This window comes from Oncorhynchus kisutch, linkage group LG1 (assembly GCF_002021735.2).
Source record: "Oncorhynchus kisutch isolate 150728-3 linkage group LG1, Okis_V2, whole genome shotgun sequence".
Taxonomy (NCBI): Eukaryota; Metazoa; Chordata; class Actinopteri; order Salmoniformes; family Salmonidae; genus Oncorhynchus; species Oncorhynchus kisutch.
The window spans coordinates 53289264-53361007 of record NC_034174.2 but is presented as its reverse complement, the minus strand read 5'-3'; the positions used below and the strand labels follow the sequence as shown (position 1 = coordinate 53361007).

Here is a 71744-nt window from a genome sequence, read left to right as displayed (position 1 = left end):
AGGATCTGTACACAATTCCTGGAAGCTGAAAATGTCCCAGTTCTTCCACGGCCTGCATACTCGGCATTTATGTCACCCATTGAGCATGTTAGGGATGCTCTGGATTGACGTGTACGACTGCAGGTTCCAGTTCCCGCCAATATCCATTATCTTTGCACAGCCATTGAAGAAGAGTGGGACAACATTCCACAGTCCACAATCAACAGCCTGATTAACTCTACACGAAGGAGATGTGTCACACTGCATGAAGTAAATGGTGGTCACACCAAATACTGACTGTTTTTCTGATGCACTTTCCCTACCTTTTTTAAGGTATCTGTGACCAACAGATGCATATCTGTATTCCCAGTCATGTGAAATACATAGATTAGGGCCTAATGAATCATTTAAATTGACTGATTTCCTTATATGAACTGTAACAAAAAAAAATTATATTGATGACTGTTGCGTTTATATTTTTGTTCAGTATATATCACTCAGCTTTTACTGAGCTTTAAGAGTTGGACATGTTGTGTGCATGAACTAGAAGGACTTTAGATGTGAATGAATGGAATGATGGGTAGAGAACATCCCAATTCAGGTAAAGAATCTAGCAAGGCTTTTCTTCCTCTGTCCCCTGTTGCTTGAAGAGGGGGTAGCTGATTTGACAAGGCGGCATTGAACCTTTTCGTCACCACCTTCCCTCTTTAGGCAGAAATCTGTGCTCTGGCCGGATGCCAGAGTATACCGTAAACACGAGTCTTTCTCCAACACCATAATACTCAACAGGCCTAGGACACTGGCTGTGGTTGCTATGGCACATGGGTGTTATAAGGTGTGAGGGAGGTATGTGGATGGAGAAGGAAGCCCACTTTTTCTAAGACAATTTTGCTGTCAGATCACACCCCTATGGTTTTTAATAAGTGGGCATGCTGGTGAGTATGGGATCTGCTAGGAAATAATATTGTCACCAATTGATTTATCAATGTGTACGTATATATATATATCACCAATCTGCCAGGTAGGTTCCTCCAACAATGTATCATAAATCAATTGTTGACCTGAGACTAAAACATTTTGCAAATGCATTTCTTTTGAGAAATCCAATGTCAATCACATACATCCCTCTTATTGCTCTTAGAAATTATCCTAACTGATTGTAATTTATTTTCCCTTTTAGGGTTGTCTAACTTGTCTAGTCCTCAAGTGATTGTCACACAGTACATTTAAAGAACACTTATCGTCAGCCATGGCCCTTCCCTGGATATAGTGTTCTCTCTCAACTCATCTTTTCCCCCTTGATCCTGCACATTGCAAACAAGTCTGGACAGCTTGTATCTCATCTCCGCTGAATAAACACATGCAGGAAATTAATGTGGTTTCCAGTGATTCACTCCATACTGGAAGCATTTATTGTCAAAGAAAGCACAGCTTTGGTCTCACATGTTTACTATTGTCTCTAACTTTAACAGATACACATCTCATTTTGATTATTTACATAAATATCTCAAGCTTCCGACTTATTACTAGCTTTCTAACTTTCAGTACATTTCCGATATACATTTCTGCTTATATCTCAACATCATGATTAACTTCCCTCAATTTCCCAGAACTGCTTGCATGGTTAAAATGACAGTATGTGCCCTCCCTGTATGATGTTTTCATGTGTTTCTCCCTTAATCTACTTTCTTTATTAGTCAAAAGTCAAAATACCTGGGGGCATCTGCTTTAACCATGCAGTACAGCTGGTTAGGGACTGTCTGTGGGAGTAATGAGTTTTACCTTTAGCTGAACCTAAAAGGCTTGTACCTGCTTATGGGCATCCCTGCTCCCCCCACTATCCATTCCTCCCCCTCAAGGACAGTTATTTTCCACACTTCTATAACTATACCATAGCAACAACGACCAACACAAACAATCAAACAACGCATCTCACCCAGATGTTTTTTATTTATTATTATAAGTTCAGGACCTTCAAGAGTCACAACAATGTTGAAGTAAATTCTATCTACTGTGCATGTGTATTAGCATAATGATAACCAATATATATATATTTTTACTGTACATATCCTGATGACTTCCTTACAAGGGTCGACCAGTGCACTATGTGTCATCAAGGCTAAAGTTTGAAACAGAGAAAAAAATATTCAGTATGGGCTGTTTTCCCTTTAAAGGCATGACTAAAAGATGACAGTTAAGATAATGTCCCATGAAGTGTGGGTATGATGCAGTGGCCCACTACAACTAGAGGTATGACAGTGTATAACCTACGCATGACACCTTCAAATACCATGCACATAAATTTGAGTCATGAAGTTCAATCCAGTCTTGTGATTTTTTACGTACCATTGATTACTTGAAATACACTTCGTTACAGTAAGTGTATTTGTATTATGTGTTGATATTGTCAGTGATGTATTAGACAGTCTAAAGATTGCTAGAGACGGACTAGTTATAGGGCAGTTCTTGCAGTGCAAAATGGGTTGGTCCATCTTTTGCCAAGTGGGCCGGTCTAATTTGGGGGTTATGAGCAGAATAACCCCAATTTGTTTTATAATGGTGGCCTCAAGGGGAAAAAATGGGCCAGTGTAGGAGCCCCAAATGGGCCAGTGTAGGAGCCCCAGATGGGCCACTGTGTTCGAAATGCCTGGGCCTTTCTGGTCCCATTCCGTCCCTGAAGATTTCTCATCTCATGTTTTCACTCTATAGTCACAAACATTACCATACTTTGAAACGAAGTAGGGAGGTTCACTGTCTCGCTGTTCATTTGAAGGCCTGATTGATGATGAGCAGTTGTTCATTTGAAGGCTGTGTGTACTTTGTTTCATTGGTCGTTTGCTTTCTGCTACAACATTTGCTTCAACACAACGTGCTCTTGGTGATCTTTAAACTTTTTATTGCATTGGAAATATCTATACTATAACTGAACAATTAATGTATGCTCTATGTGCTGTGTGTGTCAGTAGGCCATTACAAAGATCAGCTTTTGTCCAAATCCCTCTCTCACCTCCTTACTGTGTTTCAGTTATGTGGGAAAAGTGACTTTTTTTTGCTGTCACCTAGGGTAGTTTTCCATAATTGTATCTGTAATTTTCCACTTTTGCAATAACAGTATCTACAATAACATTTCATAACGTGCTTCGTTTTGGCTATTTTTGAGTCGTAGGCCTATTCCTTAAAGATGGAATCCACAATAAGGGAAACAGCACTACTGTCTGCCCCACAGCCACAGTTATTTGTTTTTGTTTTGTTGGCAAAGTGGAGGTGAGGAGCGTTTCCCAACGTGGTAAAAAAAAAAGAGTCTGCGCTTCTATCACACGTGCAATGATGTCTGAGGGGAAAATGATGTTTGCTGTTTGCAGTAACTTCTTTGATGTTGTAATATCGCAAACGGACGCGGCAGTTTCACCATTAAGGATTCCAGCTTTACAATCTTAGCTTTTCGAAAATGGTTGCAATTCTATTGGCTAGAATTCTTACGTTTACAGTATGTGAGTGTCATGCACTGATTAGCAGTTGGCATCACCAAGCCTTCCCATGATGCATTGGGCAGGGCTGGGCCGGCTAACAGGTGGCTCGTGGGTGACTCCGATCCCTCTCCCCTACAGAGTCCTCCCACCCAATGCTAATTGCTAACGTATTGCAATAGCATTAGGAGTCCGCTAACAATCATTAGCACAATAGGCTTGGGAATCAGCCATGTGATGAATAATGAGAAAGAGACAGATAGAGAGAGCTAGGGGAGAGAAGTGGAAGGGAGAAATCAATAATACATTCATAATCCATAAGGGCTATAATCCATTGAAAATGAAGACAATACTGGAAAAATGGCAAAGTCCAATACTAATAGGATTAGACATTTAAACTCCATTGCTGTAAAGGCTGTGTTTGTTCAGCCATTTGGGCCGCATAGTACCAAGTCTGTACATGTAGGCCTGTTTGTTGACTAAACAGCTTGTTCCAATTACTGTTGTTGCTCGGTGCTAGATAGGTGGACAAGGTATGTTTATTAGGGAGACAACAGATGCTTTTCATTTGGCTAGAGATTCGGTGTCGGCCATCTTGTAATTTATCTGTTTTTCTGTTGTGCTAAATAGAAAGACGGAGGAAGAGGAGGCCATAGCAAAGTGGGAGAAATCTTATCCTTGATAAATGTGACCTCTATCATAAGAAGTGGAGTCCTAGTCCCTAGTTCCAGTTAGTTAGCAGTTCAGAGAAGAGGACAAAATCCTTCTTTTGGCTCTTAGCGGAGGTAGCTAGCAGAGCTAGTTCCCTGAGAAACCTAAACATCTGTTGTCTGTGAGGGGAGGCGTGGGATAGAGGGATGGCTGTGGACCCGGCGACACTGCAGCCTGCACTGCAGTCTAATTGGTAGGATGTGTGAGGAGCAGGAGAAGGAGGGGTGTTTGGGTGGGCGGCGAGAGGAAGAGGGACAGGCCACCACATTCCCACAGAATGAGTCTAAAATAAAAGAACAAAAAGCAGAGAAGAGGAGTGACTTAGGCAGTGAGTGCACCCTCCTCCCTGCCCCTTCCTCACTTCCCTGGGTCTATACCCCCCCCCCCCCCCTTTAGAAAACCTATCTTCATCTGTAATTTAGATTAATTTCTTCCATATTTTCTCCCCCGGATTAGTTGTTTACCATCCCCATTGTTGTTTGGTGTTCTCATTATTTAACTCACCTCCCCCTCCTCCTCCTCCTCTAAAATCAAGTCCCAGGTTCGACCCTTTTTTTGTGTCCCTCTTATCTGTATTGATTTTTGTCTTGTACCCATTTTCAAGGGACAATGAGTGATATTCTAAATGAGGAAATAAGGAACCGCTGTAGTTGATAGGGATGTGACATGGCATGTTTTCAACCTTGCACAATTAAGTGGTTTCAGTGGTCAAGAGTTTCAGTACCGATTAGAGCAACTGCAAATTACTCTTAATGGGGAGCAGATTTGAATGGTGGTTATGTTGTGTCTGTTAGGAAAGGGCAAGAAGGAAGTAGATCAAATAAGTGATGAGCTGCTGTGGAACTGACTCATTGACATTTTGTTATGCAGTCAAGCATACATGAACACATTCCCACTAAGGTGCTGTTAACTGAACCCATTTGTTTCAATCAAGACAGGGTAATATGCCAAAAGAATGACTCACACAACTTGGGTAACAATTTAGGATTCTTGTCTTCTTTGAAGCCAGTGAGTGTCTCACGATCTGTCCTCCTCCATTTTGGACCACAATGTCATTCTTCTTCAGCTGTGTTTTAGGGAGGACTACACCTGAAACGATGTATTGCCACCCACTACTGGATGCGTGAAGCAGAGAAAGGGGAAATTCTAAATCGAAAAGGGAAATAAACTCAAGTTTAATCCACTCAAACATCTGAAAACAAAATACAAAACTAAAAACAAAATCCTTTAGTCTTTCAGAATACACTCAGAGCCCTACTCAGATCTGGTGACCTAAGAGGACAGAACTGCTGCTCTGGTCAGCTCCTCACCGGTTACATCCTTCATTCCCAAGAAGTGTTCAGCTGCAGATCCAATGACATTGATCTTTCTGTAGTTCTTATTTGATTCCGTGCAGTTTATTACCATAGCAAAAAATGCCCAAAGATGTATTTTCTTCACGAGAAGGGTATCTGGATCCTGCACCTTACGAACGGCACCCACAGCACTGGAGTGCAGTGTATCCACGGCAACAGAACCACTAGAACATCCTTTAACTTTACTCGCTGCCTCTGCATAGGAGACACGCTGGAGCTCTTATCCTGGCAATCTCTGCCTCCTTCACCCTTACAGGACATTCAGGGAGCTCATGTACATGATTCCCACCACAATTGCAACGTTCCACATCATCATCTTCTGCAGCAAAATAATTACTCAAGTCACACTCTTTGCAAACACTTGACATATGTCAAATTTATTTGCAGTTGAAACACTGCAGTAACCTAGGGACAAATGCCCTCTCAGGGTAACCCACATATCCCACCTTGACAAATGTAGGGAGCGACATAAAAAAAATACTAATGCAGACGTACTCTCTATCTTCTTTCCATTGAACATACGCTTCAATCGCCGACCCCCAACTACTCCAGGAATATTCATCTTAGTCTTCTCAGCCCCAACTTCCACAGACACTCCAGAAATCACGCCCTGGATTGGTGCACTTGTCACGTTCTGACCTTTATTTCCTGTGTTTTGTATTTAGTTAGTATGGTCAGGGCGTGAGTTGGGTGGGTAGTCTATGTTTGATTTTCTATGATTTGGGGTTTTCTATGTTTCGGCCTAGTATGGTTCTCAATCAGAGGCAGGTGTCATTAGTTGTCTCTGATTGAGAATCATACTTAGGTAGCCTGGGTGTCACTGTGTGTTTGTGGGTGATTGTTCCTGTCTTTGTGTTTGCACCAGATGGGACTGTTTTAGGTTTTCTCACATTTGTTGTTTTTGTTAGTTATCTCATGTGTAGTTTCTTTATAAATTAAAAGAATATGAATAACCACCACACTGCGCTTTGGTCCACCTCTCCTTCAGATGAAGAAAACCATTACAGAATCACCCACCAACCAAGGACCAAGCGGCGTGGTAAACAGCAGCGACGACAGCAGCAGCAACAGCAAAAACAGCGGCCAGCATCACAGGACTCCTGGACATGGGAGGAGATTCTAGACGGGAAAGGACCCTGGGCACAGGCTGGGGAATATCGCCGCCCCAAAGCAGAGCTGGAGGCAGCGAAAGCTGAGCGGCGGCGATATGAGGAGGCAGCACGGCAGTGCGACAGGTACGAGAGGCAGCCCCAAAAATGTTTTGGGGGGTGGGCAGACGAGGTGTGGTAGTAAGCCAGGTAGCAGACCTGAGCTCACTCCTCGTGCTTATTATAGGCAGCGCATTACTGGTCAGGCACCGTGTTATGCGGTTAAGCGCACGGTGTCGCCAGTGCGTGCCCATAGCCCGGTGCGCTATAGGGCAGCCCCCCGAAAGTGCCGTGAGAGTGTGGGCATTGAGCCAGGGCATATGGTGCCTGCTCAGCGGGTCTGGTCGCCGGTACGCAGTTTTGGTCCAGGTTATCCTGCGCCGGCTCTGCGTGCTGTGTCTCCGGGGCGCTGGGAGGGTGCAGTGCGTCCTCTGCCTGCGCTCCGCTCGTGCCGGGCAAATGTGGGAGTGGAGCCTAGGGGAGAGGTGCGTGTAGTGAGCACTAGATCTCCCGTGCTTATCCACAGCCCGGTTCAACCTGTGCCTGCACTCTGGAGGGTCCGGGCTAGAGTAGTTGTCCAGCCTGGGGAAGTGGTGCCAAGGTTGCGCACCAGAGCTCCAGTGCTCCCCCACAGCCCGGTCCTTCAGGTGCCTCCTCCTAACACCAAGCCTCCTGAAGGTCTCCCCAGCCTGGCGGTTTCTGTGGCAGCCCCACGCACCAGGCTGTCTCTCCGTCTCCTCCCTGCAGGTGGTCCCGCCTGTCCGGCGCCGCTGCCGGAGCCTCCCGCCTGTCCGGCGCCGCTGCCGGAGCCTCCCGCCTGTCCGGAGCCTCCCGCCTGTCCGGAGCCTCCCGCCTGTCCGGAGCCTCCCGCCTGTCCGGAGCCTCCCGCCTGTCCGGCGCTGCTGCCGGAGTCTCCCGCCTGTCCGGCGCTGCTGCCAGAGTCTCCCGCCTGTCCGGTGCCGCTGCCGGAGTCTGAGGCGCCAGAGCCCCTCAGCCCAGAGGCGCCAGAGCTTCTGCCCCTCTGTCCAGAGCTTCTGCCCCTCTGTCCAGAGCTTCTGCCCCTCTGTCCAGAGCTTCTGCCCCTCTGTCCAGAGCTTCTGCCCCTCTGTCCTGAGCTGCCCCTCTGTCCAGTGGGGTCATTGAGAGGGGTGGCCATGGTGAGAAAGCCACGGAGGCGGACAATAAGGCGGACTAAGACAATGGTGAAGTGGGGTCCGCGTCCTGCGCCAGAGCCGCCACCGCGGACAGACGCCCACCCAGACCCTACCCTATAGGTCAAGGTTTTGCGGCCGGAGTCCGCACCTTTGGGGGGGGGGGTACTGTCACGTTCTGACCTTTATTTCCTGTGTTTTGTATTTAGTTAGTATGGTCAGGGCGTGAGTTGGGTGGGTAGTCTATGTTTGATTTTCTATGATTTGGGGTTTTCTATGTTTCGGCCTAGTATGGTTCTCAATCAGAGGCAGGTGTCATTAGTTGTCTCTGATTGAGAATCATACTTAGGTAGCCTGGGTGTCACTGTGTGTTTGTGGGTGATTGTTCCTGTCTTTGTGTTTGCACCAGATGGGACTGTTTTAGGTTTTCTCACATTTGTTGTTTTTGTTAGTTATCTCATGTGTAGTTTCTTTATAAATTAAAAAGAATATGAATAACCACCAAACTGCGCTTTGGTCCACCTCTCCTTCAGATGAAGAAAACCATTACAGCACTGATCTGAAAATTGAAAGCAGTCTCCTCTTTCTCCTTGATTCTGGTGAGGTGCAACACACTCTCCTTTTATTCTGCCAGCACACAAAAAAATGAACAAAATTCCACTTCTGGTCACCCTCACAGATTGGCAACATCAAACGGATCTCCCAGGTACTGTACATCTTCTTATCCTAAAACTGCACTCCTACAAAAAATGCACTTCCTGACGGGCCACCCCCAGGTGGCAAGAGTAGGCAACAACACGTCTGCCACGCTGATCCTTAACACTGGGGCCCCTCAGGGGTGTGTACTTAGTCCCTCTGTATTCCCTGTTCACCCACGACTGCGTGGCCAAACACGACTCCAACAACATCATTAAGTTTGCTGACGACACAACAGTGGTAGGTAGGCCTGATCACCGACAAGGATGAGACGGCCTATAGGGAGGAGGTCAGAGAACTGCCAGTGTGGTGCCAGGACAACAACCTCTCCCTCAATGTGAGCAAGACAAAGGAGCTGATCGTGGACTACAGGAAAAGGAGGGCTGAACAGGCCCCCATTAACATCGACGGGGCCGTCGTGGAGCTGGTCGAGAGTTTCAAGTTCCTTGGTGTCCACATCATCAACAAACTATCATTGTCCAAAAATACCAACACAGTCGTGAAGAGGACATGACAAAACCTTTTCCCCCTCAGGAGACTAAATAGATTTGGCATGGTTCCCCAGATCCTCAAAAGGTTATACAGCTGCACCATCAAGAGCATCCTGACCGGTTGCATCACCGCCTGGTATGGCAACTGCTTGGCATCTGACCGTAAGGTGCTACAGAGGGTAGTGCGAATGGCCCATAACATCACTGGGGCCAAACTTCCTACCATCCAGGACCTATATAATAGGCGGTGTCAGAGGAAAGCCCATACAATTGTCAGAGACTCCAGTCACCCAAGTTATAGACTGTTTTCTCTGCTACCACACGGCAAGCAGTACTAGGGCGCCAAGTCTAGGACCGAAAGGCTCCTCAACAGCTTCTAGCCCCTAGCCATAAGGCTGCTGAACAATTCATAATATCGCCACCGGACCATTTACATTGTTACTTATGCATAGTCACTTCGCCCCAACCTACATATACAGATTACCTCAACTAGCCTGAACCCCCGCATACTGACTCGGTACCGGTTGCCCTTTGTATATAGCCTTGTTATTGTTATTCATATGGTATTACTTTTTATTATTACTTTTTATTTTTGTCTACTTGGTAAATATTTTCTTCTTCTTGAACTGCACTGTTGGTTAAGGGCTTGTAAGTAAGCATTTAACAGTAAAGTCTGCAATTGTTGTATTCGGTGCAAGTGACAAATAAAGTTTGATTTGATTTACTACAAAACTGTGAAGAAGTTGTGCCATGAGCAGTAGTCATACTAGACAGCCTTTTAACTGCGATTTTAGCTCTCTTAATTTGTCATTTAGCGACTGTAGTCTATCCAGTGTTCTCATCAGCTTCATTCTCACTCATCTTTGCCAACACCATCAGTTTCAAACTCGGTATCTGCTTCCACCCTTTTCTGAGAATTCAACCACTCACACCGCTATCCGGGATCCTTGGAACATCCAAATCTTGCATAGCTGGCCACCACCGTGTCATGTGACTTCCCGCGACCTATATAGAAAGGTCATCGAGTCACAGCTTACATAAAATATGTTTATCGCTCAATGAATTGAACATTTACAACTAGCTTTGGGCATCTAAATATATATTTTAGCTCATCAATTATGTTTGGGTGAGAAGACGCATATTAGATTCAGGTACAGGTACATGTAACAGGTCCAAACCTGCTTCACATATAAACCGTCCTATGTGGATTTGAAAATGAGTAAATGGGTGCGTCACTTTAACCATAGAGGGATAAAATATGGCCAATGCAAATTAAGATCTAGTTGTGATGAATGTGGGGGGGGGGGGAGAACAAACTTTAAAATGTTCCATGAACACTCTAAAGAGTTTTTTTCCTCATCAGCAGTCACAAATACAGGATCATTCAGCTTTCGTTGAACATTGCACATGTCGTAAAGGAGTGAAACCTGTCATTAACCTGGAAGGCACAGAATGTTAATGGTAATTCAGAACCCACAGCCGTCTCAAACATCATAACATTCTGAGCATGTGACAGTAAACCCACAAAACTCCAACATCCACTGAGGGCGGCATTCAAAAGAGCAAACGGTTACCTACTGTAGCTAATAACTAGCTTGCGGCTAAAGCTTATAACAAAAAGCAACGCCTGGCAGTAGACAAACATTAACGCTAGCCTGAGAGAGGGAAGAAAATAAAGAACCTGTGATCAATGCCATTGAGGCAAGGAAATGTTGCCGCAACCGTGCTAGATTGGTCATCAAAGACAATTGAAGCAGTTCCCCTGTCTCAGCTTTCAACCCCTCTGGAGAAGAACATGTATAAATGTAACTGAAGGCAGTTACAGACAACTGCTAGAGAGCGCTAAGCCATAGCGAGACTGACAGGTCAAACAGGTTCTAAGGGAGAGGCCCCTACTTGTTGGGCTGCTAGGCATGACATGAGTCAAACAGCTTCTATTTATCCAACTAGGCACTTTGTTACACTCCAAACAACACTGTAAGACACAGGGTAGTAAAATAGATATGCTAAAAGTAGGTCAGTGGTAACACATTTCAATGAGGCATGGGATAGCCTAGATAGGAGGTATGTTGTAGGCTTCCTACACGTGTGTCACTTAAGTGAGACATACTCTGAAATCTGAGTCAAGTGTCTAATATGCATAATGGTATGACACATTTTGTTTAAAATGGGGGCAGGGATTTGTGTTGTGAGAGTTTCTGTGATCCGTGTAAACAAAGACTTGCCATATGATTCAGTGGGGATGGGTAAGTGATGATTAAGCGGCCTTGCTCAAGAGTCAACACATTGAGCACCATAGCACTTTTGTTTTTTTCCTCGCAGATCAAAATCGTCACCTACTGTGAAACATCCAACATTCTTGTCCATTTGTCAGTGTGTTATATGCTAAAGTAGAGATCAGCTTTTATTGGGCAACAAACAAAAACACCTGTTCCCAAGATGGGCATATAAATGTAAAAAGGGGACCAAAAAAATACGAACACAAAATAAATCTTTAGGGAGACAAACAAGTATGTGTGTTGTGCACCAAAAGGTTAACTAAGTGAAAACATAAACTAGAACTGTTTTGTTCTCACGTGATGCCTTTTTGTACCATCCTCAAGCACCAAGCAACATCGCTTATTTGTGTAGCTAAGTTACATAATGATGCCCATTGTTCCCATTCTTTTTACCATTTATTTATAGGAAAATCTTCACGCAAATGACTTGCCCATAATTTATGAAACACACAACTGAAAATGTTTTGCCTGTTGGACATTGCTGCTGCTGCGTGCGTGCGTGTGTGTGTGTGGCAAAACTCTTGCCCAAATGGGAGAATATCAACAAAGTTGTTATACACAGGGTTGACTTTTTATATTCTTTCCTATAACTTTAAAACAGCTTTACACATATTCAAAAAGCATATCATACCAACTGCCTAACCTCTACTTTTAAAAAACTAACCCATTTTATAAAACTTTAACACATTATAAAAAGTTAAGCCACACACCATAATGATACCATTATTTACATATCCCATTAAATTACAACATAAATTAGAAAATATTTACATTCAAGGTAAAGATAACAGGGGAAATCCTCTGTTTGTAGTTCATTGTCTAATTAAAAACACTATTTTTCAAAAAGAAATATATACATTTTGCATACAGACACACACTCACACAACATAACACATACACTTTTGCTGGTGTTCTGGCTAAAAGAGATACAATTTAGATGAAAATGGCTGATTATGATTGGATACAGTTAACATCAACATGGAATAGTTTGTACTGAAGGTGAGGGATATCTAATCTGGTAGGGGACTGATTCCTTTAACATTGCAAACTGTAAAAAATACTAAAGGAACCAATGGCCAATATAAGTACTTAAAGACAGGAATACAAGTAACAAAGACCACATTGTTGTGGCTTTTGTCACAACCCACAAGTAACCATCCCTCATCGAACAATGAATGGCTGCCATTGCAAATCATCTTTAAGGTTTCTGGGGAATGTAGACAAAAAAATAAACAGGCTCTTTTTTTTTTTTACCAGACCTACGAAAGAAGCTCCCATGAAAAAAGCACAATAACACCGTACCCATTGAAGTCGTTATGAAAATTTGAGCATCAAAGAAAACAAGAATGAAGTGGATTTTCTTATCTCCTGTAAAACAATGTCCTTTGGTAAGTCCAATGGGAATTGAGCACCGCGGAAGAGACAGAGGAAATCAGAGGATTTGTCTCCAGACAGAAGAGGAAGGAAAATAGCTGAAAAGAATTTACAACCACAATGACCCATCTTGAAATTATGTCCTATAGGGAAACAACAAAGTCTGTTTTCTGTTCCTTTCCCCGTGTCAACAGCGTCTAGGCCCTTTGGCTGTAAGCAGCTTATGCACCTACTATTACAGTAGGCACCAAGGTAGGTTGATCTCGCATTGAAACCAGCCAATGGTAGTAACAACGCAAAAGCAGTGACAAGTCTTTTGAAAAACTCTACTCGTAAAAGAGCACAGGCCATAAGCACAGGAAATCGTAAATTCAACTGTGTGAAAACACAAATGATCTAGAATTGGAATCATATCGACAATTTCGCTACAAAATAGGACGTCAAAATAGTCCAAAGGGGAAAGGGGGGGCTATACAGTCCAATGTGAGAGCATTTCCTCATTTCCTGTGCTTCTCCATTTTGTCGGAGGATTTGCTACCGTTGTCGGAGGAGCCCTGCGTGTCGCTGCCAGAGCTCAGGTACATTTTGTCCACCTGTTTGAGGGCCTCGTTTAGGTAGTTCTGGAGGGAGGTCATGGCGGCGCAGATGGCGGGCGAGCCAAATCCGTGGGTGATGAGGCTGAAGTGGGTCAGGCAGCTCTGGATTCCCTGATCGAGGATGGGTGCCGGCCGCGAGTTCCCCAGAGGTGAGCGGTCCTGAGTCAGCAGGTCGGTGAACTCCTTACAGATTTGCCTTTTAAAAAGAAAACGACTACAGAAATTAGATAAAGGTAAAGAAATGTACATGACCCAGACATAGACTATTGGATTTATATAGGTATAAGGTGAGGAACTTGTGTGTCGGCTCTGCTTTAAAGACCAAAATTGGCTAAAGAAAATTGTGATAAATAAAAAAGTATACCAGTTTCATTTAAGGACCAAAAATGTACAGCAGTTTGTACATACAGTTTGCAAAATAATAGGGAGGAGATTTTCCAAAACGACGTTGGATCAAATTAAATACTTTGTTTTCAAATTAAATTATTATATAAAATTCTTGCAACCAATAGAAACTTATATATAAGGGGGATACAACAATCCTAGAACTTCAGATTTTGCTGCAAAGAGACAGAATCATTTGTTCACTTTTTTTGGTACTGCTCATGTGTAGCTTTTTTTTGGTCACAGGTTCAGGAATGGCTGAAAAAATGTACTTGGGGCTAACTCTGCAAATAGAACTGCTGGGTGATTTGAAAAGTCATAGTCAATCAATAAATAATATAATAATACTCTTAGCAAAGGTGTTCATCTTTCATTTACAATCCTGTAGAAACAATGAGAATCAAAAGGTTCAGAATTTTTGTGAAACATCACAGCACAGTGGAAAAATATATGGCCAAGATGACAGAAATTAGATAAAGGATTTATGTCTGGGTGACAATGATTCACATATATGTGTACACTGTTTCATGTACACACTATGAAATTGGGAGGTCTTAAAAAGTAGTGAAGACATCAAGATGTTTTATAAATCAAGAGCAGCTTGAAAACTATTCGAAAAGGTTTTAACCGAGTCCAAAACGTCACATACGTTCAAAACCCGCAGGGTACATCCCTTAATTTGGAGGAGAGAGAGAGAGAGAGAGAGCGAGAGAGAGAGAGAGAGAGAGAGAGAGAGAGAGACTCACTTGGCAGCAAGGAGCATGTTCTTGCGCGAGTTGACCTCATTGCGTTCCACATGTGGTCGACCAAGGTAATCAGCGATGGCCTTTGCCGGAAACTCTGCCTCACATACGTAGCCAAAATCCCTTGCCAAGTGAAGGGCTTCACCTATAAAGACAAACACACAAGTGTTGCACACACATAAAACACACAAACAAACACACACACAAAATACAAAAAACTTATCTAAGAGACAAGTGTGAATGTGGTCTTGCTGACATCCCACATCCCACAGGGGCAGTATATGTAGAAAGGGGAACATTGAAGTGGTGCAATGTAAAAAAAAAAATCAGTTGCGCTCAGTCTCTTGGCTCGGGGGAAGCTGTGCCACTGAGATGAATATATCCCATCTTCAGGGGTGACTTCCTGCATGGTCTTTAATGGGCTTATGTGGCTAACTGCACCCGGACGGCCTGTAGCACCAAACAGAGGCACTTATTGATAGACACACAGATCACTTGGGGAATGTAGCTATTCAGAAACATTAGGCTTTAAGGTCAGTTAACCCCCATGGCAAGTCAAACACGTTATAACAAGCCTTAATTCAGACTTTGAAGGTCTCTAAATACCACTGGCCCCGAGTCATTCTCCTGCACCGAACTGTCACTCCATTTATAGTGAGTAGAGTTTATATGGGGGGAAAAAATGAAATTACACGTGGCTTCGGGCGGCTAGGCACACAGCTATGCGTCATTGCTTAGACATTGTCTAGCCGAGGTAAGACTGACGAAAGCGTCAAAGACGGAATTTAATGAAAAAGTTGACAGAGGTGACTATCCAGCCTAAAAACAATGATCTAAACAAGAAAAACCTTCATGAAATACTTCGCCCTGAAAATTATTTGAGGAGATGGGTATTTTACATCGTTCAAGAGTTTGTGTGATTTGAAAGACAGGAAGGTTACACGCTACATGTTTCTTTGTCCTTTGGTCACATGTGCTGTATTAGATAATGCCACAGCTGTAATAGAAAGGGTTAGACTCTGTGAAGTTGTGTTTCAGGGCTATTCTCTTACTCTACTGGTCTTGGCCAGCTGCTTGGTAACCTCAAAATGTCACCAAGACAGTCCAGGTGGATAATGTCAAAGCTTCCTTGATTTTCAAAAGGCAGTTAAATGTAGTGAAAGACCAAATCAAACATCAGCTAAGTCACTGCCATTTTGACCAAAAATGAGGAAATTACAAGACAAAGACCAGCCACAGCTACTATTGAAGCCAAGTTCCAGTAACTTTTATACAGCTAATATTATAATAATTTAGGTAATCATGTCACAGTAACGGAATCGCAGAGTTTAGGTTAACCATGTAAATATAATGAATAGATGGTACAACACCAGTGGAAGTGGTGTAAACAAAATGACCATCTCTGATGGGATGACTACAAAAACATCCAAATGATATGTTGTTTATCACATCTCTGTATATATGTGCAACAATTAATTAAATTGGCTCTCCATTTTGGACGAGCCAACTTGTTCAAGGAGTAAAGATGGAGACGAGTTCTATGCATTGTATTTCTATGATGTCATATATGTTTTTGGCTCATTGACCACAGTTTTAAATACGAAGAGGGCAGCATACCTTCTACCAGTGCAGTTAGCAGGGTGACATTAGCAGCCTTCCTCCTTCCAGCGGGCAGGTTGAGCCCAATCTTGTCCAACTTCTCTCTCAATGACCGGCCACCATTTTTAGACTTGGCTCTGTTGGAAAAATAAGGACAAATACAGTTAGTGTCATCATTGTTACTTGACAAATGTCTGCTTTCATATGAACATGGCCACATTGGGGTCATTTAACGTGTAGAAATGTCTGAATTCATAACGGTCATACAGTCCCTCCAACTGAAGAATATAGCATATTCCATTCTATAGGCTATTTGTGATTAAATGCTTTTTTCTACGAATCGAAAAGTAAGCATCAATAAGTGATGTTGTAAGGGCTGTCACCCAAACTTCAGACTTCCTACTACATTGAGAAAACCTAGCAGCAAAAGTCTCCCCCATCCCTGAAGGAGACCTCATCATTCACTTTTGAAAACAAATAAATCATATGAAAAAGTGCCATCCTAACTTAAAAAAAAAAACCACTATGACACAAATCACATTTTATTGGTCACACACACATGGTTAGCAGATGTTATTGCGAGTGTAGCGAAATGCAACTTCACAACAACTACCTAACACACAAATCTAAGTAAAGGAATGGAATAAGAATATATACATATAAATACATGGATGAGCAATGACAGAGTGGCATAGGCAAGATGCAATAGATTTTTATAGGTATAAAATACAGTATATACGATATGAGATGAGTGATGCAAGATATGTAAATATTATTAAAGTGGAATTATTAAAGTGACTAGTGATCCATTTATTAAAAGTGGCCAATGACTTCAAGTCTGTATGTAGGCAGTGTGTTAGTGATGGCTGTTTAACAGTCTGATGGCCTTGAGATAGAAGCTGTTTTTCAAGCTGTCTCTCGGTCCCAGCTTTGATGCACCTGTACCGACCTCACCTTCTGGATGGTAACAGGGTGAACAGGCAGTGGCTCGGGTGGTTGATGTCCTTGATGATCTTTTTGGCCTTCCTGTGACATCGGGTGCTGTAGGTGTCCTGGAGGACAGGTAGTTAGTGATGCGTTGTGCAGACTGCACCACCCTCTGGAGAGCCTTACAATTGTGGCCGGTGCAGTTTCAATACCAGGCGGTGATACAGCCTGACAGGATGCTCTCAATAGTGCATCTGTAAAAGTTTGAGGGTTTTAGGTGACAAGCCACATTTCTTCAGCCTCTGAGGCGCTGTTCCGCCTTCTTCACCACACTGTCTGTGTGGTTGGACAATTTCAGTTTGTCCGTGATGTGTACGCCGAGGAACTTAAAACTTTCCACCTTCTCCACTGCTGTCCCGTCGATGTGGATAGGGGGGTGCTCCCTCTGCTGTTTCCTGAAGTCCACGATCATCTCCTTTGTTTTGTTGATGTTGAGTGAGAGGTTGTTTTTCTGACACCACACTCTGAGTGCCCTCACCTCCTCCCTGAAGGCTGTCTCATCGTTGTTGGTAATCAAGCCTACTACTGTTGTGTTGTCTGCAAACTTGATGATTGAGTTGGAGGCGTGCATGGCCACGCAGTCATGAGTGAACAGGGAGTACAGGAGGGGGCTGAGCACGCGTCATTGTGGGGCCCCAGTGTTGAGGATCAGCGAAGTGGAGATGTTATTTCCTACCTTCACCACCTGGGGGCGGCCCGTCAGGAAGTCCAGGACCCAATTGCACAGGGTGGGGTTGAGACCCAGGGCCTCAAGCTTAATGATGAGCTTGGAGGGTACTCTGGTGTTGAATGCTGAGCTGTAGTCAATGAACAGCATTCTAACATAGGTATTCTTCTTGTCCAGATGGGACAGGGCTGTGTGCAGTGTGATGGTGATTGCATTGTCTGTGGATCTATTGGGATGGTAAGCAAATTGAAGTGGGTCTAGGGTGACAGGTAAGGTGGAGGTGAAATGATCCTTGACTAGTCTCTCAAAGCACTTCATGACGACAGAAGTGAGTGCTAAGGGTCGATAGTTATTTAGTTACCTTTGCCTTCTTGGGTAGAGGAACAATGGTGGCCATCTTGAAGCATGTGGGGACAGCAGACTGGGATAGGGAGACATTGAATATGTCCGTAAACACACCAGCCAGCTGGTCTGCGCATGCTCTGAGGACGCGGCTAGGGATGCCGTCTAGGCCGGCAGCCTTGCGAGGGTAAATGTCTCACTCACGTCGGCCACAGAGAAGGAGAGCCCACAGTCCTTGGTTGCGGGCCGCGTCGGTGGCACTGTATTATCCTCAAAGTTGGAAAAAGTGTTTAGTTTGTCTGGAAGCAAGATGTCGGTGTCCGTGACATGGCTGGTTTTCCTTTTGTAGTCCGTGATTGGTCTGTAGACCCTGCCAGATACGTTTTGTGTCTGAGCCATTGAATTGTGACTCCACTTTGTCCTTATACAGACATTTCAATGGTTTGATTGCCTTGCAGAGGGAATAACTACACTGTTTGGATTCGGAAATATTCCAGTCAAATTATGTTTCTCCCGCCCTAAGAACATAGAAAGGAAATCACACACACACACTCACACACTAAAATTCCCCACTCGTGTAGCCAATTCAGTTTTCCGCATGACTGAGTGGCAGGCTTCGCTCCCTCCGTGACGGGTGAGAGACACTGTCTTTGGGGAGGCGTGTGTGTAACTGCCCCGCTCCCTCCACACCCTCGCCTATCGCTTCATGACCTAGTTAACTGTGTGTGTGTGTGTGTGTGTGTGTGTGTGTGTGTGTGTGTGTGTGTGTGTGTGTGTGTGTGTGTGTGTGTGTGTGTGTGTGGCACTGTCGGGGTCACATGGAAGTAAAAAAAAAAACTTGCATTCCCAGCAAAAATAGGCAGGAGCGAACCCCTAGTCCCTCAACAGACTGCCTGCTGATATATGGGGCACAAGGTCAACCGCTCAGTAGCAATTAAAACAGCCCTATAGCCCCACCCCCTGAACTCATAGACAAACACACCAACACACAAACACACTCTATCTATCATACTGGTGCCAACTACTCTGATGTAACATATCCCCAAAGCGAAGTACCCAGAATTGCAGAGCACGTACAAAGGTAGTCACGGTGCTTCCACACAAACAATGAAGTCGAACAGCGACACATCTGCTTTTAGAGAATCACTAAACTTTCCTAAATGAATGTCTGTCCATGAACCAGGTATGAACTTTTTCACAGTATAGACCTACACTCTTATATAAAAAGGTTCCAAAAGGGTTCTTCGGCTGTCCCCATTGGCGGACCCTTTTTGGTTCTAGGTAAAACCCTTTTAGGTTCCAGGTAGAACCAAAACAGTTCTACTTGGAACCAAAAGGGTTCTACCTGGAACCAACAAAGGTTCTTCAAAGGCTTCTCCAATGGGGGCAGCCGAAGAACCCTTTTAGGTTCGCGATAGCAACTTCTTTGCTAAGAGCGTACAACTAAATATAGGCCGACACTCTTTTACTCGTTTAGTATCCAGCAACCGGAAGTGGCTCACAAACAATAGCTGTAAAACAGGAGCGACATCAGAGTACACTGAGAAACGTATTGTATGCACATCTCTCTGTGATCTCCTAACTACATCACATCAGCTGTACCACAATCACTGATCCTTTGAGCTGCTGTGAACCATATTTTAACGGACTAGATATTGGCCATTGTTCACAATTACACCTAATAAAACAATTAAAAACGTCAACACCTGCCGGTATAATGCATTATGATGCAGTTATAATGCATTTGTTTATTTAACCCTTCAGGCTAAAACTAAAAACTTAAAGCTGACCCGTATAGCGTATTATGATGATGTTATAATGCTTTGCAATACATGTTTAACACCCCTTATAATGTCTCAGAACCATCTCACAATGGATTGACGTTGTGCGAATACTGACCTGCGCAGGACTCCCCCCAGCAGGGAGGCATTGAGGCATTCGGGAGGGGACAGACGCCGCTGCACCTCAGCCACAGTCACCTTGTACTTGGAGGTGGAGCTGAGAAGAGAGAGGCGTCCGGGCACTGAGCAGAACACCTCGGTGGGGTTGGACACCATGCCTAGCAGGGACTCCTTCTGGAAGGGCAGACCCAGTGAGTTGCTCTTGGGGAGAGACATGGGGCCTGGGGAAGGGGTGGAGAGAGAGGAGTGGTTAGTATGAGTGTAGGTTAATATAGATGTGAAGAGAAATGATAATGAGAGTAGGATTAGTAAAAGTAAGAGTAAAAGTTGGAGTATCAAGGTAAATGTGTCTGTATTGTCCCATTGGGAATTTTGCTTTGCAGCGAGGACAGACGGACACTAGACAACATTATTGGACTTTCTGGAGTTTGTGCTACATTGTAAAAATGTTCTCGGAGAAGAGACTGTTTCTTTGAGAAATTCAGGTTGAGTCATCAAGACTGGCTGCGTCTGCCGACAGTTGTAAATCTTATCCAGACTGTTTGTAACCTCCAAACACTGCAGCTTGGATTCCAAATTTAACATGCTTTTCCTTATAATAAACTATGAAATTTAACACCATCATAATGATTTGTAAAAAATCAGGGTGACTGAACTGTTACAACAACAAACATGTTTACTTTGTGGAAGCTAAAACGTAGACCCTAAGTAGCCATTAACTAGATAACGATAATTCCTGCGGTGTCACAGCTAAAAGTCCCCTCATTCCTACCACCCACTGACATGACATCCACCACTACTCCATACTTCTTCACAGAGGGAAGATTGCAATTGCATACTCCTCACCTCCTCTCTCCTTGTCTCCTTCTCAAAACCCATTGGATGAGAACGCCAGAGTATCCTCCCCTCTGACCTTATCCTCCAATGGGTTTTGAGAAGGAGACAAGGAGAGAGAAGTTGAGGAGTATGCAATTGAAATCTTCCCAATGAATCCCTTCTCCCTGCCTTGCCTATCTGAAGAATTATATACAGAAACAGGGCCTATATTAGACGGCCATTTTGGATTAAACGTTTAAGGGTCTATAGCTACTTCTAATTGAGTGGCTAAAAATAACCTAATCTAAAGACTTGTCCAACTGGCAAACTGGGTGGTCATTTTGGGTCAAAAGTTCAAGGGTCAAACTAAACAAGTCACACCCAGACAAACATACAAAGTACACTACATATACCTTCGTCCTCACCAGCAAGAATGCCCCCCTCATAATAAGTCCTCTGTAAGCGATCAAAGTTCCTGCCCCCTCGTAGTCCTAGTACTGAGAGAAGAATCACAAAAGGGGGGCAAAATTATGATTTAGAGCTCATCTATTGGATGAACAGCTAAGAGGGAAGTTTTGCTTTCACCGTTTACAATAATGTACAGTAGTAGGCTGTAGGCTACCTACAGTCTGCCCTTGAGTGTAAGGCCAATAAAGTGAGCCATTGCACATTTTAATGACAACTATTTTTTTTTTTATCATACAACTTGTTACCTCCTTAATACTGTATGTTTGATCAGATTATCGTATTGATTCAAATCTGAAAATCAACAATGTCCACCAATGTAATGTGTGTCTCAAATCCAAAATGCCTGCAACTGAGAAAAATACATATGTATGCAAAATGAGGCATTAGGAGCATTTAGGTAGCTTTAAAACAAATGGTTATAGCTGGGTTGAATATCATATTCAAGCTTTCTACTGCCTAGATGGCCATCAAAATCCTTTGTCTAAAAACATAAATAAATACTTGAGCATGCACATTAGGCTATTTTATATCATATTAACTATACATTTGTTCACATGCTTCATCCTGTGGAGCAAGCAGTTTAGCATTATACACGTAGGCTTTACTACAGAAAAGACAACATCAACTACTCTTTACCATTCTTGCCAATGTTGCTAAGGACATGTCATTTACACTACTAACTGTAGCCACCCACCATACCACAACAATGTTATCTATCATTACAGTTCTTGAACCTATATATCTACAGTAATGTTGTTTTAACAAACCTATAATACATTTACTACTCGTATGATCCGTTCAATATCGACATACATCTATACATTCGTTGAGTTACAAAAGTGGTGCAGGATTTCAAATCAATGCACAACATGGCCTTCTTCTGAGTGAAAGACTGTTGAAGGAAGGCGCAATAGATGACACTCTGAATCCTCCTCATTCAAAACATTTCATGCCCCAACAAATGACTGAATTGCAAGTAGGACACCACACCCCAGCGAAAGCTGGTTCCGCAGAAAGTCAGCCAGCGAGTCTCGAGAAGAGCAATCCATTGGGCGGCTTTTAACTGGAATTCAAAAGGAGTCGAATGCACTGGCGTAGGCCTCTAAAGACCCACCCTCCCTCTCTTTCTCTCTCCCCCTCTCTCCCTCCCTCTCTTTCTCTCTCCCCCTCTCTCCCTCCCTCTCTTTCTCTCTCCCCCTCTCTCCCTCCCTCTCTTTCTCTCTCCCCCTCCCTCCCTCCCTCCCTCCCTTTCTCTCTCCCCCTCTCTCCCCCTCCCTCCCCCTCCCTCTCTTTCTCTCTCCCCCTCTCTCCCCCTCCCTCCCTCCCTCCCTCTCTTTCTCTCTCCCCCTCCCTCCCTCCCTCCCTCCCTCCCTCCCTCCCTCCCTCCCTCCCTCCCTCCCTCTCTCTCCCTCTCTTTCTCTCTCCCTCTTTCTCTCTCCCCCTCCCTCCCTCCCTCTCTCTCCCTCCCTCTCTTTCTCTCTCCCTCTCTTTCTCTCTCCCTCTCCCTCCCTCTCTTTCTCTCTCCTTCTCCCTCCCTCTCTTTCTCTCTCCCCCTCTCTCCCTCCCTCTCTTTCTCTCTCCCCCTCTCTCCCTCCCTCTCTCCCTCTCTCTCCCTCTCTCCCTCCCTCTCTTTCTCTCTCCCCCTCCCTCCCTCTCTTTCTCTCTCCCCCTCTCTCCCCAGTCAATACAGGATTTCAAGGATTGCACAATGTCCTCACAGTTACATCTTGTCAGCTATAGCCTGCTATTTTGAAAAGGTTATTTTTCCGGTGCTCTATTCAAACGACCTCAGCACGAGAACACATAGAGGATCAAACTAGGCTTAGTTAAGTGCACCTCGTGACTACGGGGGATTATCAATGTATGTACGAACAAGTACAGCGAAAAGCCTTTCCCATTCCGATTTTTTATAATCAAATGCAAAGACATCACTGTACAAATAATTGCAAAATATTTGTTGAAGAAGATTTTTCCAGGTATGTACTTAGTAACAAGCAATTTCAGGGATGGAGTTCATGGAAATAGCACTCAATGTTTCTCTATTGCATCCTTGTTACCTGTTGCACACCAATGCCGGACTGCACACGCAGTGCCTTATACACCAAGCATGTCTATCTCACAAACCAGTAAGTGTATTGTCTTGAAGTGGTAAAAGCATTTTCACCATTTTATCAATGAGTTTAATAAATGAGTTAATATACAGTAGTAAAGTAGCTATGTGGAAAGTAAAATAATCTCACCTTTTTTGATGACCGTCTGATCTGCCATTATAATACTGTGATCATCTACATGCTGAAAAAAAAACAAGTTTAATATAAGTGATGTTATAAGTGATTCTTACAAGGAAGTTCATTATGAAATATGCCATTTCCATTCCATCCATTACATGACACCATAATAAAAAACCATGCCTTTGTTGCATGCCTATATGTTTTTATTGTTTTAGATGTCATGCTTCTTTCAATTTAAAGTCAGCAACAAAATCACAATGAAATCACTCACTTGAACATCATCGAGGCCATGGCCCATTTCGTGCAGTCCTATATTATCACCAATGACGGATGACTCAATGCTATGAGCGTGAGGCGGTAGCAGTTCCGGCCGTCGGAAACCTTCTCTCCTCAAGGCGGACGAGCCGCCTTCCAGGCCCAGAATCTGACTAGCGAGTCCGCTTCGCGAATGGGGTCCTTCTTGACCCTGTCTCCCCGGCCATGATTGTTGCTGGTTCGACGACTGGTGTATGGAGTTGATGTTGAAAGGGTCGCCGAGGTGCGAGTAGGGGTCACTGGACTGGGGGTATGATATAGGCTGGTAGGGAGGTGGAAAATACGGGGGTTGGAAGTCTGAGTTGGCCGAGTGGGAGAGAGACGGTGACGGGCTATAAAGGTGCTGGCTCACTGCGGGGAGGTGAGGTAACCGGGGGTTCCCATTGCTACTCCCGTCGTGCCTTTCCTGGGAACAGAGAGACTTTCGTTAAGGTTGACAATGATATTAAGATAAATTAAGATAAAATGTTGTGCCCCTTGTCAATCAACCAAATTCATAGTGAATCAACAATCGTGGACAAAATTTGAAATAACAACTGTGTTGACAGCTAGGCCTGACATCGAGAATTATTTTTCACCATCCTTTAGGAATGCATGGTCTATATAGTGAAATGTTTTAAACAGTCATGCCTAGGCTCACATTTAGTGGGCGAAATAAGGCACATTTTTTATTTTATTGCAGTACTCAATTTCTGGAGATCAGCCTATTTTTCAGAAAAAAATAGGCAATATGTGGTTTTAGTATTCAAAGTAGCCTAATAATACATATTTTGTTAAACTGAAAAACTTTCTGATAGTTTATGCAATCTATGTGGACTGTTGAGATATTGTTGTCACCATGGTCAGCTCTCAATAGACACACAGGAGGGAACTATTTTACTACCCACGTGGGCCTATAATAATAATAATAATAATAATAATAATAACAATAACAATAATAATTTTGTAATTTTTGTTTTAATTATTTACAATAACCTGATTTAGGCCTAGCTCAGAGAAATAAACCTAAATAAATCAAAAAGCTTTCCACTTTCATTAAAATCCCACTCGTGTAACAAAAAAATGTACTTTACAATCCATATAGACTCATCTAAAAGTGATTTACTGAAATCAAAACTACATTGGGTCAGTCGCCAATGCATTAGTCGAGGAGATTCTGTGGATAGAGTCAAACGCCCATCGAGATTAGCCTATAGACATCTAATAATGTTGCATATTTAAAAACATATTGACAATGCAAAGAAACCAGAAAACCAAACATGGGTGCCCTAATGCACTTGAACTTGCATTTAATATGAATTCCATAAAAGCAAATAGTGACAACGAAAATAGCATAAACCGACCACCGATCTGTCTTATTCCAAATGCTTTATCATTTGAAAAATGTTCCATCAAAATCCTTTTCATTCTGTAAAGCTTTTATCAAGTCTGCCTAAAAGCTATTGTCGCGCAAAAAAAGATCCATAAAATTGGCTACCAATTTCAGATGCTATGGTGTGATGGAGCGCATGAGGGCCACAACATTTTCATAAAATGTTTTTTTCATAAATCCTAGCCTTGTTGAAACGCAGGACTAATGCCGTGCGGTTTGTCTATGTGTATAGCTAGAATTTACCTCGCAGTCGTCCTCGTACTTCACGTTATCTGCTAGTTTCCACAGCATAGTTTCTGACAGGCAAAATTTTACACCAAGAAGGTTGACCAGGTAAATTGATGGTTTTCTACGAGTTAATCCAGGTAGGAAATGAAGTAATACTGTACTTCCTAGAAATCATGAATCAACTTCTTCAATTTGACGTTTGAGCGTGATTCGGGCGGCTATCAACGTAGGTCTCAACAGCAACTGAGTGAAAACGGTTGTCAAGCAAGTTCCCTTTCCATCCCAACGACTCAGTAAGCAGTTCTTCAGTGAATATGGGAAGAAGCGCTGAATAAGAAACTTGACTCCCTCTGACGGACAAAGTGATGATGTTCAAACCTTTCTCCTTACTGAACCCGCTTGGAAGCATGTGTACTAAATTTGCATAGGTTAGATATTTTTAGGGGGCGTGCCTTTGTCATGATGTCATCTTGAATATGGCAGAATAAAAGTTTGCTGATTGGTTGTTATCGGTTATTATTGGAGCCAATCATATTGCTGTCCGTCTGCAGTTGCTCGCATGACACAGATATTATAGGATTATACTTCCGATAACCTTACTGTAGCTTAATTAATTAAATAATAATAATAATAACAGGCCTACTTTATTATTATTCTCTTATTATTGGTAATTGTGTCTGAATAACTAAATGTATTACTATTATAGTTGGAAAACTTGCTTTAAAAAGTGATAACAATTATAGCCTATGAATGTAATCGAAAATCTATGTATTTTTGGCCATGTTAAGCAATACGATAATCAATGCAATGAGCACATTTGCAAAACAATAGCCTATACGAAAATCAATGTAAAACATTATGCGCGTATACTTCAATGCGATCCACGCCAATAACATTGCAGGGCTGTCAAAATGTTGTTACTTTTCTCACTTTATATTCGATGAGACCAGGCGTTGGATTCACTGGCAAAGCGCACCACCATTGCTTGCCAACAGTCTGAAAAACTAATTAGCATATTTCGCTTAATACATCAAGCTTCAAGGCGCTCATATCAAATATTGCGATTTCGATGATAAACTTAATTGTTTAAATAATTTACACTTACTTAAACCTACTTACACTTACTTATGCATAGTTACATTACGGAGCTTCACGTTGTAGTTTGGTGCCTTCAAAGACCCAAGGCTTAAAAGCATCTTTCTTCTCGAAACCTCTAAGCACGAGGGATTTCAACGAAAAAGTTTAATTAACATTTATGGTGGAGCACTGCAACATCCAAATGAACGGTTCCCTTTGATGTGTTGATATGCATTACTTCAAGCACAAGGATGTTTGTGTTTTAAACACAATAGGCCTACACTTATGCTTGGGATTTTCTTTGAATTGTTAAGTTTCCAATATTATTGTGAAATATAATGAGTCCTAGAGATAGGCTACAGCAGTAACTTAATGGTGTGAATCATTTTCTGTCTGATAATCATTTATATGCATGGGAGAACAATACAGGTGTCTAAATGTATCATCAAGGTTTGGGGAATGCGATTCTTTGCCTGTTGCGCGCATGTGATCATCGTCTCTGGGAAACTATTCAAATTGGGGAACGAAGATCAACTGTAGGCTGTAAGCTGCGTGTGGTTCTTCTGTGCGTGATGTGATATAAACCAGAAATGAATGCTCACTAATTAATGAAGGCATCTTTACATCGCCGTTGTACAGAGTAAACGAGGTTAGACACGCAAGAGGAGCCTTGCCGTTGCGTTGTGAACAGTTTTTTTTAATTAAAAAAATTCAATGACTATCATGTCAAGACCAATTCGTTTAAACAAGGACTATTGATAGAATAGACACTTGTAAAGTAAATCGTTATCCATTAAAGCAATTAGCAATACGTTAGGTGTCACATGGGCCAAGTGGTTTAACGTGAAAACGCGCTTTCGAAATAGAAAAATAAAGAGTTGAATTATGCTAATATTATCTGTCACACTGAAGAAGCTAGTTCGTGTAGGCTATATAGCCTATGTGCAAACTAAGTAATTCAGAGACAAATTATCAATTTTGAAGCACATGTGCAATCTCTAAGTAGCCTAACTGAAATTGGTTTTTATAGTATTTTATTATTGAACCATTTATCTAGTGTAGTCTATAATAGTATATGTTATTATATGGAGCAGATTTGGTCTACTGAGTATTGTGAAAACCAGAATACATAATGTTCTTGAAATGAATAGCACAAGCCAAGTTATCAGAAAACAGTTGCCAATATGAACTATGAATCTTAGTCGCCTTTGGTCACGTATTTTTAAGTCACACAAGTTATGTGTATAGTGACCAGGGGTATGGCAAATTCAGGCCTAAACTGTGTGTCTTCTGCAGGATTTCAAATTCCTAAATCGTGAGCACTCGAGGACCACCTTATTTCAATGGATCAACGTTATATGGTCTATTATCACGTTGTGACATCGGCTGGTGTAAAAAGGGCTTTATAAATACATTTGATTGATTGATATGATCATAATTATGGTCTTTAATAATGAATTCAAATAGCATATTTAGCAGCCACTATTAAATACCGCGGAGTAGCCTATTTCAAAGGTGCTAAAACACTATAACCTACAATTAATGAGCTGATTTAGGTCGAAAGATAGACAATGAATAACCCATTAATGTTTTTAAATAACACAATAAAGCAAAACATGCATTCGCTTACCCGCCAGTCTAGCCTCTCCAGTAAAGACATCTGCAAGGAACGCGGTATAATTCCAGTGATGTGGCTACGAATGAGTGAATTCGCAAGTGGTAAAAATTGCTGATTTCACCTGGTTTTCTTGGAATGCGCATGCGCCCTACATGGTAATACACCTGAGTGAAGGCCTATGCAAATTCCAGTTGTAAACTACTCTGACGCGGTTAGACTTTTCTACATCTCTCTGAAAATTGTATTGCTGTTGAATCTACACATTGCAGAGTAAAATCTTACTTATGAAAGTGTATCTTCATCGAATAAATAATTTTGTAAACCATGTGAGGAGCTGTCAATATAGGCTTAGGCCCATTCATTTTCGTTTCTTTCCTTTTCGATCAACTACAGCTCAATTTTCTTATACAATTTACTGTGGGGATTCTTTGAGCCTAAACCACTGGACTAATTTAACTCCGTCTCATATTAACATCACATGTATTGTTTAGACTATCGTACACGTGTGTAAGGTAGATAGATTCAAATATATATCCTGAAATTGTCGCATTTTCAAAGCCAAATGCCAGAGGATAAGAATAGCCTATAGCGAAATACCTGTCAACTAAACTACCTACAACACATTGACGCATTCGAATTTTTGTTCAATGAACTGCTGAAGGCTAACAAAAATGCATAGCCTGGCTTTCCTTCAAAGTTTCATTTAAATTGACGAATCACAATGCACATTATCATACGACTAATCATATGTCTATACTGTTTGTATTTATTTTTGCACAATTGCGTTGAAAGAAAATATTTTCTCTTGACTGTCAATGTATAAACTATGTACTGTGAAAATAAATGCATGGTCGCCCTATTTGTTTCTGTTTAATCCATCTTTGAGGACTACATGAAGATAGTTATATGTAAAATGCCTAATAATTAAGAAGAAAATACAAGGTACTTTTTTTTTTTTAACAAGGGCATGCGATTTGGGAAGAATGAGAATTAAAGCTCAGAGTATGTAGACAGGCCTTTAGGGCATAGGCTACATCAAATTGAAACGTTGAGGGGCTTTCCTCAGTCTTTCATCGAAAGAGTAGGCCTACACACAATGTATTTAATTAATTTAATTTAATTAATTTAACAGAATTCTCCAATGCGACTTTTTCCAGTGGTCATATCCTAAATTAATATAATCTACTTATCCGCAGAGTAGAGTTCCAGAGTTCTACTACTCTAAGTAGAATCTAAGGCAAAGTTACAACTCTGCTGCCATCTTGTGACAGGAATTATTAAAGCCATGACACCTTCGTGTGAATTAAATTACATTTGCGCTCTTTTGGGTTAATTTACACTTTCATGGTCGTGTACTAAAAGTAGGCTAATATAATTGAAATCCAAATATACCTTAAATCCTATAATCCCACTCTTAAACCTGAAAAACACCTGCAGTGTCATGAAAAGTTGAGGTACAGTAGTTACAATAAATATACAGTAAAAAAATCAGTAGTTTGGCGACACACCCAAAATACAAATTGAAAGGGACAACAAAAAACTCCTGTATTGAGTCGACCTAATGCCCCTTTATTTGTACACACTACTATAATATGTTGTTCCATATAAAAAAAATAATGCATTTTGTAAGTAAAAGGACAGTATTTATTTTGACATATGTTTGTTCAATCCTCAACCCAAACAAAGCGGGAAAAAGCATATAAAAAGGTAAATATTTAAATAAAAATTAAATATGCACATGTGAATAAAACAATCTTTTTCTCCCATCTATATTTTGATGGGTGGTGGGTGACAAGCTATTTGGAGGAAACATTCAAATTGAGTATAGACATAAGTAATGAGCTTATTGAAAGCATGTTTTGAATGAACACTACAAAAACACTCACTATTCCACTTCCTATACAAAAAAAAAAAACTAGGCCCTTGTGATATAATTTCAAAACATTTATATGTCATATTGCATAGCAAACCATAATGACTTCCAAATCTACATCTATCCATACCTAGATAAGACTTAAATATAATACAGCCATTCCTAGAAAAGAGCATTAATAGTGCTTCCTATAGGCTATTGATTCATTAGCCTGAGCCAAAAATACCTATAAGAAAAATGTCAACTTCCTTAAGACTTTACTTGAAGGATGCCGACATAGGCTTCATACACATTCATAAGCAGTAGCAAGTTGATATTGGCTTCGTCACAGAAATGCGAATTATCAACTTGCGGTTGTTGACATAAGCATTTATGAAATGCTCACGTACTTCTTATGAATGTGTTAAGTATGGGTTATGAATGTGTTATTAATAAGCTTTTATAGATACCCTTCAAATACACAATCTGGTTGTGTGTTGCCTGCCATGACCACTTGGTGGTGATCTAGGGGAGGTGAAGTAATTTAGAAATGGTAGGGGGTGTGGGTGACCCAGTTGGACGTCTGGTCTTTGGTGCGTTTGGCTGAACTGTGGCTGGTGAAGAGAGATTTGTAGGTCTCCGACTTCTCTTCCATGGTCTGGATGGACCTCTTGCTTCCGGTTGCCACCGAGGGTGTAACCACCTTGGTGCTGGGAGAAGCAGGGGGTTCAGGGACTAGCGGGAGAAGACAAAATTACCATTAATTGTGTAGGATAAATAATAAAAAAAAAAATTGGTGCCAAATGGAAATTGGTCTTCTGCCTATCTCAACCCCCCCAAATACACACACACACACACACACACACACACACACACACACTTTAAGGGTTTAATGCTTTCCTCAATATTACAATGACAGTTATAACATTAGAAACATCATGCTGCGGAGTTATGAACTGTATGGAGAGGTTATAGTGTCTGAAAGGCAAGATCTAGCGTTAGTGCAATTGCTAACTAGAATTAGCGCAATGACTGGCAGTCTATAGTAACTGGCAACATGCTAGTACATACCATATAGACTTCCAGTCATTAAGTTAATGCTAGTTAGCATTGGCTGGTGAAACTACCTCTAAGTTCCTTCATACTGGATGCAGACATATAAATGGTATCCATGAGCTCATCTGACACTTGGGGAAGTAGATAAAGGGCCTCAAAATCCTGAAGTATCCCTTCCCAGTAAAATAAACCACACATACCTGGCTGGCTGTTGTCTCCACCATTTTGTGTTGAAGTTTGGCCCTCTGAAGAAACAGTTTCAGTGGACTCTGGATTTTCTATATAGGAACGAAAGAGATGAATGGTAACAAGAAATACATAGAACGTTTTAAAAAACATCTATAACACTCTGGCATTTTGGGGAGAAAAACAGAATGTTTCCAAAACATTTCATGAAGCTCCTGTCTGTCTGAAAAGAGAGGTACAATCTTTAACAATAGTGTGAATATGATGAATTATTTGAACATTATGTATGTTCCAAAAGCTAATCAAAGTAGGCTGGAGTGGATGAAATATGCACATGTGAATAAAACAATCTTTTTTTTCTCCCATCTATATTTTGATGGGTGGTGGGTGACAAGCTATTTGGAGGAAACATTCAAATTGAGTATAGACAAACATCCATCTACCTCAGATCAAGACATTTTCTCATTGAAGCTATAAGTTAGTTTGAGTGCAATATTTAAGTGACAATGCCCGAGAAGCCGGTGTTTGGAGGATGGTAACATGTGGAACGGACATTGGCCGGAATGCAGTTTTAACCAATCAGTAAGTCAGGATTATTCCCACCCGTTGCATAAAGGCTAACATGGACCTTACAGCTGATATCTATTCCACAAGTTACCATGCCTATTTACCATGTTCCATCTGACTACGCAATCCACTGTCTCATCAGCCCAGCTATGCAATTTATAAACTTGATGTCCACTATAAAAATAATCTAGACATTATCTAATTTCTTTTAGACTAACATTTAGTTTAACAGCAGAGATTTGTATAAACCTTGCTGTCTGTCTCTCCGAACATTTGCAACATTGTTTCAATATTCAAATTAGATCGGCAGCTGTCCCATAGTAATGAACAGCTGGCGGGATAAGACAGGCAGGCAGCTTTTCTCAGCCAGTTGAAATCATGAATCAGTATAATTTTTATGGATATATACAAAGTCCTTTTAATAGAAAACAGGACAAACAAAACGACATTTTGTTCGATTAAATTGTTTTTCCTCAATCTACACTTAATACCCCATAATGACAAAGCAAAAACCAGTTTAGAAATTATAGTACATTTCCTAAAAAACAAAAACACCTTATTTACATAAGTATTCAGACCATTGCTATAAGACTTGAATTGAGCTAAGGTGCATCCTGTTTCCATTGATCATCTTTGATGTTTCCACAACTTGGAGTCCACCTGTGGTAAATTCAATTGATTGGACATGATTTTGAAAAGGCACACACCTGTCTATATAAGGTCCCACGGTTGACAGTGCATGTCAGCACAAAAACCAAGCCATGAGGTCGAAATGTCCGTAGAGCTCCGAGACAGGATTGTGGGGATCTGGGGAAGGGTTTCACATTTCTGAAGCATTGAATGTCCCCAAGAACACAGTGGCCTCCATTATTCCATTATTCTTAAACTGAACAAGTTTGGAATCACCAAGACTCTTTCAAAGAGCTGGCCGCCCGGCCAAACTGAACAATCAGGGGAGAAGGTAAGGGAGGTGACCGAAAACCTGATGTTCACTCTGACAGAGCTCCAGAGTTCCTCTGTGGAGATGGGAGAACCTTCCGGAAGGACAACCAATCAGGCCAGGCCTTTATGGTAGAGTAGCCAGACGGAAGCCACTCCTCATTAAAAGGCACATGACAGCCCGCTTGGAGTATGCAAAGGGGCACCTAAAAGACTGACTATGAGAAAGAAGATTCTCTGGTCTGATGAAGCCAAGATTGAACTCTTTGGCCTGAATGCCAAGCGTCACATCTGGAGAAAACCTGGCACCATCCCTACGGTGAAGCATGGTAGTGGCAGCTTCATGCTGTGGGGATTTTTTTTTAGCAGAAGGGACTTGGAGACTAGTCAGGATTGAGGGGAAGATGAACGGAGCAAATTACAGAGAGATCCTTGATGAAAACCTGCTCCAGAGCGCTCAGGACCTCAGACTGGGGCGAAGGTTCACCTTCCAACAGGACAACAACCCTTAGCACACAGCCAAGACAGCACAGGAGTAGTATTTATTTTTATTTCACCTTTATTCAACCAGGTAGTCAAGTTGAGAACAAGTTCTCATTTGCAACTGCGACCTGGTCAAGATAGAGAAAAGCAGTTTGACACATACAGAGTTGCATACAATAATACAGTTAAAAAGTCTATATACAGCATGTGCAAATGACAGGAGATAAGGGAGGTAAGGCAATAAATAGGCCACGGTGGCAAAGTAATTACAATATATCAATTAAACACTGGAATGGGAGAATGTGCAGAAGATTAATGTGCAAGTAGTGTGCAAGTAGAGATACTGGGGTGCAAAGGGGCTATATCTGTTCCTGGTTCTAAATTTTTTGAATGGGGCATGCTTATTTATGATGGTGAGAAAGGCACTTTTAAAGAATAAACAGGCATCCTCTACTGACGGGATGAGGTTGATACCCGGGCCAGGTCGATTAGAAAGGCCTGCTTGCTGTGAAGTGATTTAGGGAGCGTTTGACAGTGATGGGTGGTCGTTTGACCGTAGACCCATTACAGATGCAGGCAATGAGGCAGCAATCGCTGAGATCTTGGTTAGGATGATATCTATGAGGTTGTACCTGGTGGGTTCATTGATAATTTGTGTGAGATTGAGGGCATCAGTTTAGATTGTAGGATGGCCGGGGTGTTAAGCATTTCACAGTTGAGGTCACCTAGCAGCACGAGCTCTAAAGATAGATGGAGGGCAATCATTTCACATATGGTGTCCAGGGCACAGCTGGGGGTCTAAAGAAAGCGGCAACGGTGAGAGACTTGTTTCTGGAAAGGTGGATTGTTAAAAGTAGAAGCTCGAACTGCAGGCTCTCTCTGCAGTAGATTGCAACACCGCCCCCTTTGGCAGTTCTATCTTGCCGGAAAATGTTACAGTTAGGGATGGAAATTTCAGGGGTTTTGGTGGTCTTCCTAAGCCAGGATTCAGACACGGCTAGGACATCCGGGTTGGCAGAGTGTGCTAAAGCAGAGAATAAAACAAACTTATGGAGGAGGCTTCTAATGTTAACATGCATGAAACCAAGGCTTTTACGGTTACAGAAGTCAACAAATGAGAGCACCTGGGAAGTAGGAGTGGAGCTAGGCACTGCAGGGCCTGGACTAACCTCCATCACCAGAGGAACAGAGGAGAAGTAGGATAAGGCTAAAGGCTATCAGGACTGGTCATCTAGTGCGTTCAGAGCAGAGCAAAATGAGCAGGTTAATAGAATAGATTCAAGGCATAATGTACAGACAGAGGTATGGTAGTATGTGAGTGCTTCTCCACCTGCATTGCTTGCTGTTTGGGGTTTTAGGCTGAGTTTCTGTACAGCACTTTGAGATATCAGCTGATGTACGAAGGGCTATATAAATACATTTGATTTGATTTGATTTGAGTACATTGGAGGTAAACCTAGGCATTGAGTAATGATGAGAGATATTGTCTCTAGAGACGTTTAAACCAGGTAATGTCACGGCATATGTGGGCGGTGGAACTAAATGGTAGGTTAAGGCATATTGAGCAGGGCTAGAGGCTCTACAGTGAAATAAGACAATCACTAACCAGGACAGTAATGGACAAGGCATATTGATATTAAGGAGAGGCATGCGTAGCCGGGTGATCAATAGGGGTCCAGTGAGTGGTTGGAGACACGGCGCTTCAGACAGCTAGCAGACCGGCGCTTCAGACAGCTAGCAGACCGGCGCTTCAGACAGCTAGCAGACCGGCGCTAGCAAGCAAGCAAGCAGACCGGCGCTAGCAAGCAAGCAAGCAGACCGGCGCTAGCAAGCAAGCAAGCAGACCGGCGCTAGCAAGCAAGCAGACCGGCGCTAGCAAGCTAGCAGACCGGCGCTAGCAAGCTAGCAGACCGGCGCTAGCAAGCTAGCAGACCGGCGCTAGCAAGCTAGCAGACCGGCGCTAGCAAGCTAGCAGACCGGCGCTAGCAAGCTAGCAGAACGGAGCTAGCAGGAAAGACGGAGGAAAGTCTGTTTTAGCCTCCGCGTGTGGTGACGCCAATAGACCGGAGCTAGTCGTGATGGATTAGTAGGGATCCGAGTAGCAGAGGGGTCCATGTCCAAATGGTCAAAATAGGTATAGTGGCCCGAGAAATTGACCGATGAATCTATACAGCTAACAGTCCAATATGCTCTAGACAGCTAGCGGGCTGTGGCTAGCAGGCCGCGGCTAGCGGATGGGCATTCAGTAGACGTCGCGATGTAGAGGCCAGTTGAGTAGCCCCGTGCCCCGTACCGGCAGTAGAAAGGGGTATTTTATTGTAGCACAGGAGTGGCTTCTTTATCTAGCCGGGAGAAAGGGCCTAGCATGGGCTAGCTACAGGCAAATTGGTGCTTGCTCCGGGACCGACGTTAGCCAGTAGTCACGTGGATAGCAGCTAGCTAGCTGCGATGATCCACATGAAAATGTCCAGAGCTTGCGGTAGGAATCCGGTGATATGGAGAGAAAATAGGTCCGGTATGCTCTGGTTTGAGTCGCGTTGTACAGACTGGCGAGAGCTTTCCGAGCTAATGGTTAGCTGATGACCGCTATCAGTGGTTAGCTGACTACTAGCTAGTAGCTAGTGAGCTGGCTAGCTTCTGTTGGGGGATTCCAGATTCGAGGTGAATAAAAATACTTTAGAAAAAAAACAGATCCGCACCACATTGGGAGAGGTGGGTTGAAGGGGAGTGTTTTGGAGTAAAAAAGGGTCTGAATACTTATGTAAATGTTATTCCAGTTTGCAAATATTTCTAAATGCCAAATCAAATCAAATTTGATTTGTCACATACACATGGTTAGCAGATGTTAATGCGAGTGTAGCGAAATGCTTGTGCTTCTAGTTCCGACAATGCAGTAATAACCAACAAGTAATCTAACTAACAATTCCAAAACTACTGTCTTATACACAGTGTAAGGGGATAAAGAATATGTACATAAGGATATATGAATGAGTGATGGTACAGAGCAGCATAAGCAAGATACAGTAGCTGATATCGAGTACAGTATATACATATGAGATGAGTATGTAAACAAAGTGGCATAGTTAAAGTGGCTAGTGATACATGTATTACATAAGGATGCAGTCGATGATATAGAGTACAGTATATACGTATGCATATGAGATGAATAATGTAGGGTATGTAAACATTATATAAGGTAGCATTGTTTAAAGTGACTAGTGATATATTTACATCAATTTCCATCAATTCCCATTATTAAAGTGGCTGGAGTTGAGTCAGTGTGTTGGCATCAGCCACTCAATGTTAGTGGTGGCTGTTTAACAGTCTGATGGCCTTGAGATAGAAGCTGTTTTTCAGTCTCTCGGTCCCAGCTTTGATGCACCTGTACTGACCTCGCCTTCTGGATGATAGCGGGGTGAACAGGCAGTGGCTCGGGTGGTTGATGTCCTTGATGATCTTTATGGCCTTCCTGTAACATCGGGTGGTGTAGGTGTCCTGGAGGGCAGGTAGTTTGCCCCCGGTGATGCGTTGTGCAGACCTCACTACCCTCTGGAGAGCCTTACGGTTGAGGGCGGAGCAGTTGCCGTACCAGGCGGTGATACAGCCCGCCAGGATGCTCTCGATTGTGCATCTGTAGAAGTTTGTGAGTGCTTTTGGTGACAAGCCAAATTTCTTCAGCCTCCTGAGGTTGAAGAGGCGCTGCTGCGCCTTCTTCACGATGCTGTCTGTGTGAGTGGACTAATTCAGTTTGTCTGTGATGTGTATGCCGAGGAACTTGAAACTTGCTACCCTCTCCAGTACTGTTCCATCGATGTGGATAGGGGGGTGTTCCCTCTGCTGTTTCCTGAAGTCCACAATCATCTCCTTAGTTTTGTTGACGTTGAGTGAGGTTATTTTCCTGACACCACACTCAGAGGGCCCTCACCTCCTCCCTGTAGGCCGTCTCGTCGTCTGTTGCGTCGTCCGCAAACTTGATGATTGAGTTGGAGGCGTGAGTGGCCACGCAGTCGTGGGTGAACAGGGAGTACAGGAGAGGGCTCAGAACGCACCCTTGTGGGGCCCCAGTGTTGAGGATCAGCGGGGAGGAGATGTTGTTGCCTACCCTCACCACCTGGGGGCGGCCCGTCAGGAAGTCCAGTACCCAGTTGCACAGGGCGGGGTCGAGACCCAGGGTCTCGAGCTTGATGACGAGCTTGGAGGGTACTATGGTGTTGAATGCCGAGCTGTAGTCGATGAACAGCATTCTCACATAGGTATTCCTCTTGTCCAGATGGGTTAGGGCAGTGTGCAGTGTGGTTGAGATTGCATCGTCTGTGGACCTATTTGGGCGGTAAGCAAATTGGAGTGGATCTACTAGGGTGTCAGGTAGGGTGGAGGTGATATGGTCCTTGCCTAGTCTCTCAAAGCACTTCATGATGACGGATGTGAGTGCTACGGGGCGGTAGTCGTTTAGCTCAGCTACCTTAGCTTTCTTGGGAACAGGAACAATGGTGGCCCTCTTGAAGCATGTGGGAACAGCAGACTGGTATAGGGATTGATTGAATATGTCCGTAAACACACCGGCCAGCTGGTCTGCGCATGCTCTGAGGGCGCGGCTGGGGATGCCGTCTGGGCCTGCAGCCTTGCGAGGGTTAACACGTGTAAATGTCTTACTCACCTCGGCTGCAGTGAAGGAGAGACCGCATGTTTTCATTGCAGGCCGTGTCAGTGGCACTGTATTGTCCTCAAAGCGGGCAAAAAAGTTATTTAGTCTGCCTAGGAGCAAGACATCCTGGTCCGTGACTGGGCTGGATTTCTTCTTGTAGTCCGTGATTGACTGTAGACCCTGCCACATGCCTCTTGTGTCTGAGCCGTTGAATTGAGATTCTACTTTGTCTCTGTACTGACGCTTAGCTTGTTTAATAGCCTTGCGGAGGGAATAGCTGCACTGTTTGTATTCAGTCATGTCACCAGACACCTTGCCCTGATTAAAAGCAGTGGTTCGCGCTTTCAGTTTCACACGAATGCTGCCATCAATCCACGGTTTCTGGTTAGGGAATGTTTTAATCGTTGCTATGGGAACGGCATCTTCAACGCACGTTCTAATGAACTCGCACACCGAATCAGCGTATTCGTCAATGTTGTTGTCTGACGCAATACGAAACATCTCCCAGTCCACGTGATGGAAGCAGTCTTGGAGTGTGGAGTCAGCTTGGTCGGACCAGCGTTGGACAGACCTCAGCGTGGGAGCTTCTTGTTTTAGTTTCTGTCTGTAGGCAGGGATCAACAAAATGGAGTCGTGGTCAGCTTTTCCGAAAGGGGGGCGGGGCAGGGCCTTATATGCGTCGTGGAAGTTAGAGTAACAATGATCCAAGGTCTTTCCACCCCTGGTTGCGCAATCGATATGCTGATAAAATTTAGGGAGTCTTGTTTTCAGATTAGCCTTGTTAAAATCCCCAGCTACAATGAATGCAGCCTCCGGATAAATCGTTTCCAGTTTGCAGAGAGTTAAATAAAGTTCGTTCAGAGCCATCGATGTGTCTGCTTGGGGGGGGATATATACGGCTGTGATTATAATCTAAGAGAATTCTCTTGGTAGATAATGCGGTCTACATTTGATTGTGAGGAATTCTAAATCAGGTGAACAGAAGGCTTTGAGTTCCTGTATGTTTCTTTCATCACACCATGTCACGTTGGCCATAAGGCATACGCCCCCGCCCCTCTTCTTACCAGAAAGATGTTTGTTTCTGTCGGCGCGATGCGTTGAGAAACCCGCTGGCTGCACCGCTTCGGATAGCGTCGTTCCAGTGAGCCATGTTTCCGTGAAACAAAGAACGTTACAGTCTCTGATGTCCCTCTGGAATGCTACCCTTGCTCGGATTTCATCAACCTTGTTGTCGAGAGACTGGACATTGGCAAGAAGAATGCTAGGGAGTGGTGCACGGTGTGCCCGTCTCCGGAGTCTGACCAGAAGACCGCCTCGTTTCCCTCTTTTTCGGAGTCGTCTTTTTGGGTCGCTGCATGGAATCCACTCCGTTGTCCTGTTTGTAAGGCAGAACACAGGATCCGCGTCGCGAAAAACATATTCTTGGTCATACTGATAGTGAGTTGACGCTGATCTTATATTCAGTAGTTCTTCTCGACTGTATGTAATGAAACCTAAGATGACCTGGGGTACTAATGTAAGAAATAACACGTATAAAAACAAAAACCTGCGTAGTTTCCTAGGAACGCGAAGCGAGGCGGCCATCTCTGTCGGCGCCGGAAATGCTTTGTCATTATGGAGGTATTGTGTATAGTTTGATGGGGGGGGGAAAAAACAATTTATCCATTTTAGAATAAGGCTGTAATGTAACAAAATGTAGAAAAAGTCAAGGTGTCTGAATACTTTCCGAATACACTGTATTTAAATAAATCTCACTTCAAAACAGATTAAACAAACGCAAATGCAGCTACTTTGCTGTTATTCTGGCTGAAATGTTTGACATTACTGTAAGTTAGCTGTAGTTGGCTAGCTAGCAAGCATGGGATTAGAATGTTACCAGCCAGTATGGCATTGGAACATTTAGAACGAACAACTCGGGTTGCGGCCATAGATACAGAACAAAAAGACAATGACTGGGTCTCTGGAACTCGAACCGATAGAACGAATGTCCAGCTGGTTTGGGTAGCAACCCTAGATTTGTGTCCCGACTATTGTGGATGGATGAAATAGTATGAAAAAATATTCATCAAGATAACGTTAATGAAAATATGTAAATCATTATTTGAATATGTTGGTAACCCAGTGTATAAAAGCGATAATGCCCTCGAAGCAGGTGTTTGGAGGATATATTGTCACGGTTTGCCAGCCCTCTACAATATATCCTCCAAACACCAGCTTCTCGGGCATTATCAAATAAATAACTAACCAGTAAGGCACAAAACTATACACATACATGCAATACAAAGCGCTCTAATTTTGACCAGAGCCGTATGGGCCCTGGTCAAAATAAGTGCAATACATAGGCAACAGGGTGCCGTTTAGCCCAAGTCTACATAATACAATGTAAATGTGTTCTATTACGCAATCAAAAGCAGCCAAAACAAATATGAGCAATTGGTGTTTGAGCAACTAATAAGGTCAAGCTTTGCATGGTTACTTTGCTAGCTCATGTCATTGGCCGTTGTGGACATATTTTCCATCACTATATAGATCTCTGTCAGACATAACCTTAGATGAGTGAAGGTTGATGTGATTGGCATGTTATGCTTATTTAATGGTATTTACACCTGTGTTTCCCATAGATTTCAATTGTAATTGAGAAAACAATTTGTCAGGAGCGCTACATGGGTACCCAAAAATGTTAATCAATTCTATTGAAAGTCCAAATTATTTTAAGTGGGTGGCAACTGAGCTAGGCGGGGGGCAATATCAATATAGAAAAGCAAAACTGTAATTCATTCTGCAAACTGGTTGCACCAATTTCTGCCTGTGTGTATATAAAACCAAAATATGATATTTGTCAAGCATCATCGTCACTTCCTACCTTTTGAGTCAGATGGCTTGGCAACAGTCTCTGCAACTTTGTTCTTCTTTGGTTTCTAGAAAAAAAAGATTAGCTAGGTTTCCATCCAATTGACGACAGATTTTCATGCAAATATTCTTGAATCTGCATTAAACAATATGGACATTTTCCATCAAACTGACCTTTGCGGATAAAAGGCTCTGCGTGATGACATAGTTATAAAAAATAACGTTTGTTGCTAAATTCCCATGCACCGAATGAAAAATACAAGTTAAATGGGTTTCCATCACATTTTCAACTCTACTGATGGTTTAGTCACAAAAACTTGTTTAGAAAATGTGCCCACTCTGGTCTTGGCATATGCGCTCTAGCCAACAGCTCGCAGATACAGTGCTGGTAGGCTACCTACATTATGAGATTATTATGGATAAGAGTGATATTATTTGTATTTGTCAAACGGCAGCCAAGCATGGATCATAATGTCACCAGAATAAAACCCTGGATATTTATTGGAAAGGAGCATCAAGCGCATCACCTTGCACATTCGCCACCATATGAAGTTTATGATAAAAAAAACTAAAAGTTATGTATCCTAATAAACTGCACGCTTTCCCAAATCGTAGTGGGAGGACCACACAACACATCGCCACATGACTCCAAGTTTACATCAATATGATTTGTTATTATATCAATATTTGCTAATAAAGTCATTTCCACCGCCATTTCCCGCACAATTCATTTTACCGACACAAAAAGATTCCACCATGTCAAACGAACAAATTGTCTTGTTGGCATTTATACAATTGTACCGGCATTTCATGTTTCCATCAGCCCATTACTTTTTTTTATGCATCATGTAATTAATCCGCATGAAATGGTTGGATGGAAACGTGGTTAATGTTACAGTAAATTCCAGGTAACTGACATAACCGGTAAGGGGAGAATCTTTACTTCTACTTACAGTAAGTACAATTTTCACTGACATCAATGCATGTCTACATTTTTTATTAGAAAACTCTACGAATGTGTACCTTTGTTGCCTTGGCCCTCTTCTCCTCCATTTTCTCCCTCAGTTTTTCCACCTCTTCCTTGTTCCCGTTGAGGACGACAAGGTTTTCGTCTTTGAACGGGTCGCCACACTGCAACCAAGAGAAGGTTTAGTTAAGCCCAGACATTCTTATACATTATTTTCATGACATATGTTATGCTTTTGAGTATCTTATTTGAATCCATTAATTTAACATTACGGGGATGGTTTATGAAAGGAAAACACATGTAGGGATTCTAAACTCCCCTACGGCTACGTCTTGTATTTTATTCACAATGTACAATGCAAATATAGGAACATAAACATGTATTTTGTGTACTTTAGAGCCACAATAACAATGACATGAAGCAAGAAGGTGGTGGTGGGGGGATAGTTACATTTCGGGATATTATTTTTGACAATAGTATAGTATTATTTTGACAATATCGCAATATTATTTTTGCGCTAGTTCTGTATTTTTCCTTCATAGCTTGTTCTCCATCTACTTTTTAAATAGGGAGCTTTTATTTCCATGACTGATCAAAACTAACTTTCTCATGGCTCTCTCTTGTCCCTCTGCAGCAGACATATAGTAAGCATTATATTTGGACCATGGAACCTCAAAATCACAGTATTGAATCGCAATACAAATATCATTCTGAAAATGGTAATACATAATCGTATCGGCACCTAAATATCGTGATAATATTGTATCGTGAGGTGACTGGCAATTCCCAGCACTAGTAAATAATACTATCCAAATCTCAATGGAACATAGTTACTTACAATCACAAAACAATAAATAACCTAAGTCTAGTACTAAGATAGTGGTGGCCAAATACATTGGCACCTCTGTACCTTTCTAAAATAATTCCCCATTTCAGAACCATAAAAAAAAAATACAATGTTAGCCTAATTAAGCCAACTACAACAAAATGGCACCCAGTTACTAATACTTGAGATAAAAAACAAAAAAAGTGCCTTCTTGTAGCCATAAAAGAGCTTCTTCTTTGGCCCACTCGAGTGGTGCCTTCCACTAACTGCTGTTTTCACATCTCGCCATAGGTTTGTTGGAATTCGGATTTGGAGTCGTCGCTGGACACTCCAGAACAGTTCAATGTTTGTTCCTGGGTGCTTTTTGATGTGTGTTTGGGTTGTTGTCCTGCTGGAAGACCCACAACCTTCAACAGAGACCCATTTTTGGTTCTGCAATGTTGAAAATCCAATAACAAGTGGAGACTAGGCCTGTGGTTCACAAAATTTTGTCAGCCAGTGATTGTCAAGCAACTAACTGCCGGCCTCACGGCAATTGACAGTTAATGAACATACACATTTAGCATCCCCTGGCTTCCACACCTAAATCCATTATTTATTTTAGACCGGTCTAAAGAAGCATGTAGAAAATGTATTCTATTTCAGAAGAAAATAATAGCATACTCTGAGTTGTCCTTATGTTAAGTCCTGATGTGGATATGCCAAATGGCTATGGGCTGCACTAGTTCATTTAGCAGAAAAGATGTACTTATTATTCCGTGTCATTATTTTATAGTATGAAGAATACAATTGAACAAAGCTGAATAAAATGTGTGCCTCAGATTTCTGCCTCGACAACCCTGTCTCGGAGCTCTACGGACAATTCTTTCGTCCTCGTTGCTTGGATTTTGCACCGACATGCACTTTCAACTGTGGGACCTTATATAGACAGGTGTGTGCCTTTCCAAATTATGTCCAATCAATTGCATTTGCAACAGGTGGACTCCAATCAAGTTTTAGAAACATCTCAAGGTTGATCAATGGAAACAGGATGCAGCTGAGCTCAATTTTGAGTAACATGGCAAAGGGTCTGAATACTTTGTAAATAAGGTATTCCTGTTAATTTAACACATTCGCAAACATTTTAAAAACCTGTTTTTGCTTTGTCATTATGGGGTATACTTTCCACATGTACTGTATGTGGTTTCACGCAGCGTGCACGTAAAGAGTTGTAGAAAATAAATATGCAGTATGACTATCACACATTCGGTACTTGGTATTTTATTAGGATCCCCATTAGCTGTTGCAAAGGCAGCAGCTACACTACCTGGGGTCCACACAAAACATGAGACATAATACAGAATTACTTATTACAGAACATCAAAAGACAAGCACAGCTCAAGGACAGAACTACATACAGGCACAGCTAGCCTACATGTCAATGTATACACAAACTCACAAATCTAGGTCAAATAGGGGAGAGTCGTTGTGCAGCGATGTGTTTATCTGTGTTTTGAAACCAGGTTTGCTGTTTATTTGAGCAATATGAGATGGAAGGAAGTTCCATGCAATAAGGACTCTGTAATACTGTACGCTTTCTTGAATCTGTTCTGGATTTGGGGACTGTGAAAAGACCCCTGGTGGCATGTCTGGTGGGATACGTGTATGTGTCAGAGCTGTGTGTAAGTTGAAAATCCCAAATTGTTTGCATAGTTAACATTGTTTCTTATATAAATAAGTGATGCAGTCAGTCTCTCCTCAACACTAAGCCAAGAGAGACTGGCATGCATAGTATTTATAATCAGCCCTCTGATTACAATTAAGAGCAAAACGTGCCACTCTGTTCTGGGCCAGCTGCAGCTTAACTAGGTCTTTCCTTGCAGCACTGGACAACACGGCGGGACAATAATCAAGATTAGACAAAACTAGAGCCTACAGCCTTGCTTTTATGATTGTTGTGTCAAAAAAGCAGAGCATCCCTATATTTCAGCTAGACCTCTCCCCATCTATAGAATCTATATGTTTTGACCATGACAGTTTTACAATCTAGAATCAATCTCCATGTAATCTAGTCTCCTTAACTTGTTCAACAGCCACACCATCCATTACCAGATTCAGCTGAGGTCTAGCACTGAAGGGTTTCAGTGACTTCATTAGCTGTGGTTGCTGATGCATATATGGTTGAATCATCCGCATACATGGACACATGCTTTGTTTAATGCCAGTGGCAGGTCATTGGTAAAAATCAAAAAGAGTAGAGGGCCTAGAGAGCTGTCCTGTGGTACACCACACTTTACATGTTTGACATTAGAGAAGCTTCCATTAAAGAAAACCCTTTGAGTTCTATTAGACAGATAGCTCTGAATCCACGACATGGCAGAAGTTGAAAAGCCATAGCACATACGTTTATTCAACAACAGGTTATGGTAAATAATATCAAAGGCCGCACTGTAATCTCAGTACAGCTCCCACAATCTTTGTTCAACCAGTCAGTCATTTATTGAGTGCCCTTCTCTATTTTCATGCTGAAAGTTTGCTGTTAATTAGTTTAGTGAAATAGCTTTGTATTTGGTCAAATAATTTTTCCAACAGTTTGCTAAGAGATGGCAGCAAGCTTATAGGTCTGCTTTTAGAACTAGTAAAAGCCGCTTTACCACTTAGGTAGCGGAATTACTTTGGCTTCCCTCCAGGCTTGAGGACAAAGACTTTCCTCTAGGCTCAGATTAAAAAGATGACAGATAGCAACTCCTATCGAGTCAGCTACCATCCTCAGTAGCTTTCCATCTAAGTTGTCAATGCCAGGAGGTTTGTCATTATTGACCGATAACAATTTTTCCACCTCTCCCACACTAACTTTACAAAATTCAAACTCGCACTGCTTTTCTTTCACTATGTTTTTTTATGCATTAATACAATTGCTCACTGTTCGTTGTGGGGATTTCCTGCCTAAATTTGCCAATGAAATAATCATTAAAATAACTGGCAACATCAAATGGTTTGGTGATGAATAATCCATCTGACTCAATGAAAGATGGGAGTTGAATTTGTCTTTCTGTCCATAATTTCATTTAAAGTACTCCAAAGTTTTTTTCCCATCATTCTTTATATCATTGATCTTGGCTTCATAATAAAGTTTATTTTTCTTTTTGCTGAGTTTAGTCACATAATTTCTCAATTTGCAGAAAGTAAGCCAGTCAGATGTGCAGCCAGACTTATTAGCCACTCCTTTTGCCCCATTTCTTTCAACCATTGTTTTTCAATTCCTCATCAATCCATGGAGCCTTAACAGTTCTAACAGTCAATTTCTTAACAGGTGATGATTATCAATAATTGGAAGAAGCATTTTCATAAATTCATCAAGTGCAGCGTCTGGATGCTCCTCATTAATCACATCAGACCAACAAATATTTTTAACATCATCCACATAAGAGTCACAGCAAAATCTTTTGTATGATCTCATACACTATTTCAGACCCAGCTATTGGAACTTTGACTTTCCTGGATAAAGCCACTATATTGTGATCCAATGGGTACGGACATAGATTTAGAACAAAGTGTGATCGAAACATTTGGACAGTCTTGTTCCTGTATTGTTTGTAAACACCCTGGTAGGTTGATTAATAACCTGAACCAGATTACAGGCACTGATTACAGTAAGAAGCTTCCTCTTGAGTGGAGAGCTTGATTAAAACCAGTCAATATTCAGGTCCCCAAGAAAGTAGACCTCTGTTTATGTCATTGTGGCTGGGACCACACTATCAAGCAATTCACAAATTATTTAGATACTGACGGTTAGCACCTGGTGGCCTATAGCAATACCCCAAAAGGAAAGGCTTTAGATGTGCCAAGTGAACCTGCAACCACAACACTTCAATAACACTTGACATAAGATCTTCTATAAGCATTACAGGGGCAAAAAAATATTTTGTCAGCCACCAATTGTGCAAGTTCGCCCACTTAAAAAGATGAGAGAGGCCTGTTATTTTCATCACAGGTACACTTCAACTATGTCAGACAAAATGAGGGGGGGGGGGGAATCCAGAAAATCACATTGTAGGATTTGTAAATAATTTATTTGCAAATTATGGTGGAAAATAAGTATTTGGTCACCTACAAACAAGCAAGATTTCTGGCTCTCACAGCCCTGTAACAACTTCTTTAAGAGGATCCTCTGTCCTCCACTCGTTACCTGTATTAATGGCACCTGTTTGAACTTGTTATCAGTATAAAAGACACCTGTCCACAACCTCAAACAGTCACACTCTAACTCCACTATGGCCAAGACCAAAGAGCTGTCAAAGGACACCAGAAACAAAATTGTAGACCTGCACCAGGCTGGGAAGACTGAATTTGCAATAGGTAAGCAGATTGGTTTGAAGATAGGTACGGTAAGCAGCTTCGTAGGAAATGGAAGACATACAAGACCATTGATAATCTCCCTCGATCTGGGGCTCCACGCAAGATCTCACCCCGTAACAAAGCCTACCATCAGTAACACACTACGCCACCAGGGACTCAAATCCTGCAGTGCCAGACATGTCCCCCTGCATAAGCCAGTACATGTCCAGGCCCGTCTGAAGTTTGCTAGAGAGCATTTGGATGATCCAGAAGAAGATTGGGAGAATGTCATATGGTCAGATGAAACCAAAATAGAACTTTTTGGTAAAAACTCAACTTGTTGTGTTTGGAGGACAAAGAATGCTGAGTTGCATCCAAAGAACACCATACCTACTGTGAAGCATGGGGGTGGAAACATCATGCTTTGGGGCTGTTTTTCTGCAAAGGGACCAGGACGACTGATCCGTGTAAAGGAAAGAATGAATGGGGCCATGTATCGTGAGATTTTGAGTGAATTCCTCCTTCCATCAGCAAGGGCATTGGAGATGAAACGTGGCTGGGTCTTTCAGCATGACAATGATCCCAAACACACCGCCCGGCCAACGAAGGAGTGGCTTCGTAAGAAGCATTTCAAGGTCCTGGAGTGGCCTAGCCAGTCTCCAGATCTCAACCCCATAGAAAATCTTTGGAGGGAGTTGAAAGTCTGTGTTGCCCAGCAACAGCCCCAAAACATCACTGCTCTAGAGGAGATCTGCATGGAGGAATGGGCCAAAATACCAGTAACAGTGTGTGAAAACCTTGTGAAGACTTACAGAAAATGTTTGACCTCTGTCATTGCCAACAAAGGGTATATAACAAATTATTGAGATAAACTTTTGTTATTGACCAAATACTTATTTTCCACCATAATTTACAAATAAATTCATTAAAAATCCTACAATGCGATTTTTTTCCTCATTTTGTCTGTCATAGTTGAAGTGTACCTATGATGAAAATTACAGGCCTCTCATCTTTTTAAGTGGCAGAACTTGCAATTGGTGGCTGACTAAATTATACAGCATCACCTCCCCAAAAGCATTTCTGTCTCTTCTATACATGTTGTATACTTCTATTGCTACTGATGTATCATCAAATGAATTATCTAAGTAAGTCTCAGAAATTGCTAATATATGAATGTTATCTGATGTTAGCAAGTTATTGATTTCATTAACCTTATTTCTAAAGGCTACATATATTAATATGGGCTATTTTCAGCCCTTTCCTGGGTAGCTTATCAGCGATAGACATAATACTGAAAAGAGCAGACAAAGCAAAAGAAAAATGCATTCAGCAGTCCATTAATCAATTGGTGTGTGTGTGTGTGTGTGTGTTCGCGCGCGCTGCGGAGTTGAGGCTACAAACCATATGATTAGCTCGCTCATCCATTCCATGCTTCTGGGAGGGAGGGTGGACAATGAGCCTGTCATAGCGGATGTACGCAATGTCCCCACGCGCTCTGGCAGCTTTCATGGCAGGGATCAGTTTTTTCCTCTTCTGGCGCACAGCTTCAGGATAGTCCTCGTAGAGGAAGATATACTTTCTTGGCTCTTTCCAGAACAGCAACCTTGTCCTTGAACTTCAGGAACTTGACCACTATTGGCCTGGGCCTAATCACCTGGGCCGGTGGTGGGTTTTCCAGTCATTTGTGCACGCTCCACCTCAATCTTCCTGTGGTCCATCTTCAATTTCTCAGAGATCATTTCCCTCACTTTATCCTCAGACTGTCCAGGTCTCATGTGGTGATTCCATCCACAACTATGTTGTTCCGCCTTGATTGTCCCTCGAGATAATCTGATTTATCGGTCATTGTTATCATGAATTCACACACAGAACTGATGTCCTCTCTCAATGACTTACAGATTGCTGTCATCTTGCCATTCTCTTGTTTCAACTCATCGAGCTGACCCTGGGAAAACTGCAAACTGTTCTTCAGGTCCTGGAAATCTCTGGTCAGGTCGTCCATTCTTTTATTGATAAAATCCACGAGAATTTGAACAAAACACTTGAAGCTATTTTCTTGTAACAACTGCTTGTAAGGTCTCTTTTGTTCAATTAAAATATCCTTCACGTGTGATAGAGACACCACTGTCCTCAATGGTACTCCCGCCGGCTTTGGTCTTGTCATAGTAGCTAGCAACGTATGTTACGCTGTTACTCCTCTCAGTTCCAGACAGGGCAGGTCACAGGGAAGATTGAAAACAACAGCAGGGATCTAGACAGCCACAAACCCGGGACAATCCGCGGTCCCAGCCACAATGGCTAACCTCGTCGCGGGCTGCATTCAAGAAAACCTCGCTAGCTTGATATGCAGCCAGCTAGCAGCTAGGCTAGCTGCGATGCCAAATAGCTTCTCAGACCCATCCTTGGTCAGCAGGATCACTGGAAAGAGATAAGTAATCCCAGAAACTGATGCCAACTGCTTTCCAACACACTTTCCAAACAAAAACCGAGCTCTTCCTCATTTAACAGAAAGTGATAAGAGGGGAGGCCATTATATCCATAATTTGGCAGGCTAAAAGCAAAATTGTAGAATAATGGAGGGACAAATGACTATTCTACTCAAATCAACAGCTTCTGTTGTGTTCTTTCCCCCTTCTTTAATAAAAACAGACCTGTGCATTACTAGTGAATGTTTATTTTCATTAATGAGTGACAAACGCTCACGTGCACACTCATGTTCATATACACACACTCATAACGTCACACTTGGCCACACAAAGACAAAAGCCCACCAGCAGGGGGGACCTATTGTGTCCTGGTGTCAGCTCAATGTGACCTCTGGCCATGTGGCCCTGTTAACACAACAAGAACTAATCTCAGTCGCTGACCAGGCAGCAAACAAAACACTGGCTGAGGCTGTCGCTGCCTCCGGCGGCACTCTACTCTGCACAGCACTAAACCAGCCACAGCAGCAGAACCATCTGAGATCTCTCCCAGGAGAGAGGGAGCGAGAGAGGCAGAAGTCGAGGATAAGATCCATAATCCATGCTGCGACTGCTGCAAATCTGACATTGGAAGGAAGATTGGGGTTGCTTAGCTTTTGTGTTAAATCTAAAATTGGGAAAGGAGAATGAGAGAGAAATAGCGACACGGGGTGAGAGATGAAGAGAGAAAAAAAATTAAGCGAGGCAGTTGAAGATCATTTTAAAGGTGGTAGGAGACTGTCGGGAAAGGTTGCCAGTGCTTGTATATGGGTGTGTGTGTGCGCCAAATGAGAGAGAATCCGCCCTTACCAGGCAGGGCCGGCCCTCATCTCAGGTGGGATGCAGTTGGAGCGCCTCAGCCACAGACGTGAGAGCAAGAAATGACCCACGCAGGCACACACACACGCTCAAAACAGAGACGGATGTGGAGTACAACGACGTTGCGAGCCACCCGCCGCCCTGAGACAACCACAACAAAAGCAACGCACAGCAAACTGCAGCAGCATCAGCTCCACGAGCCCATCCCTTGACAACCCATGGCTCCAGCTCCCTGCGTGTGCCAGGCTGGACTCCCTGTTGATTCCGGCTCGCCATTTTTTGTTAAGGCGCTTAATGTTTAACCTATTCTTCAGCAAAAGGACCCTGGGTTCAACTGCAATTAAGGTAACTGGATAGCCTTATACTCTGTGTGTGTGTGTGTGTGTAACACTTGGAGGTAATGGTAGATTGTATTTGCCCTGAATCAAAATGTTGCTGAGGGTAGTATGCAATGATGTGTGTGGTATTAAACAATCCCACAATGAGCTTTCAATTACAAATGCCTAAGAGTGATGGAATATCTGGTTAATTACTCAATCCATTAACAGGTGATAAAATAAAAGCTGGCTCCATGAGAACTAGCAGTGTTTAATCCAACTAATAATGGCAACAGGTGGTTCAATTTGTTTTATTTTTATCTTGCACACTGGATGATACACTGCTATCCACACAGTTTTCTTAGTTTCTAAATAAACAACGCCAGTTGACGGTTTCATTTCTTGTGAAAAAGTCTCCCATTAACTACAAACAATAAATCAATGGCAGTTTGCCATAAGCAAACAAGACGGCTCTCTCAGAATCAGTAAGCCAAGAATGAGATAAATCCCTGGGGGTTCTATTCAACTTTACCTGTCTGTTGACATAATTACTGCATAGACCAATCTTGTTTTTTTTCTTCTTCTTGATGTCACAATGGCCTGTGTAGTTGATGTGGGAGACCCTTGGGATTTCATGACATATTCACATAACAAGCCCAATGTCCAAATCTCTTTAACAGGCTGCCACTGATTATCGGGTTCTAGCAAGTCTCCGGTGAATAAGTCTCTCTAGTGTGCTATCAGGCAACTGCAGAGGGTGTTATAAGAGCAACTGGATTCTTATTGATTCTCCACCAGTGGTAGTGCAGTGAATGAGCGAAGCAGTGTAGCTCACTTCTTACAAAATATAATCAATCTGTTAGCAGGAACAACAGGTAGACCTACTTTGATTTACAAGTGATTAAGAAAATGTATTATGTTAATTATGGCTGTGTGATCCTATTTAGATCCAGGGTATTGTGTATCTAGGAGCAAGAGCATTTCCATATTTCGAAATCTGTATACTGCAAAAATACAAACCTTGTTTGCATGGCTAGGTTCAAAATTCAAATCTTCATTTCTATTCTGATGTCTGAGTCTGTCTCTTGCATTGCTTAATGATTCATTTCTTCAATTTCCTGAGCCAGCTTCCTCAGTCCATCTAGCAGCATTATCTAAGTATTTCCTCTCTACTCACTTGTTTCATCTGTTGTGATCGGATTAATAAGCACTGCATAAAAAGCTACTCATCTTTGCTGTGTGCTGGGTTTTTAAACATCTCTAGAAAGAATCCCCGTATGAATTGCAATGAGGAAACAGATTATTCTTACGGTTGTAAAACATTGCTGATAATTGTGGTTATTTTTCAATAATCTTCCATAAAAAGTATGGAAGGGTATGAGTCTTTAAAATACTTTTAATGTCTCAAGTCTGGCTTTGTAATTTTACAGCACAGCCTAACCCTGGTCTTTTGCTGCAGGTGATTGTGTGGTGTCCGTCCAGTGCAGGACTATTATGCTCCAGCTGGAAGGCGCAAAGCGCAGTTTCCTGTTCTGCCTGGGAATATGCATGCTCATCTGCTCAGTCATCTACCTGAGGGCCATGGCTGGCACAGATCCCCAGGGTCAGAGTGGGCCCCTGGGCTGCAGGCCATTCTCTAAGTACTGCCAAGCTTTCCTCCCCAGCACCAAGGGCTCAACAGCATGGCAACGCCATGACTGCCAGGTGGAGAGCTATCTTCTGAGTATGGGAAATCGAGGTGGGGACCAGGACTGCTCTCGTCTGGTGAGGGAGCTTCACTTCATCACCAGCTCGCTGAGCCGGGAGGAGGAAGACTACCCTCTGGCCTTCATCCTCACTGTCCACAAGGAGCTGGAGCTGTTGGTGCGCCTGCTTCGGGCCATCTACATGCCGCAGAATGTCTACTGTATCCACGTGGACGCCAAGGCTCCGCAGGAGTACAGGGAAGCCGTGGAGAGCCTTGTGGGCTGCTTTCCCAATGTGTTCCTGGCCAGCCACAGCGAGATGGTGACCTATGCCGGCTTCTCACGGCTGCAGGCCGACATCAACTGCATGAGGGACCTGGCGGCATCGCCTGTACCCTGGAGGAAGGTGCTCAACTTGTGCGGCCAGGACTTCCCTGTAAAGAGCAACCTGGAGCTGGTGCGCTACATGCAGAGCAAGGAGTGGAGGGACAGGAACATGACCCCGGGCATCAAGCAGCCTGCGGCTATGAGGCACCGGACTCAGCTGCAGTACATGGAAGTCAGGGGCTCCCACGTGGCCCCCAAGCGCGGAGGCCCAAAGAAAGGTGCTCCGCCCCACAGGCTTCAGATGTACTTTGGTACAGCCTACTACGCACTAACCAGGACCTTTGTGGAGTTTGTACTGAGGAGTCACGTGTCCAGAGACCTGCTAGAGTGGTCCAAGGACGCATTCAGCCCAGATGAGCACTACTGGGTGACGCTCAATCACATTAAAGGTAAAGTACAAGTTTACAAACAGCACATAAAAAGCAACTTGTAATCTCTAACACAAGTGGTTCTGAGCTTATATCAATGTTAAATCCGTGAGGAAAACAGATAAGACATCTACAATCTTTCCATGAGTGCATAGCTATGCCACGCACAACCTTTCCAATTTGAAATGTATCCAAAAGCAAAAACCTAGGAGACAGAATGGCTATGCTTAGTCGATAAATCCTGGTGGCCTAGTAACAGTTCGTGAAAGGCTGATTTATAGTACATTTATTTGGGGTGTTCAAAGATTACTTCTAGCCTTGAAACTTAAAAGGAATGGGTTCAACATGCCCACATTGTTTGAAGTAAAGTAAACCAGCGTAGCTCAATGACATGTATTTTATGAAGCCCTTTTTACATCAGCAGTTGTCAAAGTGCTTTACAGATAACCAGCCCAAACCCCCAAAGAGAAAGAAATGCAGAAGCACAGTGGCTAGGAAAAATACGTCAAATATTCCACCCCTTTGTTATGGAAAGCCTAAATACATTCAGGAGTACAAATTTGCTTAACACAATATATTGCATGGACTTACTGTTTGCAATAATAGTATATAATAGGACTTTTGAATGACTACCTCGTCTCTGTACCCCACACATACAGATAGTTGAAAGGTCCCACATTTCAAAACACAGATTCAACAACCCCCCCGCAATCATTAAGGACTATGGGTTATTCATGATTAAAAAATAAACAGAACGGAGCTAAGCACAGGCAAAATCATACAGGAAAACCTGGTTCAGTCTGCTTTCCACCAGACACTAGGAGATGAATTCACCTTTCATCAGGACAATAAGCTAACACACAAGGTCAAATCTACACTGGCGTAACTTACCAGAGTGGCCGAGTAACATTTTACTTAAATCGACTTGAAAAATCGATGTCTGGACCTGAAAATGGCTTCGCAATGATCAACAACCAATTTGACGAGCTTGAATTTTGAAAAGAATAATGGGCAACGGTTGTACAGTCCAGATGTGGAAAGCTCTTAGAGACTTACCCAGAAAGACTCTCAGCTGTAATCGCTGCCAAAAGGTGCTTCTACAAAGTATTGACATACGTAAATGAGATATTTCTGTATTTCATTTGAAATAAATTAACAAAAAAATTCAAAATACATTTTCACTTTGTCATTCTGGGATATTGTGTGTATGTAGACGGGTGAGAGAAAAAAAGTAATCCATTTTGAATTCAGGGTGTAACAACAGAATGTGGAATAAGTCAAGGGGTATGAAAACTTTGAAGGCACTGCAAGTGACACATGAGAGGCTATAATGAAAAGTGAGAATGAAATATCTGTTTTGAATCGATTATCTGCTCCTAGAAGCGCCAGGAAGTCATGTAGGAGGCGGCTGGGGTGGCGAGATCCGGACAATCAAATGGAGGGACCAAGAGGGGACAGTACACAATGGATGCAAAGGTACAACAACTCCCTATCCCGGTCAAAGTCAGTTTCTACTCTTGACCTCACTTGTCTAGGGCATGTTTTGCTCCTTGATTCCAGATTAGTCTTCTGATTAGGAAGCAAACTGTTCACACAAATCAAAATCGTATGTCACATTTGCCGAATACAACAGGTGCTTACTGAAAAGCTCTTAACCAAACAATGGTTAAGAAAATATTTACTAAATAAAATAAAGTTGAATAAAGCAACAATAAAATAACAGAGGCTATATGCAGGGGGTACCGGTACCGAGTCAAGGTGCAGGGGTACAGGTTAGTCGAAGTAACGGAGGTAATATGTACACGAGAAGACAAGTACATTAGAGTGTTTCGTTTGAGAAACAGACACTTCACAAGTCCCCAACTGGCAGCTTCATTAAATAGTACCCGCAAAACACCAGTCTCAACGTCAACAGTGAAGAGGCGACTCAGCAATGCTGGCCGTCTAGGCAGAGTTACAAAGAAAAAGCCATATCTCAGACTGTCCAATAAAAAGAAAAAAGATACTGGACAGAGGAACTCTTAACACTCGAATGTACTTGTCATCTTGCTCAGTTGTGCACCAGGGCCTCCCACTCTTTCTATTCTGGTTATAGCCAGTCTTCACTGTTCTGTGAAGGGAGTAGTACACAATGTTGTACGAGATCTTCAGTTTCTTGGCAATTTCTCGCATGGAATAGCCTTCATTTCTAGACTGACGAGTTTCAGAAAGGTCTTTGTTTCTGGCCATTTTGAGTCTGTAATCGAACCCACAAAGGCCAACGCTCCAGTCTAAAGAATTCCAGAAAATGTCATGGCTTTAGAAGCTTCTAATAGGCTAATTGACATCATTTGAGACAAATGGAGGTGTACCTGTGGATGTATTTCAAGGCCTACCTTCAAACTCAGTGCCTCTTTGCTTGACATCATGGGAAAATCTAAAGAATTCAGCCAAGACCTCAGAAAAAAATTGTAGACCACAAGTCTGGTTCATCCTTGGGAGCAATTTCCAAACACCTGAAAGTACCACGTTCATCTGTACAAACAATAGTATGCAAGTATAAACACCATGGGACCACGCAGAAATCATACCGCTCAGGAAGGAGACGCGTTCTGTCTCCTAGAAATGAACGTCCTTTGGTGCAAAAAATGCAAATCAATCCCCGAACAACAGCAAAGGACCTTGTGAAGATGCTGGAGGAAACAGGTACAAAAGTATCTATAGCCACAGTAAAACGAGTCATATATCAACATAACCTAAAAGGCCACTAAGCAAGGAAGCAGCCACTGGTCCAAAACCGCCATAAAAAAAGCCAGACTACAGTTTGCAACTGCACATGGGGACAAAGATTATACTTTTTGGAGAAATGTCCCCTGTTCTGATGAAACAAAATAGAACTATTTGGCCATAATTACCATTTTTATGTTTGGAAGAAAAAAGGGGGAGGCTTGCAAGCCAAAGAACACCGTCCAAACCGTGAAGCACGGTGGTGGCAGCATCATGTTGTGGGGGTGCTTTGCTGCAGGAGGGACTGGTGCACTTCACAAAATAGATGGCATCACGAGGAGAGAAAATTATGTGGATATATTGAAGCAACATCTCAAGACATCAGTCAGGAAGTTAAAGCTTAGTCGCAAATGGGTCTACCAAATGAACAATGACCCCAAGCATACTTCCAAAGTTGTGGCAAAATGGCTTAAGGACAACAAAGTCAAGGTATTGACCTCAATCCAATAGAAAATTTGTGGGCAGAACTGAAAAAAACATGTGCGAGCAAGGAGGCCTACAAACCTGACTCAGTTACACCAGCTCTGTCAGGAGGAATGGGCCAAAATACACCCAACTTATTGTGGAAAGCTTGTGGAAGGCTACCAGAAACGTTTGACCCAAGCAAAACAAATTAAAAGGCAATGCTACCAAATATTAAATTGAGTGTATGTAAACTTCTGACCCAATGGGAATGTGATGAAATAAATTATTCTTCTCTCATTCTGACATTTCACATTCTTAAAATAAAGTGGTGATACTAACTGACCTAAGACAGATAATTTTTACTAGGATTAAATGTCAGGAATTGTGGAAAAACCTAATTCAAATGTATTTGGCTAAGGTGTATGTAAACTTGACTTTGGCTGTGTATGTATGTATGTACAGTGCCTTGCGAAAGTATTCGGACCCCTTGAACTTTGCAACCTTTTGCCACATTTCAGGCTTCAAACAAAGATATAAAACTGTATTTTTTTGTGAAGAAACAACAAGTGGGACACAATCATGAAGTGGAACGACATTTATTGGATATTTCAAACTTTTTTAACAAATCAAAAACGGAAAAATTGGGCGTGCAAAATTATTCAGCCCCCTTAAGTTAATACTTTGTAGCGCCACCTTTTGCTGCGATTACAGCTGTAAGTCGCTTGGGGTATGTCTATCAGTTTTGCACATCGAGAGACTGAAATTCTTTCCCATTCCTCCTTGCAAAACAGCTCGAGCTCAGTGAGGTTGGATGGAGAGCATTTGTGAACAGCAGTTTTCAGTTCTTTCCACAGATTCTCGATTGAATTCAGGTCTGGACTTTGACTTGGCCATTCTAACACCTGGATATGTTTATTTTTTAACCATTCAATTGTAGATTTTGCTTTATGTTTTGGATCATTGTCTTGTTGGAAGACAAATCTCCATCCCAGTCTCAGGTCTTTTGCAGAATCCATCAGGTTTTCTTCCAGAATGGTCCTGTATTTGGCTCCATCCATCTTCCCATCAATTTTAACCATCTTCCCTGTCCCTGCTGAAGAAAAGCAGGCCCAAACCATGATGCTGCCACCACCATGTTTGACAGTGGGGATGGTGTGTTCAGGGTGATGAGCTGTGTTGCTTTTACGCCAAACATAACGTTTTGCATTGTTGCCAAAAAGTTCAATTTTGGTTTCATCTGACCAGAGCACCTTCTTCCACATGTTTGGTGTGTCTCCCAGGTGGCTTGTGGCAAACATTAAACGACACTTTTTATGGATATCTTTAAGAAATGGCTTTCTTCTTGCCACTCTTCCATAAAGGCCAGATTTGTGCAATATACGACTGATTGTTGTCCTATGGACAGAGTCTCCCACCTCAGCTGTAGATCTCTGCAGTTCATCCAGAGTGATCATGGGCCTCTTGGCTGCATCTCTGATCAGTCTTCTCCTTGTATGAGCTGAAAGTTTAGAGGGACGGCCAGGTCTTGGTAGATTTGCAGTGGTCTGATACTCCTTCCATTTCAATATTATCGCTTGCACAGTGCTCCTTGGGATGTTTAAAGCTTGGGAAATCTTGTTGTATCCAAATCCGGCTTTAAACTTCTTCACAACAGTATCTCGGACCTGCCTGGTGTGTTCCTTGTTCTTCATGATGCTCTCTGCGCTTTTAACGGACCTTTGAGACTATCACAGTGCAGGTGCATTTATACGGAGACTTGATTACACACAGGTGGATTGTATTTATCATCATTAGTCATTTAGGTCAACATTGGATCATTCAGAGATCCTCACTGAACTTCTGGAGAGAGTTTGCTGCACTGAAAGTAAAGGGGCTGAATAATTTTGCACGCCCAATTTTTCAGTTTTTGATTTGTTAAAAAGTTTGAAATATCCAATAAATGTCGTTCCACTTCATGATTGTGTCCCACTTGTTGTTGATTCTTCACAAAAAAATACAGTTTTATATCTTTATGTTTGAAGCCTGAAATGTGGCAAAAGGTCGCAAAGTTCAAGGGGGCCGAATACTTTCGCAAGGCACTCTATATTATCCATGTCGTCGTTCAGCCACGACTCGGTGAAACAAGATATTACAGTTTAAAATGTCCCTTTAGCAGGACAGTCTCAAAAATGGAGCTCATCCAGTTTATTCTCCAGTGACTGCACGTTGGCCAATAGGACGAATGGGAGAGGCGGGTTACCCAGTCGCTGACTAATTCTCACAAGGCACCCAGATCTGCGGCCTCTGTATCTTCGTCTCCTCATGCGAATGACGGAGATTTGGACCTGGTCCGGGAGCAGCAGTAAATCCTTTGCGTCAGACGGATTACAGAAAAAAAGTATTTGTCCAGTTCGGTGTGGGTAATCACGGTTCTGATATCCAGAATCTCTTGTCGGTCATAAGAGAAGGTAGCAGAAACATTATGTACCAAAAAAAGTGCGGAAAAAAATCAAATAATATTGTGCAATTGGTTAGGAGCCCGTAAAACGGCAGCCATCCCTTCCGGTGCCATTGTTTGAGCACCAGCAGTTGATAGACTTTGATACTGAGCTGAATCTCATCTTTATGTCCTTTCTGCTGCACGTCTTTCCGCAGGCCGCTATGTTAGGGACATCTGCATCTATGGTCTGGAGGATTTGCAGTGGATCATCGACAGAAACAGCATGTTTGCCAACAAGTTTGAGAGCAAGGCCTTCCCAGAAGCGTTGGACTGCCTGGAGCAGTGGCACAGAGACAAGGTCCTGCAGCAAGCCATGGTTCCCATCCAGTCATGGTGGCAACTTGCCACGCAAGGCAATGCCACCTCTCTTTTCAATGCCACGGTAGGACTTTGACGAGGTTGTGGGGTTCTTCCTGACCAAAATGGATGTAGTTCTCCCAATAGTTGTTGGTTATTGTATCACTTCAGAGGGCTGTACTAAAGTGTGCTGCTAGAGCCTTGATGCATTTCTGTTGGTTCGTTTAGCTCAAATCTCGAGAAAGTCACTGCTTGGACACGTAATCAAAAGCTAAGCGACAATTATCTAACATTCTTCTCTATTCGTAGGAAACTGTTTGCGAGGGGAGCAGGGAAGACTTGTTATTGACATATCTCAGTTGTCCGGAAACACTTTGTGGTAAATTTAGGCTCTGTGTATCACTAAGAGGCACAGTGGCTGATGCAACCATAATCACTAAAGAATTCACAAGTCCCCCCCCATGTCAAACAAGGAACTTTACTGACCTGTGGTGCACTTTGACAACAGAACCACATGGGCCACTGTACCAAAGACATTTGTCAACCTTTACAGAAAAAAAGACAGCTCTGTGGACATGGTTGCTTAGATGTGTTGTAACAACTGGCCACTGTACCTAAGAAACTCGGCAAACCTTTACAAGGGAGAGCAATACAGAGCTCTCTGGACATGGCTGCTTAGATGTGGGAACTTGAATATTGCCAGTTCAACAACAAAAACTCACACACACTCGATTACATGTTAAGAATAATCCATTTAAAAGTAAACTATTATATTGTGTGATTGCCTATTGCAAATAAAGTGGCACTCATTTTATGACAGCTTTACATATGTTTGTCTGTGATTGTTATGTTGTAAATGTGAACATTAAGTTAATGCCTCCACTTCAGATAACTGACGTTTTTTCTTGTACTGTACCCAATGATTTATGAAAACTTGCTTGACGGGTCAATGTCCTCATTGTGGTTACAGTCTTTCTTAATATATTATGTACACACTATTAGAATAGTTATGAAATACACCTTGTTATATTTGGTAACATATGCTTGTTTTCCTTATACTCCAATCTCCAAAAATTTAAAACACTGACAAAAGCTGTGACGAAGGCCATGAGGCTGATATGTAAAGCGTAAAGCTTACCAAAGAGCAGTAAACAGGTGTGTTTGTTAAAAGGTATAAATGTTGCGTGTGCTAATCATGACCCGTTAACATTGTTTCCTATTTGTTTTGCAACTACTACAAAAATATGTTAATAATTATTTAAAGTTACATTTAAAGAAAATGTCCCACTGTTCTTTGATAATTTCAACTACTGCTAAATGATACCCTCTGAGCTTAGTACTGGCAAAGTACAACTGTATAATAAGCCAAATAGGCCTAAACATTTGCACTGACATTAAATATTGTTACATTGTGTATGTTGTCAATTTAAGAGAACAGGGTACAATAAATGTGAATAAATGTGAACTGCCACTTTGACATCAAACCATATTTCAATTGATTTCAAGAAATGTAACATATTAAGGGCTTGAAAGTGGAAATCATACAGCATGCACCTTTTTTTTCACCCAGAACATGTTTGTTCAAGGTAAAGGAAGTTTAGCTATTCACTGAAATTTCCAAATGCTTTGAACACATTAAACATTTGTTATAAATTCACTTGGTCTTAACTTAGCTTGATCTTCCCTTTGCTTCCTGACTTTGTGCAAATTGTATCAACAGCCCTTTTGCAAACAAATCGTACAATCACATGCAGTGCAAATGGACAAGGCACTTGAATCTGTTCCCCCTTGAGAATTAGCAAGGAAAATTCCCACAAGTGGACAACCACAACAATGCTGCTCTCACGCTCTGATGGAGTCGGAAAGGTGACCTGTTGTGCTGCTCGCTCTCCCGATTCCACAGTAGTCCTGAAAATTTGACCTTGGCTAACAGTGACTAGGGTCTGGTTTCAATAATGGACTCTTTTGGCATAGAGGAACTACACCCCTGCCTACGTCACTACTTTATCTGTTTGAATAAAAATAGTAGTTAGCAAGATGGAGATCAGAGACAGTGATGTTGCTCCTCTATGCTCCCCAAAAATAAGAGTATCATTGAAATCAGACTCTAGTCAATGTGTTGCCTAGGGTCTGGTTTTCGCAACAAATACCACAGCACCACATGGTTTCCAATCATCTGGCAGCTTCGTCATTTAGTCTGGCTCAGGTTACGGTCAGCTGGCAGGAGGCATCATGGGTTTGGAAATAACGACAGGCACAGGGCTGGGGGGGTTATCTGGTTTCCATGACACCGAGGACGGCTTTTACTGTCGTAAAGTTACAGCGCATTGATTTTTTGGAGGCGATCTGCTGTTTCTCAATAGGATTTCCTGTGTCCTACTTTACCCATCACATTCTTACCTTAAATAGAACATGTAATCAATACAAATGTTAGAACACAGTGCAGAAGGCATGGTGAATGGGGCACCATGGTACTTTTCTATAATTTCAAACCAGGGAAATTCGTATCTCCATATCAAGGCAAACAATTGACGCCATAAGAACAGAAATGGACCTGTGGCCAACTCCATGGAACTCAAAGTAACCAAACAAGTCAAAAACAGCAGACCGGAAGGTTAATCATTCACATGTGAGCACAAACAGCTAACTGGTTCACAGTTAACACCACCTCTATGTACCTGTCTGACAACTGTGCAGGGACACGCCGTCCTAAAGGTTGATTAATCTACAGTAGAAGACACAAACAGCACCACCCTCCATTTGAAAACTCTCACTACTGTCAAAATACAGATGACTGACTATAACAGCAGGTTTTGTGTAACAAAGGAAAATGTGTGGACAGGGTAGTAACTGATTCAATAATAAGAGGGTAGAGGTTTACATACAGAACATTCCAATATCTTATTTTAGTACACACTGAAGGCTTGGACTGAAACACCTGTGAAAAAGCTTTTTCCCCTGCTGCTGCTGCTAGTGGGGGGAAAAAAATGAAGATATTGGAGTCTATCTACTTTGTGAGAGCCTACCCTCTTATTGGTTTTACCAACCCAAAAAAGTTAACCATGGTGGTACCTTGCATGTCAGAGCAAAAACCAACCCAATAAGTAGTAGGAATTGTCTGTAGAGCGACCGGCCAAACTGAGCAATCGGGGGAGGACAACCATCTCTGCAGCACTCCACCAATCAGGCCTTTATGGTAAAGTGGTCAGACGGAAGCCACTCCTCAGTAAAAGGCACGTGACAACCTGCTTGAAGTTTGCCAAAAGACTCTCAGATCATGAGAAACAAGATTCTCTGGTCTGACAAAACCAAGATTGAACTCTTTGGCCCGAATGCCAAGAGTCACTTCTGGAGGAAACCTGGCATCATCCCTACAGAGTAGCATGGTGGTGGCAGCATCATGCTGTGGGAATGTTCTTCAGAGGCAGGGGCTGGGAGACGAGTCATGATCGAGGGAAAGATGAACGGAGCAAAGTACAGAGAAACCCTTGATGAAAACCTGCTGCAGAGTGCTCAGGATCGCAAACTGGGTGCGATTGTTCACCTTCCAACAGGACAATGACCCTAAGCACACAGCAAAGCCAACACAGGAGAGGCTTCAGGACAAGTCTCAATGTCATTGAGTGGCCCAGCCAGAGCCCGGATTTGAACCTGATTAAACATCTCTGGAGACCTGGAAATAACTGTGCAGTGACGCTCTCCATTAAACCTGACAGAGCTTGAGAGGATCTGCCAAGAAGAATGGCAGAAACTCCCCAAATATAGGTGTGCCAAGCTTGTAGCATCATACCCAAGAAGACGAGGCTGTAATTGCTGTAAAAAGTTAGTTCAACAAAGTACCGAGTAAAGGGTCTGAATACTTATGTAAATGTGATAGTATTTTTTATTTGCAAAACATTTTTAAAAACCTGTTTTTGCTTTGTCATTATGGTGTAAATTGAAGGGAAAAAACTATTGAATCAATTTTAGAATAAGGCTGAAACAAAACAAAATGTGGAAAAAGTCAAGGGGTCTGAATACTTTCCGAATGCACTGTTCTACCTTGTGTCCTACCTTGTGGCAGATCTCAGTCTTGACTTCTTTCAGGGCCCGGTCTGAAAACACACAGCCACAGGTCTGCAGGAAACAGAACCTGAGAGAAACAAGATCGCATAAGGTTTAGGGTTAAGGTTGTGATGCAACACGTCTATTGTAAGGGAAAATATAGTGCTACCATCAGTACATGAAAAAAAACTCTGCCATGGGAATTATCACCCTATTACCAAAACTTTTGTATTTAGCAATGGTGATATTTTAGCAAATTGCAATTAGACAGGGGATCATTATCAAGCCAAGCTGCCACTGTGGTTCATAGGCAGCCCAATTCCGATATTTTGCCAAATTTTGGGCAAAAGAGCTGATCTGATTGGTCAAGAGACCAATTAATGAAAAAAAGTTCAGAATTGCCTGTGTAAATGCAGCCATAGTGGTATTGTAGTCAACTGGGATCTGGTGCCAGAAACTCCCCACTCCTTCAAATTAGTGGATTTGGCCATTTCATCCACACCCATTGCTGACAGCTGTATAAAACTGAGCACACAGCCATGCAATCTCCATAGACAAATATTGACAGTTGATGCCTAAGCTCACTACGCACAATGCCAAGCTTTGGCTGGAGTGGTGTAAAGTTTGCCACCATTGGACTCTGGGGCAGTGGAAATGCGTTCTCTGGAGAGATGAATCACGCTTCACCATCTGGCAGTCCGACCAACTAATCTGGGTTTGGTGGATGCCAGGAGAACGCTACCTGCCCCAATGCATAGTGCCAACTGTAAAATTTGGTGGAAGAAGAATAATGGTCTGGGGCTGTTTTTCATGGTTTGGGTTAGGCCCCTTGGTTCCAGTGAAGGGAAATCTTTACGCTTCAGAATACAATGCCATTCTCAACAATTCTGTGCTTCCTACTTTGTGGCAACAGTTTGGAAGAGGCCCTTTCCTGTTTCAACATGGCAATGCCCCCATGCACATAGAGAGGTCCATACAGAAATGTTCTTCAAGATCGGTGTGGAAAAACTTGACTGGCCTGCACAGAGTCCTGACCTCAACCCCATCAAACACCTTTGGGATGAATTGGGACGCCGACTGCGAGCCAGGCCTAATCACCCAACATCAGTGTCTGACCTCACTAATGGTCTTGTGGCTGAATGGAAGTAAGTCCCCACAGAAATTCTCAGAAGAGTGGAGGCTGTTATAGCAGCAAAGGTGGGATTAACTCCATTTGAATGCCCATGATTTTTTTTTTAAATATGTTCAACGAGCAGGTGTCCACATGCATTACATGGCATAAAATGTAACTACCCCTACTACTTCAGTATCCCTGCACTCTGTAAACATGGTATTGGCACAGACCCTGTATATAGCTTAATTACTTACTTGTGCGTTTTTGTTCTACTTTACTTTATAGTACTATGGATATTGATTACTGCATTGTTGGAAAAGAGATTTCAAGAAAAGCATTTCACTGTACTTGTGCACAATACTTGAAACTAGTTAATAGACCAATAAGAAAGTTCCAAACCTCTGCCAATAACTCGTTTTCATTTTCCCTCCTCCCCACCTAGACCACTCCCAGACAGTCCTGGTAAAATTCTTGCTTGAGAAATTGCTATATTTTCTAAGAAGCTTTTTGTTTATTTTTGACAATTTTAATTGAAAACAATTACAGTAAGGTTCTAAAATTATTACCCAGAAATGATTTAAATAGAGATACATGTCTTTTTTTAAGGCTGCATTAGACCTAAAAAAAAAATCATCACTCAGAATCTCATCTCTATAGTTTAGCACTGAGGCCTACTGCACATACCCTGGTCCCAGATCGGTTTGTGACGGAGTTAAAAAACTTATAGCGCAGACAGCCTGGCACTCAGGCTCTAGGATAATGGACATGATTCAGTGCCAGAACTCAGCAAAATGCAGACATCGTGAGATTACACTTCCGGGTCAAAATGCCCCACTCTACGCTTGTCATTGAAAGACATTGATAAGATGGAGACATTGATGAGATGCTTGTATATAGAGTCATATTCATTAGTGCACACCATAGCAACACACACACACCATACCTATGTTTGCCATTCATCTCCAGGCCCACCACAGGACAGATGAACATGGCACAGTGCATGTCCTCATAGCGGTCCCCTTTGGTATTCCTTCTCTCGCCCTCCCAGGCTGGGTTGTCAGTCAGGTTCAGCTCCTTTATATCCTGTGGAATGACACACACACAAACACACACTTGATTCACTTTAGATAATGAAATGATATGTGGCCTCAGCTGAAATCATGGAAAATTACCATACCTTAATGCCACGAAGGTGTGATGCAACCTCGCTGTTGGGTCTATCTGCAGATTTATCCAGAAGGTACTCAATCACAGCATCTTTGTTATAGAGTCTGTAAGCAAGAATAGTATTTTGATTATGAAATCCATGTGTGATTAGAAGTATCTAAAAGTAGCCTATACCTAAGCTAATAATATTCAGCGCCATTTAATTCTTAACTGCACCCAATCAACAAGTAGCACTTACTTCTTGATTTTCATATTACTAAAAGGCTGATTATATCCAATTATCTAATAGGGACACCTAGGAGACTGATAATGCCAACACAAAATATTGTAGATTGCTAGAAACAAAATGGTGTCATACTATATGACTAGTTCACAACAAACTGATTTTCTCACCTTCCCAGATCACAAGCAACAATAGGGCGCCGGAGTTTCTCTGTACTGAGAGCACAGTACTTCCACCGGGCAGCAAGCTCTGCATTTTTGTCAACCTGTAGTGCAGAAAGATTTACACATTCAATTTAGCTGCTGCCCACTGCACTGTTCAGTTGCATTTGGTTATATCTGAAATACTTTGCTTGCAAGAATAGTGATAGAGAGGTTACAGCCATGGTGCAACTCTGACTACCACCTGTGCCATAAAGCCCCTTGTTAGCTAGCCCAATAATGGACTAAAGGAGCCTAATGTTAGTCCAAGAACCTTACATGTTCTGTTTATGGTTCTAGAAACATAAATCACGTTTCTAACACACATCACAACAGACACTAGCAAAGACTTACAGGCAGGCATACACCATAATAATGCTTGACAGAGTGAGGGCTTCGGCATTTTTTGTGGGACTGAAAAAAAATACTCAAATGTAAAAACAAAAAATATATTAACCGGTCCCCATGGGTGGGTATAATTTGTGGAACGTTCCAACATGAATCTGTTCCAAAGACGTCGTAAACAAGGATGCCAACAAACAACGCACACAAAGTAGCATGATCAATTCACCTAGCTAACTTGCTGCCGAACAGGCATCAACTCACCACGTAGTTTATTCTTAATGTTTGTCCATAGGCTAACCAGGACAGGCATTTTTCGGAATAAACGTGGTGAGTGAAAAACTCCACAAAATGTCCCACTCCCTCCCTACCTGGTATCTTATTCTGCCGCTATACAACTTTGTATGCGTTGTTTGTTGGCAACCTTGTTAGTTACGAAGTTTTTGGAACAGATTCATGTTGGAACGTAACACAAATTATACACACCCGGTCCCCATGCTTTTAAGATGCTAATTAACACAGGTCCACGCCGTGTGTTGCGTAAAAAAAGCGTTGTAACATGGAAATATGGCCGTGTGGGAACCCTAACCCTATATAAAAAGGTGTATGGTAATTTAACATTTTGTTTCTTAAACTATTTATCTGATATGAAAAGGTAGCTACGTTGCTTATGTTTCCAAAAACGTACCGCAAGTGATGTGTGTTAACGTTTAGAGCCAGCGTCGGTCCTCTTACAAAACATCTTCCGTCAGACTATACCATCGTAAATAGGCGCTAAATCAGTTAGAACTAACGTTAGCTGACTGTGTGAACATGGCGTGTTAACCAGTTAATACAAGAAAGCTAGCTACATAAATGTATACATTTAATTGATCTAACATTAGTTCAGTTTGAGCGGACACATCTTCCCTGATTTAAAATAAATAAATAAAAAACGTTAGCTAGCGAAGCCAGTTAGCGAATTTAAAAAAAATGCTAACATGTTTGAAAGAAGGTTAGCTAAAGTGCAGGCTAGCTCGTTTATTTTACGCCTGCTACGATAGGTTAAAGCTAGCTAAAGTTATACCACTACATACCTTCTCAACTTTCTTTGGGCCTTTTACCAACTCATGCCTTTTAGGAATAGTTCCACCATCACATCCCATTTTAACAAATAGCACAAAAGTAATTTCTTGGACTGGTCTGAAGGAGAAAAACCGAATAGGCTGGTTGTAAACAAACGCGTAATATTTTCTTCTTCGTTTGTATTTCCGGCAGACTAGACGCTGTGTTGCATATTGCTGCCTTTCGCAGGTCGGAGTGCGGATTGCACACTTTGGTCACAAGGAAAATGTGAAGGTACATTTATTTTATTTTACATTGCACAACCATCTATCGTATACATTATCCCCAATACCCACCACCCCATCCCACTACTTTGGCCCAAAATGACCCAACACCACAGGGCATGGGAGGATGGAACCCCATCTCTCAAAACTTTCTGTAGACCTTCTGCACTAAAATCTCTCACACCCAAATATTTATTTCTACTGCTGCAACTGCCACACCTATTTTCTGTGATTTCCACTCCATCAGTGCAGTTGATCACCATGACTTTAAACCGGTGGAGGCTCATCAGAGGAGGAAGGGTAAGACCATCCTCAGTGAATTTCAAAAATAGAAATAGTCAAACATTTAAGTGTGATCCTTTTTTAGAAAAAACGGAACTAAATATAATCACGTCACCAAATAATTGATTAAAACACACTATTTTGCAAAGAATGTCTATAGTAGCCTCAACAGCACTCTGTGGGATAGCCCCATGGTGTAGCCGGAGGACAGCTAGCTTCCGTCCTCTTCTAGGTACATTGACTTCAATACAAAACCTAGGAGGCTCATGGTTCTCACACCCTTACAAATACAGTGGCTTGCGAAAGTATTCACCCCCTTGGCATTTTTCCTATTTTGTTGCCTTACAACCTGGAATTAAAATGGATTTGGGGGGTTGTATAATTTGATTTACACAACACTTTCAAGATGCTAAATATTTTTTCTTGTGAAACAAACAATTTGAACATTTGAACATTTGAGCGTGCATAACTATTCACTCCCCCAAAATCAATACTTTGTAGAGCAAGCTTTTGTAGCAATTACAGTTGCAAGTCTCTTGGGGTAAGTCTCTATAAGCTTGGCACATCTAGCCACTGGGATTGTTGCCAATTCTTCAAGGCAAAACTGCTCCAACTCCTTCACGTTGGATGGGTTCCGCTGGTGTACAGCAATCTTTAAGTCATAGCACAGATTCTCAATTGGATTGAGGTCTGGGCTTTGACTAGGTCATTCCAAGACATTTAAATGTTTCCCCTTAAACCACTCAAGTGTTGTTTTAGCAGTATGCTTAGGGTCATTGTCCTGCTGGAAGGTGAACCTCCGTCCCAGTCTCAAATCTCTTGAAGACTGAAACAGGTTTCCCTCAAGAATTTTTCTGTATTCAGCCCCATCCATCATTCCTTCAAATCTGACCAGTTTCCCAGTCCCTACCGATGAAAAACATCCCACAGCAGGATGCTGCCACCACCATGCTTCACTGTGAGTGTTCTCGGGGTGATGAGAGGTGTTGGGTTTGCGCCAGACATATCGTTTTCCTTGATGGCCAAAAAGCTAAATTTTAGTCTCATCTGACCAGAGTACCTTCTCCCATATGTGTGGGGAGTCTCCCACATGCCTGTTGACGAACACCAAACGCGTTATTTTTAAAAATTTTGGAGTCTCTTTTTTGCCAGGAATCTTATAGCTTGGATGGAAGGCTGGGGGAGGGAACAAATGGAAGGGGTACAGAAGTTATATAGCCCACTGACTAAGAAATGTAAATAGACAGCAAAACAGAGGCTCTCTCTCTCTCAGATTGCTGAGGGGCAACATAGTCAATGTACTTGCTAGGCTATGTCTTATTTAGTGAAGACCTTAGGTAAGGGTTAATCACGATTCATCTCTGTCTTTATAGTTCCTGAAACATATCAATGACCTGATGCATGGCCTCCAAGCAGTGCTTGGCCAACCACTCAGTTACCAGTGACATATTCTGCCACATTCCAGGAAAAGGAGACAGCAGGACCACCCCTCCTTAAATCCATAGTCATTAACCATATTTTCCATCCACAGTTTAAGCAAGTCATACTTTATTAAAAAGAGTGAAGACGCCTTTATGCGCAAATATTGATATAATAACCATCATATTGAAGTCACACGATGATATGGTGGGTGGTCCTCCCACTACGACTAGGGAAAGCATGCAGTTTATTAGACTATTGATTAAATAAAATATGTTGAACTTCACAGGGTGGTGAAAGTGCTAGATGCTCCTTTCCAAAAACAGAGTGTCTTATTCTGGTGACACGATGATCGACAATTGAATGCTGTTTGACAAATACAAATATTCTCACTCTTTCCATAATAATCTAATCATGTAGACCAGTGGTCACCAACCTATCTTCTGGTTGATCTCCAATCCATTCCTAGTTGAGCGACAACATTTCTGTAACAATTTTCTTTTACATTTTACCTTTATTTTACTAGGCAAGTCAGTTAAGAACAAATTCTTATTTTCAATGACGGCCTAGGAACAGTGGGTTAACTGCCTGTTCAGATTTTTGTACCTTGTCAGCTCGGGGATTTGAACTTGCAACCTTTCGGTTACTAGTCCAATGCTCTATCCACTAGGCTACCCTGCCGCCCCAACGATAAAGCCTTGCATTCCTATTTTTTTGTTCGGTTCACGCTGTTGACGGTAGCTGCACTTGATTCAGCAGCCCAGGGCCGGGAAGGCAAAGTGTATCCATTTTGAAGCATTTCATGTGTCTGTACTTCAGGTAGAACTTCAGCTACCCCGCAGGCCCAGAGAGCAAATCAAGTGCACCTAAAGGTCTATCGCTTGCCAATCAGATAGCTCAGATCTCGGTGTCTGCTGTTTCCTCGCGCCATAGACAGTAAAACAAAAAAGAAGCCTCGAACGCACAAGTTAATGTGAGATTTAAAAACTTTTAAAACCATAACTAGAGAGACTAAACCAAATAGAGCAAAGAGCTATTGTTTTTGAGTATGCTAATGTAGGTTGTTATTCAGCACTGTTCAGCATGAGCGTTTCGACAACCTTGCGTTGTTATTAATTGCAGCTTGTGTCATTTTTAATATCGAGAAATATTTCACTTTCTCTGGCCCCATGTTCACTAGCACGCGTGGTGAAACACCGCTTCCCATTCATTTTCAATGGAAGGAAAGCGGTGAGAAGCAGAGAGGACGGGGGATCTTTGGGCTGCGCGAAGGTGGCGTGGGACGCGGGATGTTCACTAGCAATCGGTAATTGCCGCATGCCACTTAGGCCGCCCATTGTGACTCGCTTGTGGGCGTGCTGGCAGCATATAGCAGCACGTTCGATTGTGCATCAAGAAATGAGCATAGCAAGTTTGTATTTTTATTTTATTTCATCTTTATTTAACTAGGCAAGTCAGTTAAGAACAAATTCTTATTTACAATGACGGCCTACCAAAAGGCCTCCTGCAGGGACAGGGATAAAAAAATATAAATATAAGACAAAACACACATCACAACAAGAGAGTCAACACTACATAAAGAGAGACCCAAGGCAGCAACACATGACAACACAGCATGGGACAGTAGCAACACAACAGGATAGCAACACAACATGGTAGAAATATTATTGGGTTCAGACAACAGCACAAAGGGCAAGAAGGTAGAGACAACAATACATCACGCAAAGCAGCCACAACTGTCAGTAAGAGTGTCAATGATTGAGTCTTTGAATGAAGAGATTGAGATAAAACTGTCCAGTTTCAGTGTTTGCTACAGCTCATTCCAGTGGCTAGATGCAGCGAACTGAAAAGAGGAGTGACCCAGGGGTGTGTGTGCTTTGGGGACCTTTAACAGAATGTGACTGGCAAAACGGATGTTGCATGTGGAGGATGAGGGCTGCAGTTGATATCTCAGATAGGGGTGAGTGAGACCGATGCAGGCTGGGACCTCGGCTCTGAATCCAGGCTGACACACAAAGCTATCAGGGGTGTTCACACACACGTTCCCCAGCTCCCTGCGACACTGCTCCTCAAAGCTGCACTCATCAACATCCACACAGCTATGGCCATAACGTATCCAATTGGACAGGAACATGAGAAGGATCCAGGGGTGTTCCTGCAGTCAGCCCCAGACCCACACGCCTGCAGCCCTGTCACTTCAGCTAGAGCACACTCATCAATATCTTGGCATCCTCCTGTACCCATCAGGTAACCACGGAGACATTTGCACAGGTAGGAGCCAGGTGTGTTTGTGCAGTTGTCATAGAGAATGCATGGTCCTGGCCCATCCCCTTTGCACTCATCTATATCTAGGCACTCTGCTGCCCCCTGCAGAGTGTATCCCACAGGGTAGGTGCAGATCTCTACTCCAATATTCACCATGCAACAGGGAACCCACAGCTGTCGCTGCCCACCAACATTACCGGATTACCTGGGCACTGAGGGGTGGGGGTAGGACCTGGGGAGAGATGTGGTGGTGAAAGAGGCTGCAGGGGTTGCGGTTGGTCCATCTCCCTGCTCAGTTCTACTAAATTACCCAATGGCATTTTCAATCTCTAGGTTCTGGCTCTTGGTGAGTGATGCCTCTGTGTGTTTCAGGACCTTGTTGTCACTGCCATGGGGGGTGGTAAGGGGCTCTGCCACACATACAGTGCCTTGCGAAAGTATTCGGCCCCCTTGAACTTTGCGACCTTTTGCCACATTTCAGGCTTCAAACATAAAGATATAAAACTGTATTTTTTTGTGAAGAATCAACAACAAGTGGGACACAATCATGAAGTGGAACGACATTTATTGGATATTTCAAACTTTTTTAACAAATCAAAAACAAGTTAATACTTTGTAGCGCCACCTTTTGCTGCGATTACAGCTGTAAGTCGCTTGGGGTATGTCTCTATCAGTTTTGCACATCGAGAGAC

General features: G+C 42.5%; 3 protein-coding genes across 8 annotated transcripts; 1 reads left to right on the top strand and 2 right to left on the bottom strand.

Moving 5' to 3' along the window:
* Positions 1–11660: 11660 nt before the first annotated feature.
* Positions 11661–25691, bottom strand: LOC109897592 (transcription factor AP-2 gamma). Of its 3 annotated transcripts, none has more exons than XM_020492134.2 (8): positions 25316–25683; positions 23657–24106; positions 23395–23446; positions 21100–21183; positions 19869–20091; positions 15992–16110; positions 14378–14519; positions 11661–13443 (listed from the first exon to the last, which is right to left on the bottom strand). In XM_020492134.2, exons 1-8 carry the CDS (start codon positions 25361–25363, stop codon positions 13149–13151), a joined length of 1413 nt encoding a protein of 470 aa, XP_020347723.1. In that variant the 5' UTR covers positions 25364–25683; the 3' UTR covers positions 11661–13148. The 3 variants fall into 3 exon arrangements, with proteins under 3 accessions (XP_020347723.1, XP_020347786.1, XP_020347867.1); XM_020492197.2 differs by having other exon boundaries at positions 21112–21183; XM_020492278.2 differs by lacking the exon at positions 21100–21183 and having other exon boundaries at positions 25316–25691.
* Positions 25692–29536: 3845 nt separating this feature from the next.
* Positions 29537–67034, bottom strand: LOC109891324 (replication termination factor 2-like). Of its 2 annotated transcripts, none has more exons than XM_020483776.2 (9): positions 66835–67034; positions 65387–65481; positions 65004–65097; positions 64770–64909; positions 62710–62800; positions 41597–41704; positions 40587–40641; positions 31104–31181; positions 29537–30582 (listed from the first exon to the last, which is right to left on the bottom strand). In XM_020483776.2, the coding sequence occupies exons 1-9, from the start codon at positions 66901–66903 to the stop codon at positions 30392–30394; spliced, it is 921 nt and encodes a 306-aa protein (XP_020339365.1). In that variant the 5' UTR covers positions 66904–67034; the 3' UTR covers positions 29537–30391. The 2 variants fall into 2 exon arrangements, with proteins under 2 accessions (XP_020339365.1, XP_020339373.1); XM_020483784.2 differs by having other exon boundaries at positions 62722–62800; positions 66835–67025.
* On the top strand, positions 49525–60151 carry LOC109891309 (beta-1,3-galactosyl-O-glycosyl-glycoprotein beta-1,6-N-acetylglucosaminyltransferase 7). Of its 3 annotated transcripts, none has more exons than XM_020483755.2 (5): positions 49527–50309; positions 51741–52742; positions 54102–54197; positions 58527–58753; positions 58978–60151. In XM_020483755.2, the coding sequence occupies exons 2-5, from the start codon at positions 51776–51778 to the stop codon at positions 59284–59286; spliced, it is 1599 nt and encodes a 532-aa protein (XP_020339344.1). In that variant the 5' UTR covers positions 49527–50309; positions 51741–51775; the 3' UTR covers positions 59287–60151. The 3 variants fall into 3 exon arrangements, with proteins under 3 accessions (XP_031682892.1, XP_020339344.1, XP_020339334.1); XM_020483745.2 differs by lacking the exon at positions 49527–50309 and adding an exon at positions 51012–51156; XM_031827032.1 differs by having other exon boundaries at positions 49525–50309; positions 58527–60151.
* Positions 67035–71744: the final 4710 nt, after the last annotated feature.

Coding starts and splice junctions, on each gene's coding strand:
- LOC109897592 (XM_020492134.2), bottom strand. CDS start 25,363: ATGCTGTGGAAACTAGCAGATAACGTGAAGTACGAGGACGACTGCGAG. Junction 20,092..21,099: donor TCTTGCTGGTGAGGACGAAG/GTATATGTAGTG, acceptor CCCCTTCCCCAG/GCCCCATGTCTCTCCCCAAG. Junction 14,520..15,991: donor GCTAACTGCACTGGTAGAAG/GTATGCTGCCCT, acceptor TTGTCTTTATAG/GTGAAGCCCTTCACTTGGCA.
- LOC109891309 (XM_020483755.2), top strand. CDS start 51,776: ATGCTCCAGCTGGAAGGCGCAAAGCGCAGTTTCCTGTTCTGCCTGGGA. Junction 52,743..54,101: donor GACGCTCAATCACATTAAAG/GTAAAGTACAAG, acceptor ATCTGCTCCTAG/AAGCGCCAGGAAGTCATGTA. Junction 54,198..58,526: donor AGTACACAATGGATGCAAAG/GTACAACAACTC, acceptor GTCTTTCCGCAG/GCCGCTATGTTAGGGACATC.
- LOC109891324 (XM_020483776.2), bottom strand. CDS start 66,903: ATGGGATGTGATGGTGGAACTATTCCTAAAAGGCATGAGTTGGTAAAA. Junction 64,910..65,003: donor CACACCTTCGTGGCATTAAG/GTATGGTAATTT, acceptor GTCATTCCACAG/GATATAAAGGAGCTGAACCT. Junction 31,182..40,586: donor CAAGCCATCTGACTCAAAAG/GTAGGAAGTGAC, acceptor GTTCCTATATAG/AAAATCCAGAGTCCACTGAA.